At 37.9% G+C, this 72089-nt stretch overlaps 4 protein-coding genes, 4 long non-coding RNA genes and 1 other non-coding gene across 20 annotated transcripts; 6 read left to right on the forward strand and 3 right to left on the reverse strand.

Annotated features, from left to right (window-relative positions):
- The first annotated feature begins 6600 nt into the window (after positions 1-6600).
- Positions 6601-8376, forward strand: LOC126583235 (uncharacterized). Its single transcript, XM_050247564.1, has 2 exons — positions 6601-7126; positions 7680-8376. The coding sequence occupies exon 2, from the start codon at positions 7691-7693 to the stop codon at positions 8183-8185; it is 495 nt and encodes a 164-aa protein (XP_050103521.1). The 5' UTR covers positions 6601-7126; positions 7680-7690; the 3' UTR covers positions 8186-8376.
- A 4032-nt stretch (positions 8377-12408) lies between these two features.
- On the forward strand, positions 12409-13357 carry LOC126634387 (40S ribosomal protein S28). The gene is made up of 2 exons (XM_050304897.1): positions 12409-12575; positions 12963-13357. The coding sequence occupies exon 2, from the start codon at positions 12964-12966 to the stop codon at positions 13159-13161; it is 198 nt and encodes a 65-aa protein (XP_050160854.1). The 5' UTR covers positions 12409-12575; position 12963; the 3' UTR covers positions 13162-13357.
- A 1119-nt stretch (positions 13358-14476) lies between these two features.
- On the forward strand, positions 14477-17181 carry LOC126634386 (subtilisin-like protease SBT1.4). The gene has a single exon (XM_050304895.1). It carries the CDS (start codon positions 14646-14648, stop codon positions 16962-16964), a length of 2319 nt encoding a protein of 772 aa, XP_050160852.1. The 5' UTR covers positions 14477-14645; the 3' UTR covers positions 16965-17181.
- Positions 17182-17410: 229 nt separating this feature from the next.
- On the reverse strand, positions 17411-27488 carry LOC126634388 (uncharacterized). Of its 11 annotated transcripts, XR_007627320.1 has the most exons (14): positions 27104-27488; positions 26930-26993; positions 26016-26115; positions 24999-25044; positions 24467-24553; positions 23412-24344; positions 23166-23310; positions 22755-22896; positions 20878-20920; positions 20498-20540; positions 18907-20283; positions 18399-18530; positions 18218-18271; positions 17411-18031 (listed from the first exon to the last, which is right to left on the reverse strand). It is a non-coding gene; the product is annotated as an uncharacterized LOC126634388 (long non-coding RNA). The 11 variants fall into 11 exon arrangements; XR_007627324.1 differs by lacking the exon at positions 26016-26115 and having other exon boundaries at positions 24467-24530; XR_007627327.1 differs by lacking the exon at positions 26016-26115 and having other exon boundaries at positions 23166-23260.
- On the forward strand, positions 21359-23850 carry LOC126634389 (uncharacterized). The gene is made up of 2 exons (XR_007627329.1): positions 21359-21506; positions 23267-23850. It is a non-coding gene; the product is annotated as an uncharacterized LOC126634389 (long non-coding RNA).
- Positions 27489-31248: 3760 nt separating the features above from the next.
- TRNAS-GCU (transfer RNA serine (anticodon GCU)) lies at positions 31249-31330 on the forward strand. Its single transcript has one exon. It is a non-coding gene; the product is annotated as a tRNA-Ser (tRNA).
- Positions 31331-47568: 16238 nt separating this feature from the next.
- On the forward strand, positions 47569-48143 carry LOC126583221 (uncharacterized). Its single transcript, XM_050247544.1, has one exon. The coding sequence runs from the start codon at positions 47656-47658 to the stop codon at positions 48019-48021; it is 366 nt and encodes a 121-aa protein (XP_050103501.1). The 5' UTR covers positions 47569-47655; the 3' UTR covers positions 48022-48143.
- A 15499-nt stretch (positions 48144-63642) lies between these two features.
- Positions 63643-64390, reverse strand: LOC126583445 (uncharacterized). The gene is made up of 2 exons (XR_007609747.1): positions 63995-64390; positions 63643-63866 (listed from the first exon to the last, which is right to left on the reverse strand). It is a non-coding gene; the product is annotated as an uncharacterized LOC126583445 (long non-coding RNA).
- A 4644-nt stretch (positions 64391-69034) lies between these two features.
- Positions 69035-71702, reverse strand: LOC126583861 (uncharacterized). 2 transcript variants are annotated; one of them, XR_007609871.1, is made up of 6 exons: positions 71516-71702; positions 71328-71430; positions 70586-70670; positions 69928-69990; positions 69659-69752; positions 69035-69129 (listed from the first exon to the last, which is right to left on the reverse strand). It is a non-coding gene; the product is annotated as an uncharacterized LOC126583861 (long non-coding RNA). The 2 variants fall into 2 exon arrangements; XR_007609870.1 differs by having other exon boundaries at positions 69659-69990.
- Positions 71703-72089: the final 387 nt, after the last annotated feature.

The following is a 72089-nucleotide window of genomic DNA, read 5'->3' on the forward strand; positions in this document are numbered from 1 at the left end:
ATACATTCCTCTACACAACCCTACAAACACATCTCTCTCTATTTTCTCTTTCTATGCCGCTGGCCCCCTTCCCCTTGTCAGATAAAATAGGCCTTAATACAAAATAAATTAAAATTGTTTAGGTTTTGATTTTTAGTTTTGATTTGCATTATGTTCCATTCTTTTACGTAATTTCTTCCACCACCTCTCCTCCATCATTCTTCATTTCTCTTGCATTCTTAATCCCTATCTCAAGAAAAATAAAAACTAATAAAAATCAAAAACAAAATAATATCAAACGAACCCTACAAGTTTCATTTCAACACACTAAATTAAAATTTACAAAACAATTAAATATCATACTCTAGTTTAAATAAAGTCTTGCTCTCCTAAGGTCTTGATTTTTTGAGGATCTGTGAGGACTAAATGCATATTAGCCACAAGATTATATTAGTCAACTTAAAATCCACAAACCATAAGAAAACTCATTTTCTTGTTTTGCTAGATTAAGTTGTAAAATATTTTAAGCCTTTGGATCTAAACTAATATAATCTTGTGGTTAATATGCATTTAATCCTCACAAGTCCTCAAAATGAGGGCATTAGGATAGCAAGACTGGTTTAATTAAGGTTCTTCAATTGAACTAATATACATAATATATTTTACTTTTACTCTCTAGCTAATAAATTTGATATAGGATTAAGTAGACATTCCAATATGATAATACTAATTGTTACTATGTATATAATTTATTTAAACAAATTATTTGAAGGAGTTTATACCTGTAACGACCCAAAAATTCTTATTTGGAAGCTAAAATCCTGTGATAGGCCAAAATAAATTCATGACCAATTTCCATACTATTAACCATAATAATTTCTTTCCTAGAAGAAATCCAGCACAATAATAAATTTGGATTATTTTATGGCTGCATCTAACATTCTCGTTAGACTTCCTCATACCCTACGAAGGGATCAAGACATTCGTAGTTCACATTACACTTCTAGAATAACATACTAAAATTTCATTACGATTCATCTCCACCAATCACAATTCAAGTGGTGGTAGATGTTTTATTTTATGAACATAGACATCTAATTCGGGAAGATCCATATGTTGGATTCCCGATTCATAAGTTCCCAAGGTCCCCAAATATTATGTATTATAATGTCTCAAAGTTTGGTGACGATTCAACGGTCGGATCATCGATTCCTATATTGACCAAGTAATGTATAGTAGTGAATTTAGGTCCAAACAATCAACCTACGTCATACGAATCTCAAAAATGAATTCATGACATCTAATTTAGCCTAAAAATAGCATTAACGGCCCTCAGTCCACGCGCCACCACCCGTGCTGCCGTGGGTGGCGGTCGGCTGCCCTGGCTCACCGAAAAATTCAACAATTTCCAAAAATTCTCAAATTTTACAGAAATGAAGAGTAGAGCAAACTTTATACATGTGGCCAAGTCCAATTTGGTTGGGAAAAGCCCCAATTTCATCCAAACCCGCCGGAACCCTAGAAATTGGGTGACTTCTATTCGGCTTCTCCGGTGCTCCACCGCCTCCAAGGTTGTTTGGGCTTTATTTTTGAGCTCAAGGAGAGTCTAATGGTGGTAGAGATTGACAAAATTTCATTCAAAATTGGTGGATTTTCACCAAGCACCTCACAGTGCCGTCGCCACCGTATACCCCAAAATAAGCCTAATCCCTTCGAATATTTGATAATCAATGAAGGAGAAGGAGCAGGATGGTGTTTTCAAGTGATAACAAGGTGTGGGTCACCAGAAAAATGACGAAAAATGGTTAGAAATCACACGGGTTCGATGGGGAATGAAGGTCAACCCGTTTTCCTCCTTTTCTTTTTCTCTCATTTCCCCTCATTTCCTTCATTCTGATTGGGCAGCCTATTCCCCCTATCTCTCCTTTCTCTCCTTCTCTCTTCATCTCAGCCACACATATGGCACTCCCATTGCTCCAGATTTTCTAGAGCCTTTCGAATTAATGGGAAAATATCTATTTTGCCCTCGACTTCAATCGTTAATAACTTCTTTGTTATAACGAACGGTTTTCGCCTACGCGCTCATAGGATCGAACTCTATCCGAATATGGCAAGAAAAATAACAAAATATATGAGGATAAAATATGTCCTCATCAAATACATATGTTTTATGAATCTCGCATTGACAGGAGAGTGAATTTATATTTATATTCTTTTGTTTTGATAATGTGAACTATGATTGTGGTGATATTGTTATATTTCACAAGTTTTATGAATCATAAGGCATTTATGTGAAATGCATATGAATTGTGAATGCATTATTTCAAAATTTTGAGAATAAAGTGGCATCCGGGTGACATATTTATTGAGGACCACTCACGTATGTGGCATGTGCAATTTCCATGGCAACTATGGAGTTTTGTAAGTGGAAATTATGATTTGCATTGTGGTTGCACTATTTCATAATTTCTATGAATATGTGAGATACCTATATGTATTGTGGATTGCTCACGTGTGATGTTGTGAGTACAAGTTCCCGTGGATTGTAAATGCAGTTTCCCTTTATGATTTTGATGACCTGAAAGTGGAAGGGACTATGAGGTTCCCCTGGGTTTTGATCCCTTAAACCTTCAGAGGGTGTTATACAGTCGGACTACACCTGAGGGATAGTCCATATGGTATGGCCATTGGAAATGGACACTCTTGGATTGAGAGTTACTAGGAGTGAGGGGCACCGCGCGCTGCCCTGGGTTTCGATCCCCTAAACCTCTCGAGGCCTCCATGGCCGGACTTGTACCATATCCTGTGGGGAGGGTCCTTAGTTCTGGGGTGTAGGATTAAATGGACATTCTCGTTACCCTACTTCGTCATGTTATGGTCAAATTGAAGTGAGGGTAATCGGCCACGAGACCGATCATCAGATTGGATTATGTTGGCACACGAGTTCTGGCGGTGAATCGTGGTGACGGCTGTGTATAACCAATAATGGTAAGTGATTTTACCAGTGATTGTGATTTGAAATTCCAATGGGTTTGGCTGGAATTTCTTATATTTGATTTGCCAATTTAAATGGTTTGGCTTGAAATTGTGATTTTTGCCTAGCCACTGATGATTATGACTTGGTATTTTGGTATTTTGGTATTTATTTAGCCGATGATCTTTACGGCTCGAACTTATGATATTTGTTTTGCCACGGATGAAAATGGCAATAATGGTAAGTGGTTTTACCAATAGTAGATGTGGCTTGAAATTCTGATATTAATTTGGCCAATGAGGGTTACAACTAGAATTTATGATATTTGTTTTGCCAAAGATGAATATGGCAAAATTTTCTGATGTTTGATATTGCTAGTGATTATGGCTAGAAATTTTGATGAAAAATCGTGATAATGGCTGCGTATAGCCAATGATGGTAAGTAGTTTTACCAAAATGGTAGATGTGGCTTGATATTATGGTATTTATTTAGTCAATGAGAATTATGGCTTGATGTTTGATATTTATTTTGCCAATGTGTATTGCTAGAATTTCTGATATTTATTCTACCAATGAGGGTGGCAGAAAATCTGAGTATAGATGATTACTTCGTTGAATTATTTATTTCTGGGGCTTGAATAAAATCGTAGACTGAGGTTATGATTTTATTCACTATACATGGAATGGGGGAATTGGCAATAATTCCTTTTAGTTATTCGAGAGTAGAAATCTCGATGATGAGATTTATTTTAATGGGGGTCAAATGTAATACCCTAGAAAAATTTTAAAATATGATTATGTGGAAATTATTTTTTCAGGAAGTGGAATGACAAAAATGTCCCTCTTTGAATAAACATAATTTGATGAGGACGTATTTTATCCTCATATATTTTGTCATGTTTCTTAACATATTTGGATAGATTTCGATCCTACGAGCGTGTAGGTGAAAACCGTTAGTGAAACGAAGTTATAACGAAGAAGTTATTAACGATCGAAGTCGAGGGCAAAATAGATATTTTCCCATTAATTCGGAAGGCTCTAGAAAATCTAGAGCAATGGGAGTGCCACGTGTGTGGCCGAGATGAAAAGGGAATGAGAGAAATGAGAGATAGGGGGAATAGGCTGCCTAATCAGAAGGAAGGAAATGAGAGGAAATGAGAGAAAAAGAAAAGGGGGAAAACGGGTTGACCCGCATTCCCCATTGAACCTGCGTGATTTCTAACCATTTTTTGTCGGTTTCCCGACGACCCACCTTGTCATCACCTGTAAACACCATCCCATTCCTTCTCCTTTATTGATTATCAAATATTTGACAGGATTAGGCCTGTTTTGGGGTATACGGTGGCGACGGCACCGTGAGGTGCTTGGTGAAAATCCACCAATTTTGAATGAAATTCCGATGATCTCCACCACCATTAGACTTTCTTTGAGCTCAGGAACAAAGCCCAAACAACCTTAGAGGCGGTGGAGCACTGGATAAGCCAAATCGAAGTCACCCAATTTCTAGGGTTCCAGTGGGTTTGGATGAAATTGGAGATTTTCCTGACTAAATTAGACTTAGCCACATGTATAAAGTTTGCTCTACTATTTGAGATCTTCATTTGAGAATTTTTTGAAATAGTTGAATTTTTCGGCGAGCCGGGATGACCTACCGCCACCCACGGAGAGGGGGTGATGTGCCTTATATGTACATGCCCACCTCCATATAGCACGAGGCCTTTTGGGAACTCACTGGCTTCGGATTCTATCGGAACTCTGAAGTTAAGCGAGTTCGGGCGAGAGCATTCCCAGGATGGATGACCCACTTGGAAGTTCTCGTCTGAGCTCCCAGAAACAAAACCATGAGGGCATGGCTGGGGCCCAAAGTGGACAATATCGTGCTACGGCAGAGTCGAGACTGAGATGTGTCAGAATGGTATTAGAGCCACTCTACCGTGTGGTGCAAGTATGTCAACGAGGACGTCGAGCCCCTAAGGGGGGTGGATAACATCCCATATCGACCAATAGAGAGGGGGTGATGTGCCTTATATGTACATGCCCACCTCTATATAGCATGAGGCCTTTTGGGAACTCACGAAACTTCGAAGTTAAGCGAGTTCGGACGAGAGCAATCCTAGGATGGGTGACGCATTGGGAAGTTCTCGTCTAAGTTCCTAGAAACAAATCCATGAGAGAATGATATGCCTAGAGCGGATAATATCGTGCTACGGCGGAGTCGAGCATGGGATATGACAATAGCTTCAAGCAAAGCAGTTTAATTACTTGTAAATACATTAAGCGTGTTTACGCACTTGCAATCAGAATGAAAATAAGGAGTCAGATTGTGATTACGGATCATTATTGTGTTTACTAAGATATGGAGGAATCATGACAATATGGGGCCCACATGAAAAATAGAAGGGAAACTATAAAAAATGACCAATTTTCTTAATCATTGGACTGAAATAGGACAAACCGGTCATTGACAAGCATGCACAAAACTGAAATGACAGAAATACCCACATATGAATTGTAAAAACTCACATGTGATGACATTATTTTCCTGATTTCGAAGAAAGAGGTATGAGCTTTGAGTTTTTGGGTTGAGTTTAGATATGTGAGAATGCATGTGCATGTCGTAATATACAGTGAGCATATCCTGAAAATTTATCAAACAAAACACCAATTTTGTAAACGTAAAAGTATTAAGTTGTATACAACTAGCATAAGCTCACATCTCACTATATACTTACTATTTCTCTCCATATCTGACATATGAAAGACAGTGGTTTGACACCAATCTATTCTTAAGCAAGAGATAGAAAGCTGACTAAGGGAGTGTATACAAGTAGTTGCAAGCAATTTATTTCCCTTGGCATTACCAATCTCTTTCATTCTTGTATTGTGTATTTGTAATTCATTCATATATGTTTTATTTCCATACTAAAACATCTGCATTCTACAGTATACACTACCAGTAATGCAAACAGAAGAACTGTGGCTCTTTAAAATTGTTGGATAGCTCCATTGTGAAATGACAAAAAGCAGTGGAAATATAGAGATTACCATTTATAAGCAGCCTGGGGAAGACCTAGTTAGGGCTTGTGTAGTACATATCAGTTGAAAGCTTAGCAGTAATTTTATTGGGAAAAAAAAGGACTTTTGGAAGTCTCTTTGTTTTGTTTGTTTGCCTAGTTATTAAAAAACAAAAGACTTGTGGAAGCAAAGCAAGCAATTAAACCCGTAGCTTACACGTTTTTGGTTTACACGTGGATGCAATTCATTGGTTTAAATAACAAAGAAAATGGAAAAACCTCCCCCCACGCAGGGAAGAGGATCCTCTCCTGAGCTCAGGATGTGATCCTCATGATTAGTCCATCTGGATCGTTCAAATTTAATCCAACGATTACAAACAGGAGGATATTCTAAAAATTATAATAATTGCAACCGTTAGATTACATTTGAATGATCTAGAAAAGCTGATCAGAAGGATCCTCATCCTAAGCTCAGGAGAGGATCCTCTTCCCCCAAACAGCACATATTGGGTAAGAACAGTCTGAAAACATGATAATGCTTAGCTGGCAATCGAATAAATCAACGGTCAGAATTCCCTGACAGCAAATGCTGTTGTTGAGGTCGAATATACTTGTAGGAGTAGTCCAGCACCTTAAGCCACCTTAAGCCTTCAATCATTGTGTCTTCTCTCTCTCTCTAGAACGTGTGTTGTGTTTTCCTCTCTGTATCTCTACTTCTCTACCATTCATATATTGTTGAGTTGAAGATTTTTTGGAGGAGAAACAAAAAGCAATCTCTTATTGTTTGCTCGTAATATTAAGAGTTGGTTCTTTCCAAAAACAGAGAAAGGAGATCAGAGAGAGAGAGAGAAAAAAAAAAAAGAGACCAAAGTTTGAGTCTAGCATCAGGAAGAGGAAGAGAATTCAGCTAGCAAAGTTTGTGAAAGCTGAAAATTAAGGCTCTGCTTGGATAAAAAGCGTTTTGAGGTTTGAATATTTTTTTCTTTTGGAAATGGCTGCGGAAGAGAAGGTTGAAGAAGGAGATTGGGAGAAAGAGCGATAGAGGATACGCGCAAAAAAAAAAAAAAAAAAACCCAAATTAGAAGAAATTCAGAAGAAGAAAATAACCAAAAAGGAAATCTTGGGTTTAGTTTTTTATCTGCTTCTGCAGTTTCTGCGGGTAATTCTTCACGTCTTTTTAACTTGAACTTGTTTCATTTGAATTGCAACTAGATATTTCTCTGTTTTCACTTTTCAATGAGAAGCTCATTTTCAAAAACATGTTTTTCATTTTTGTTTTGATACAAGCGATATTGGAAGGGGAACTGAACTCGTGATACGTTGAGTTCAAAGGAAAACGTTTTTAACCAATTTACATGTCACTGCAAGTATGTTTTTTATTTTATTTTTAGAAGAAAAAATGGTGCAAGATTTCTTCTTTTCTTTTGATTCATGTAGGATTGGAATTAATCTGCAAAACCCATGATTTTATTTTTCTATCTTTTGAGGAAGAAGGAAACTAACAAAGCTATTTCAAGAACATAGTTGGGATTTCCAGTTCAAACCTTGTTTATTTTTTGCTAAGAAGCTCAACGTTTTTTGTTATCCAAAGCAGAATTCTGTTTTTCTTATAAAAAAAAAAAAACACACATAACTTCCCATGATTCCCATCAGATGCTACACATTGCTCATGATTCTAGGAATCATATTTGCATTGCTCGCATTGTTTGCAGGTTTAACAATAATGGCAATGTCCGCAACTATCGTCAGCACCGACACGATTGTTCTACCGGCCGCGGCCGCGGAAACTCAGCCACAACAAACCGCAACAAAACTCGTTTCCCCCATCGAAATCGAGTTCGTACAATGCGACTGCTGTGGATTAACAGAAGAGTGCACACCTGCGTACATTGAGCACGTGAGGGAGAGATATCAGGGCCATTGGATTTGTGGGTTGTGTGCAGAAGCTATAAAAGATGAGATTGTTAGGTCGCAGAAGAGGCTGATCAGCACGGAAGAAGCCATGGCCACACACATGAACTTCTGCAAAAAGTTTAAGGACTCAGGGCCTCCTCCAAACCCTACCATTCACTTGATATCCGCCATGAGACAGATTCTCAGGCGCAGTTTGGATTCTCCGAGGGGGGGTTTGAGATCAACTCCAAGTAGTCCTACAAAGATAAATGCAGGCAAAGGGCTCACAAGGTCTGAGAGTTGCTTCCCGACTCTGACTGGTTGAGGATATTTGATTACTGGATAATATATTGGGAATAAGGATCAAAAGTTGGGAAAAAGTTTGGCGAATTTGCAATTTTATTTGCTGAAAATAAAAACCCAGAAAGGAAAAGCAAGGAATTTAAATGTTAAGGGTAGATGTTTAATTTTAGTCGTAATTTAATTAAGGAGTAATTAGGTTTTCATCCTTATTTTTACTACTCTATTGATTAAAACCTTATTACTTTTCAATTTTTGATCAAGGTCCTTTGTATTAATAATATCATTAATTATTTCAATAATAAAATATTTTTTATTTCTAAATATATTCATTTAATATTAAAAATGTTACAATTAGTATATTTATATTTATGGCTAAATTTTTTATCATATATTTTTATTTTTAGTTTGTACCCATTTTTAATTTGCAACCCTTTTTTAATTTGTACCAATTTTCCTTTCAATTTTAATTTGTACCCATATATTAATTTCTTTTTGTGCCCATATTTTTTAAAGTTTTATTTGTATTGTACCCATATTTTTTTATTTATTTGTACCCATTTTTATTTTTGCTAAATGTACCCATTTTGAAGAATGTACCCATGTTTTGATATAATAATTTTTTGGTTATTTTTTATGAATGTACCCATGTTTACACACACACACACAATAGTATATTTATATTTTAATATTTTTAATCCCACAAATTATGTTTTTTATTTAAAATCTCATTACTATAAACAACTATAAATTTTAATTTTTAATTTAAAAAATATAGTAACGTACATAGAAATAAATTATCAATTAATTTTAGGGACTTGGATCAAAAATTGAAAACCAACAAAGTTTCAGTCAAAGATTATTCATAACTAGGGACCGCATCCAAAGTCTCCCTTTAATTAATTAGTATTGAAATACAGAACCTTTTTTTCCTTTAATTTTCTTTTGGTTATGTTGCTAGAATTTTGATATTTATGAAACTTGAAGGTGAACTTGTCTACATGATATATATATATATATAAAAGTTTATGATAATGGAAGGATTATTCTGCAATGGAATCAAGAGAAATGTGGAAACCTACACATGGCCTGCATGCAACATGGAAAATACCCACCTCTCTACAACTTTTTCCTACTGTTAAATGCTACGAGCATTAGATAACATACATTGATTTAGATTACCAGGTTTATTGTGAACCCGTGAATTTAGACCATCTAATGCCGGTTACATTTAATGTTAAGAAAGATGGAAGTGAAACAATGAGAGGTCTATCAATTCAACCTAAATTAGAAAGAATTGAAACCAAAGATGACTATGAAAGGTAAACAAAGAGGTTTTATAAGGATGGAGATTCCCTCCCCTCCTTTTTTTACCTCCCCTCTAGAGATCGTCAATTCTAACCGTTAAACCCAATAACCGCGGATAACAGTCCGAATGGATTGGATCTGGATATGAAAATTCGGGTATGGTATGGATATGGGGAAAAACCATGAACTTTATTCGGTTATAGCTTTGGATATGGTTATAAGGGTCCCCAATCCATATCCGTCCCTGAATCCAACCCGAATATATTGTGTTTGTGTATATATATATATTTGATATATAATATAATTTTATTCAATTAGCAAACCCTCCATATACTAATTCATTATGCATGCATCAAACCCTATACTATCTTTATTATGCACCAAACATCATGGATGGGGCATACCAACAACCTCATCAATTCAATACTCTTATTGTTATACTCAACCAAATTAATTCATTGAATCATTTTATATATCAATTATCAAATGTTCCAAGTTTATCAGATTCATCTCTCTTCAAGAGTCTCACTGTCAAGAAATTAATTCATTGAATCAATTTGTTTTGTCTTCCTTTCGTATTTGCTTTTGTCCTCTTATTTTTTTTTATTGGACCAATTTATCATATTGGCTTATCATAAATAGCTTCAAATATATTGTTATGTTTTTTGTAATTAGATGTTGCTATTTAATGATGGAATTAGTATCTACTAAAATTTATAGTGCATCAATTGGATGAATATAATATTTTTTTTAATTTTTTGACGAAGATGGACATAACCGATAACCAATTGAAAATCCGTTACCTGGTGGATATGGTTATGGATAATCCCCGATGGTTAATTTGCGGTTATGGATATGATTAATTTTTATGGTTATGGGGATGAATATAGCATTTCCGTCCTTAAACCGAACCGTTGCCATCCCTACTCCCCTCCCTCTCCTCCTCTAACATTTTTTTTTCTTCTTTCTCTCCCTACAAAGATGAAATCTTGAGCTTTCAAACAGAAAATGAAAGAAGAAAAAAAAGGAGGAGAGAAAATCCTTATCCGTTTTATAAATCATAGTGACTGGCACAACACAAACACAACACAGAAATGCAGTGACAACTAAGAAAATAACACCAGAATCAGAGCCACAGAGGCACCATTTCAGTGACTGCTGGACGGTGGATGGAACAAGGGAAGGATATGGGAATCGGATCTGGTGCACTGCATGAATGGCCACAATACAATTATACTAGTTTTCCCATCAGATTTGGACCCACACCAAGTTTTATGTCCGTTAGATATATTCTTCAGTATCTGTAACTCAATCATTGATTACCAGTAGATCTTTACTTATCTAGTGCTTGAGCTTCAAGCCTTCAAACGTGTAACGCAACATGGCAACTTGGTATGAAGAATATTTGTTTCCTAGGCTTTAGCCATTCCAAAATTTATTGGTTTTGTTAGGGAGGGTCACTCACCCGCATGATTGAATGTCAACCGTTGATTGAATGTCAACCGTTGATTGAAATAGATCTTACATTTATCAAAGACTGACAATCATTCACATTGATTTCTTTGGTCTTAAATATTTTCATGGAAAATATGCCGTTTTGAAATAAAATTTGTAGTGCCCCTTTTTGCTAGAAACTTGAAAGGAAATAAATTTGAAATTTCAAAGAAATAAATTATCAATCTTGATACACGATGACTTTTATTGTAACCTCCCATGATATATTTAAAGATTTTTAGTATGATTTAGATTGATCATACCAAAAGTCAAGTAATACCAACACAATAACATCAACAATCATCTCGTATCTTCGTATATCGCATTAAGCATATCCAAATTACTCATTAACTTTGAATTCGGCAAGTCAAAATTAGATAAACTCGCCAACTAGACTGACAGAAAATATAATATGAAGAAATTAAGTGTCTTTTTTCCTATGAAATGGTGGCTAACTTCTGAGAAAATACATATTCCTCAATTATTTAATATCTCATTTACCTAATCCAATAATAAGATAATACATTTCACTCAATCATCATCTCTTATTTTATATGGTATTATAATTAATGGTCACATGATTCATTCTTTCTTGTCTTTGTATCAATAGGGATTAATTAGTTTTCTAGCGAAACATATGGTCGCTTGTTTAGAAGTGTTTTTGAAATTACTGAAAACGGTTTTAATGAAAAAGTTTTAGAATCAATCCTTAGTAAAAGCACATATGAATTCTGAAAATGCGCTTAAAGTGCTTTTGGAACAAAAAAAAATATTTTTCCCAAAGACTCTTTTAGTCATTTATAAAAAAACTTCCAAACAAACTATATGTCATTGCTCCGACATTAATATGATGAGCAGAAAGTGAAAGAATGTTTTGGTCCGGAAGCATTGCAAGACTAATGCGCTGAGCCTTAAAACATTTACTTGTTTTTCGGATGGGACATGATTGATTGGCATCGGAGTGGTGTGGATGCAGTTGAGCATGACATGGGGTGCCTACGATGCCCACTTCGGCCGAGATAAATCGACAACAACGAATTTCCAAAGGAGTTGCCGCTAGGGAGCGGAGGGATGCAATGGTGTGGAAATTGGTTTTGGGCCTGGGCCTTGACTTTTGTTGTTTTGGATTAGTTTTGAGCAGTTTCGAATAAGGTTTTGGATTTAAAAATTTTAAATCGAAACATGTGTTTTAGAAAGAAAAAAAAATCAAAAATTTGAGTCCTCTTCTTACATTATGGGTTGATATGAAATAATAAAAATGAAAATTAATGAAAAGAGCTTGAAAACTTTGAGTTTTAATGATAATGACAAAATAAAGGGTAAAGTGAATAGTACCAGGATTGACTTTTTAGTGTAAAAATGTGGTTTTTCGTTAAAATGAACAGTACCGGGTGTTTTTCGTTAAAGTTCTCATGATAAAATGAATGAAGGGTAAAATTGTAAACCTAACATAAAAAGCCAAACCCTAGTTGATACAAAAAGCTATTTCCTCTCCTTTCTCCTAATTTGCACTGCGTCGTTCACTCGTCTTGCGATTCAGCCTCCCCTTCCGCGCCGCCACTTTCCCGTCTTCTCCGACCTCGATTGCTCTCATCTGGACATCCAGCCTCCAGGTTAGGGTTTTATTTTTCGCATAATGTAAATCGTATGTTAATTTATTAATATCGTAAAATGTGAGGAGCTGTTGAATAATGATTAAATTTTCTGTAATCTCATTTTCTAGGGTTTATATTACTGTGTATTCTGTTTCAAAGGAAATTTAATCTTCAAGAAGTTTCTTTGAAGCTTGGTGCTCACTTCTTAGTGGCAGCTATTACCAAATACCATGAGATTTTGAAGCCCTATTGAGTTTTCTGCTCTGTTTTGTCGTGGTTCTTGAATTTTAACTTGTGTTTACGGCGGGATTTCGCTAACTCTGATGTACTAGATTGTAGGGTTTGAAACTAAATCAAATATTTGTGTATTCTAAATTTTTCTTTCTTATTTTGTTTTCCGCGAAGAATGGAATCCACGATTAAGCATGCTGTTGTGATCAAGGTTATGGGACGGACTGGATCTCGTGGGCAGGTGACTCAGGTGAGAGTCAAGTTTCTGGATGACCAGAACCGTTTTATCATGAGGAATGTCAAGGGACCAGTGAGGGAGGGGGATATCCTTACCTTGCTTGAGTCCGAGAGGGAGGCAAGAAGGTTGCGGTGATCAATCAGAGATTGTCTTGTTTATCGAAGCTCCTATGTCTCTGTTTGTTGGGGAATGACTGTTGTTTTGCCAATTCTGGGTATTACTAGCATCATAGACCTAATTTTTGTCATTGAGATTTTGTTACGGAATCGTTCTAAACTAAATTGTCTGAGAATGTTTTTTGTTTGTTTGAACGAGTAACAATGTTCCTGCATGCTGTGTCGAATTTTTGCTTTCCTTCTTCCCTGACCTCATCTTATTGTTATTGAGCAACAATTCTGGTTCTTAAAAGTTACCATGTTTTGTGGCTTCGTCGGAGTTGAAATTTGGTATGTAATTTGTCTTGTTCTTTGTTTAGAAGGGTGAAAGGGAATAGGTTCTTTGTAAGAGAAAATACATCATAAGGTTCTGGTTCTAACACTCGTCGAGGGCAACTATCTGGTAAGAAACAATTCAACCGACGTAGAAGAGCTGTCGAGTCTTGTAGCGTCGGCTGCAACCAAGCATGGTGTTAAGGTTACTGGTTGTGTGATGAATCCCAAGTCGAGTGGGCAAAGGTGTTCTAGTCTCTGCACCACTGTTGGGTAGCTTTGATGTGTTGTGTTATGTTGTGAGGTCATCAAGCAACTAAGAAGAAACTAGAACAGCCTTTGCCCACTCGACTATGGTGGGAAGAGAATCAGCAACCAAGAAGAGACCGAATTTTGATAAAACTCACATTGTCATCTAATTCTTACGAGTATTGTTAATATTCCCTAAATTTTTGGTGTTCTTACCTTTTGGTCCTTGGAATTTTTTTTTCGTTTCTGATTTCGAGTTTGTCTCTGACCTTCCGAAAGCTTGTTTAAGGTCGTTTTTGTTACAATCTTACAATATAAACGGGACGTTTGCACCATAGGCGCATTCTTATTATTTGGCACAAGCAATCAGAGAAGAGAAAAAAATCAGTAGTCCAGTGCAGTGGCACTAGATACACACCCTCAGGGTCAGCCGTGTGCTCAAGTTACAAATAACTTTTTTCAAGCTCGAAGCTCTTTGTAAACACAAATGCAAACTCGAATGATATGAATTTTTGGACTATGTTGCAAGGAGAAAGATTGTTGGTTTAGTAATAACGTAAAGAGAGATTATATTCACATACCCTAAATTACTTCTCATACATCTTTTTAATTTTTTTAATATTTTCTACACATAACTAATACTTGATAAACTCCATTTTATTCCCCCATTCGACGTCGTTTTACAGCCGGTCCCACCCTTTGTACTGTGGCAGGCCAATCATCGCGACAACATTATTCGTTCGCATCCTCCAAAATTCGGAATCCAAAATCCAACCGATAGATGATCACCTACGGCAATCGGATGAACCTGCCCAAAATTCGTAACAAAAACTATGGAGCCACGTGGTAATTAGAAAGCCCCACACCCAGTTTCGCAGTTCTGCAGACAAACCCATTTGTTGATTTTCCTCCACTTTCTCGGGAACCAAACACTCGGTAGCAATGGCCGGTTCCAACCTCCTTCCCTTCCTTTTCCTCCTCTGTTTTCTTGTTCCTGCTGCGCTCTCGATCCCGCCCGACCTATCCGACCGTCCAAAAACCTTCATCGTCCACGTGTCCAAATCAGACAAGCCCGCCCTCTTCTCCTCTCACCGGAGCTGGTACACCTCCATCATCCAATCCCTCCCGTCCCCCCACCCCACCAAACTCCTCTACACATACGACCGCGCCGTCCACGGCTTCTCCGCCCCCCTCACATCCTCTCAGGCCACCCAGCTCCTCTCCCACCCCGCCGTCCTATCCGTCACGCCCGACCAGCCACGTCAGCTCCACACCACTCACACCCCCAGCTTCCTCGGCCTCGCTGAATCCTTCGGCTTATGGCCCAACTCCGACTACGCCGACGACGTCATAGTCGGCGTCCTCGACACCGGGATCTGGCCGGAGCGCCCGAGCTTCTCGGACTCCGGTCTCGGTCCGGTTCCGTCCCGATGGAAGGGCACCTGCGTCAGTGCCCCGGACTTCCCGTCCTCCTCCTGCAACCGCAAGATCATCGGCGCCAGAGCCTACTTCGACGGCTACGAAGCCTACATCGGACGATTAATGGACGAATCGAATGAGTCGAAATCGCCGAGAGACACCGAAGGCCATGGGACACACACGGCCTCCACCGCCGCCGGCTCCCCGGTCGCTAACGCCAGCTTGTTCTCGTACGCTCGCGGCGAAGCCAGAGGCATGGCCACCAAGGCGAGAATCGCCGTCTATAAAATCTGCTGGTCATTTGGGTGTTTTGATTCCGACATTTTGGCCGCTATGGATCAAGCAATTGCCGACGGCGTTGACATAATTTCGCTCTCCGTCGGAGCCAGCGGTCGTTCTCCAGCGTACGATCGAGACTCCATAGCCGTCGGATCCTTCGGGGCTGCCCAGCATGGTGTTCTCGTCTCCGCCTCCGCCGGTAATTCTGGGCCCAACCCATTTACGGCCACCAACATAGCTCCATGGATTCTCACAGTCGGCGCTTCCACCGTTGACAGAGAGTTCCCAGCCGATGTTATCCTCGGCGATAACCGGGTTTTCGGAGGTGTTTCATTGTACTCCGGTGAGCCTCTAGTCGATCACCAACTTCCATTAATATACGGCGGAGACGCCGGAAGCAGGTACTGTTACGCAGGGGCTCTCAAGCCATCGAAAGTCCAGGGAAAAATTGTCGTCTGTGATCGCGGCGGCAATGCGAGAGTCGGAAAGGGAAGCGCGGTGAAGCTAGCCGGCGGGCTCGGGTTTATCTTGGCCAACACAGCCGACAGCGGAGAAGAGCTTCTCGCTGATGCACACCTTATCCCAGCAACAGAGGTGGGTGAAATCGCCGCCGATCAGATAAGGGAATACATCAGATTGAGCCAATACCCGACGGCCACAATTGTTTTCCGAGGAACTGTAGTTGGGACTTCGCCGGCGGCCCCAAAGGTCGCTGCTTTTTCGAGCAGAGGACCGAATTCTCTAACACCAGAGATTCTCAAGCCCGATGTGATTGCTCCTGGAGTGAACATTTTGGCGGGTTGGACTGGGGCGTCTGCCCCCACAGATTTGGACAATGATCCTAGAAGAACCGAGTTCAATATAATTTCGGGAACATCTATGTCGTGCCCGCATGTGAGCGGCATTGCTGCATTGCTTCGAAAGGCGTATCCGAATTGGTCGATTGCTGCTATAAAATCTGCTTTGATCACAACAGCTTACACTTTAGACGATTCAGGTAAGAAAATCAGGGATCTTGCAACAGGGAAAGAGTCGACGCCTTTTGTTCATGGAGCAGGACATGTTGATCCCAACAGAGCTCTCAATCCCGGGTTGATTTACGATCTCAATGTGAATGACTATGTTGCATTTTTGTGCTCGATCGGGTACAGTCCAAGGCAAATCGCTGTTTTCTTAGGAAAGCCTACTGGTTCTGATATATGCACAAAGAACAGTTTGGCTAGTCCTGGTGATCTGAATTACCCTTCACTTTCCGTCATCTTGAGCTCGGATCAAAGCCTGGTTAAGTACAAGAGAGTCGCTACGAATGTGGGGAGCAATGTGGATGCGGTTTATAAGGTGAATGTTACTGCTCCGGCTGGTGTTGAGATCAGCGTTTCCCCGAGCAAGCTGGAGTTCAGTGAAGAAAACCAGAGTCTGAGCTATGAGGTTACATTCAGGAGAGGAGTTGGGTATGATGGCGGAGAGCGATACGGGTCTATTGAGTGGACAGACGGTAGCCATCTGGTGAGGAGTCCGGTTGCTGTGAGGTGGAGCAGCACTCGGTATACAGCTTCCATGTGAGATTTAGCATTAAGGTTGTTAGGCTAGCGTTTGGGTGATCACTTTGCTTTGTTTTGTGCAATTTGTAAGTTATCGGTTAGCCCACTTTTATTCATACATGAAGGGCTGGGGATGCGTGTATGGCGTTGTATGCCTTGGCTGGAGGGCCTTGTCGAATCCTACGTTGATGTAAAGTTTGCTTAATCAATAAAGCTCATGCATTGGCAACCAAAATAAAGTTTTCTTAGGGGAAGTAATTCGAAATGTCTCAATAGGCCTATACTAGAAATTATTGTCAGCACGTTGTTGCGGGATTAAAAATTGTTAAAAGCACTATGTTCGAAAGATATAAAAGATTGTATTATAAAAGATTAATACAATTCATTGCTATATTTAATTGATACACATAAAAATCGTAGAAGTTTTGGCCATCTATGCACTTAAAATATTAGATCAACACATTCCACTTAGGTAGTTTTTGTGATCTTCGATCGTCACTTGAGAACTACTTTCGTTTTTCATGATATACATGCTTCTCGGTTACAATGTGAAAAAATAAAAGCTACTAATGTACATTGTTAAAATAATTAAGCAATATCGCAGCTCTCAAATCCATTTAATAGGATACATTAAGAAAAATTTGCAAGCTATCCATGAGCGGTAGGTCTCGGGTTCGAGACTTGGGAGCAGCCTCTCCATAAATGGGGGTAAGGCTAGCCGACATTCACCTCTCCCAGACCCTGCGTAAAGCGGGAGCCTTGTGCACTGGGTACGACCTTTTTTACCTATTATCGTTGATCAACAACTTTTTACATACATTATTTTGGTGGCAGCAAAGGTCGATCAGCAACCTTGTACAAACTTTATTCCTTGCATAACATTCACAACAGTAATATCACATGACAGTTTCATGATCACAAAAATTTCAGCTAGGCCAGCACGAACCGTCACAACCTTTCATCTAGATCCCGAGCACATGCCAAAGCTCTCAGTCACAAAGCTGAAGGCACACCACTGATTGACTCGAGACCCATAAACACCTCGGGTAACATTTTTGACCACTGAGAATGTTGATTTCTCTGATCTGCCTTTAGATGAGAAAGGAAGATTTCGGGGGATGAGCATATCAAGAATGTAAGAGACTGGATAAAGGGGTTTGATTTCACTTTTGCAGAAACTATACATAAACTTTCTCAAAGATACAATGTCCGGCTTCAATACTACTCAGAAGACATAATTCATTGAAAAAATTTCTGGATGGGAGCAAAATTTACCTTAACACCGCCATAAGCAAATCAGCAGCATTGTGGAGAATTTTTGTTCAAAAACTGAATGGAAAATCAAGAGTTTCAAATTCAAACAGGAGCATTGTAAAATTATTAAAATGCGTAAAAAATGTTGATATATAAATATTATACATAAATGCATATTTGTCATGGATATATAAACTATTACCTGTGAAAAATGCGAAAGAACAATTGGAATAATCGAGAAATATCACTGAATGTGTGCATGAAAATCTGACAACTCCCTGAAAATTGTTCCCCTATTGAAGAAAAAATGTGTGGCAATCCATCTCTCAAGCTTCTGTTTTTCAGTTTAGAAATCGATGCGACGAAAAGAATAGCAAAACAACGTGAGCAATTGATGCGTATGAAAAGTTATTAATACCCTCGGTTAAAGAGAGGAGAAACCATTTCGGATTAAACATGTTGTTCAAATATTAGAAGACATTTTTATTTTATATAGGGCAAATCTGGCATTTCATTTACCAGGATTTTTTTAAAAATATATATGAAAAAAGATATATAAAATTGGTAACTGCAATTATATATTATTCATATTGATCAACTTTTGTCAATTTTTTTCTTAAATGAAAATTTAAACAAATAAACATTAATGTTAAACCTAATATATACATTCTATTTTTAATGAAAATAGCATAAGAAAGTAATTTGGTTACCTTTGCATCAACCAATATGATGTTCAAGTCGGAGAAATGGTCGCCACAATTTTTGAGTTCCCAAATTTTGCGTAGCAAACATTGAAGTAACATGGCTTCATAACGTTAAAGTGTAACAGGAAAAACAGCAATATGGGCGGGCATGCTGGTATATAGGTTCTAGGGAAGCTTGGTAATTTTGGTTTCTTGGACTTATAAGTACATTCGTCAAGGTGGGCCATGACTATGTCATATGCTGGTTCATCTTTCGGTTTAGGCAGACAGTAGGCTAGCTTCAGGCTTCATAGAACTCGGCTGTTTGGATGGGATGGGAAAGGCAAATAAGGGAAAACATAAGCATCAGAATTTCATATACAGGGAGATTGGATAGGTTATGATTATCAAATGAGTGGCCAAGGGGTAATGCCAGTTATAACAACGGCAGAAAGGAGGTGGATTGTCTGCCCTCCCATTTCCATACTCTTCCCATCCCCTCCTGTTTTGTGTGGTCACGGTTAAGCAACATTTTATATTCCTTTTACTTTTTGTTTTATTATTTTTATAAAAAAAATCAATATAAAATGTTGGCATGGCTTAACCGTGACCACACAAACAGGAAGGATGAGAAGATTATGGAAATGGGAGGGCAGACAATCCACCCCCTATAACAACAAACATGAAAATCTCAAAAGACAACCATAGTCTACCTGTTGGTACCATCATTAAACATAGTTTCTCCTCCAAGAAACCCTTACTTGGATCAAGTTAATTATCTAACAAAACAGGTGTTGGCTTTTGAATAATAAGTTTAATTTTCCCTTTATGACAACAAAGTGTAAAAAGAGGCTCATTATTTGTAGATTTTCTTGTAATAGATTTTTGCAACCAAAATAATGCACCACAGTAAATGCATTTATAATTTTTATCTCCCAAATCCATATACTCTTTGAAAATTCGTATGAGAAGGAAAAAAAATACATAATGAGAATAAAAGGGACTCAAGTAGGTAGTGTTAATACAATTTATTAAAATTTTGAATAAAGAAAATAAGTACTTCGTCTTACTTCGTCTCTTCCTTTGATAAAACGCTTGACCCCTAGTAATTTCATGAGAAGTAGTATCATCTCTGGTTATATCAGCCATGCTTTCTTCCTGCAAGGGTTTATTTTTAATTGTTTTCTATCGTTTGTTTAGACTCTAACAATTTTCTTCATCATCGCGGCTTAATTTTTTTCTATTGGTTGGTGTAGTCTTTTTAGGAAACAAATTAGAGTCACAATGTTCATGTTCATTGTTTGCGCGACAATATTTTTTGTTAGACATTTTTATTTCGCTTGCATCAAAGGAACTGGAGCTTCCTTGTATAGTCAAGCTTCTCCTGATGTTCCTAGTTGTTTTCTGCATTGTACTTGCAAATTAATAACCCCAAGCAACGAATTGGTAGTTGAGGAGAAACAAAAATATATGTACAACTATATTTATAATCCAACCAAGTAAAATAAATGCAAACGAAGAATATATGAATTAGGATTTCCAAAACACGCTATTACAAAAATTCAATCGCATAAAAATTCTTTTAAACGATCTTTAAAAGCAAAAAATGAAAACTGACCTCTTATGAAGAACCAATGAGAAGGAATGAAGCAACAGAACACCTGTTCAAAAATCCATAAAAGAAATATAGTTCGTAGTTCAAAATTGCATGCCTCTACAACACCAATATCATTATCAAGTGTAGGTAAAGATATTTGCAAGATTTAGATACATATTAAGATGCAATAGGGATTAACTTTTGATACATAAAATAAATCAATGTCTTTTTTCGTTTCAGGGATAAAAAATAAAGGTTGAGACTCAAAGAAATGAAATTAATTACAAACCTGATATCTCGTGTTTTCATTTTTTTTTTCACACAAGCTAACGTAAATCCAACAGAAGAGAGAGAGAGAGAGAGAGAGAGAGAGAGAGAGAGAGAGAGATAGAAAGACTTACTGATGAGTCAGAAATCGTATCCTTTCTATGAGTGCATCACAACCTTCAAAAAATACGTGGATATCAGTACAATTGTAAGAAAAAAGAATGAGAGAATCCACACTAAATAAAAAAATATATATAAAAAAAAAGAGAGAACTTGCCCTCTTTCCCCTCAAGTATGGATTGTATAATGATTTCAAGTATCTAGGTTGCTTATATCCTTGGGTATGGTTTGTGACTTAGTGTTTGTGGTGAAAGTGACTTAATTTTTTGTTGTAGGAAGAGGAGGTGGGAGGATTACCGCCAACCACTAACTCCCCCTATACCAAAAATTTATGGTTTGTGACTTAGCGTTTGTGGTGAAAGTGACTTAATTTTTGGTTGTAGAAAGAGGCGGTGGGAGGATTACTGCCAACCACTAACTCCCCCTACACCAAAAATATTTATAAGTCTATTCCAGTTCCTCAAACTTTGATCCAGATTCGGAAAATGCATCCTTAAATTCCCAAAAATTGTCATCATACCCAACATCTGGAGTACTGGATACTAACTTATTTTTAATTCAATGTCTTTCAGCGTTTTGCTGCTGTAATTGTGAGAATAAGGGAGCCTAAACTACAGCTTTGATTTTTGCATCTGGGAAGATGGTGAGCCCTCCCAAAAACTTTTTAGGATTGTATTTGCTGACAACAATATGATTTCATTTCAGCTGTTCATATTGTTGTAATATCATTATTGGAAGCGATTTGCTTTTGAATCTTTTTACTCCTATTCAGTTCCTTCTTTTGTGGAAAGTGTCTTTCTCCTTTAATTCTATGCCTGTTAGTGAGATATGATAAAACAGTTTATCTTACTTGAATCATACCCCAACTGATTGCGCTATTATCTATTGATGCGTTGCATCAAATTTAAAGATGATTATGTGTTTGTCAGAATGTGTTTGGAATTGTACATGATGAGTGTGTCAATTTTGGACAAGGATTGTCTGCCCTCCTTGTTCCCGTGCCCTCCCATGCCCTCTTGTTTATGTGGTCACGGTTAAACCACGTCAACATTTTATATTACTATTCATTTTTGTCTTATTATCTTTATAAAAAAAAACAATATAAAATGTTGACGTAGCTTAACCGTGACCACATAAAATAGGAGGCACGGGAGGGCACGGGAACAAGGAGGGCAGACAATCCTTGTCCGTCAATTTTTGGGTGCAATCAAGTAATGATATTGCTTATTTCAGAAAATATCCTTAACAGGAGAGCATTTTTTGGTTGCTAATTTTGACTATTGCATCTAAATTTAAGTGTGTGTTTGATTGGTTATGGTCCTTCTGGATTGCTTGTCATGTAAAAAATGTACAGTATGTCGATGCTTAAATTCCTAAATTTTGACGCTTAAGATATATATTTGGTAATGGACTGATCTTTTTATGAGCATGTTTATTTAATATTTACTGGTAATAAATTTGACCTTAAGTTTACTCATGTCACAACCCTGGTAACTACTGCATTATATTTTGTCGACCCTTTTCAACTTGATATACACCCTCTCTTTTCCCCACTCTCCCTTATTTATGATTTTAAATCTTGAGTTATGCACCCATCATACCTTGGATGCCTCTGGTTAAGATATTTAAATTTTAACCAGATTGGTATTAACATAGCAAAAGTGGCAGCGAGGAAGGTATCTGTTGAATGCTTACAGATTGGTATTAACATAGCAAAAAAGATAGTGATATATGTGAGTTTTCGTAACTTTTGACCCGATTTTAGGCATTTTAAGTTTGAAGCAGAGTGACAGTGGGTAAGAATCAACTAAAAAAATAAAGGAGAATCAGAAGTATTAAACAAAAAATATTACATGCCAATGAGAATATATAAATACACACAATATATTACCTTCCAAAACATTCACCTCTCAGAAACACCTTGAAATCCCCCACAAAGTTTTCCAATTTCCACCAGAATTGAGCTTCTTCCGGTGTTGAGAAGCCATCCCAGAAAACAGAAAGTAGAAGAACAAACACTTGGTCTGCACAAACTATTCAGATTAACAAAACTCAAAATTAGATTCCTTCTGGGTAAACCACACAAACCAAAGAAACACCAATAAAATGAAGTAGCTTTTTTCAACAGAACAAAAAAACCCCAAAACCAAAAACTTGAAAATCTAATAAAAATGAAGAACAAAGATTACAAATTAGATAACCAAAATTACTAAAAAGAAAAAAAAAATCAACATGCATCAAACACAAAACTAATCTGTAAAAGCGAGGGAATCCATTTGTAATATGCTTTTTGGTTTTGAACCTGAAGAATTTGATATTCTGACCAGCACACCGAGGAAAGGAATTAAGCCTAACGAAATTGAACCCAAGCCTCAGAAAATTGACTTGAGGTGTTTTCTGCAGTTTGATCGGTGCACACACAACCGGAATCAGCGGTCCGGTGGAAACTGAGACAGAGACAAAAATTGCGAGGATACAGTTGAAATAGGAACTGAAACACAAAGAGAACACGAAGCAGATTTTGACATATAATAGGTGTAGAAGGTACTTGTGGTGATGAGGAATAGATGATGATGATCTGGGTTTTTTCAGTTGGAAAGATCTGGAGCAAAGTTGCTGGTGAAGAAATCACGGAGGAAGCACGGAGGAAGGGATGACGAAGCAACGATTGAAGAGCGCGAAGTAGAGATCGAAGATAGTAGAGATGGAGAGTGATGGCGAAGCTGAGTGCGGGTTCCCGAAGAAATCGAGAGATTTCTATTGCACAGTAGGGGGAAAATGCCATTTTACTGTATAATGCATACAAAAAGCTAAATTTACAGAGCAACTCGAGGGCCAAAAAGGCATAACGCTGGCGAAGGAACAGTACCACGTTTTTCTCTTTGAGTATATACTAGAAAATTTTACCCACGCGTTGCTGCGGGATTTGAAATTGGTATGAAAGATTATCTTTGAAATATAATAGATTGTGTGATTGAAGATTAATACTATTTACATTGAAAACGTTGGAAAAACTTTTACTTATAAAAGATTTTACGATACAATCCAGATACAAAATATGGTAAATTTTGTTCTATCTTCATGCATTATGTTATGGAATGATATATATAAAACTAAGTTCCAGAATACGTAAACTTCATAACTTGGAAATTTTTTGACAAATTAATCAGATTGAACTGTGGGATAGCAAGGTCGCCTATAAAGTTGTGAAGTCGTGGAAGCATAAATGACAAATAACAAATGAGTTTTGAGAAATTATTCGACAAATGTCATTTTGCAAAATGCATCAAAGACGATTGGTATAAGATTAGCAATCATGAGTACTGTAACAACATCAACAAAATAACTATAAACCATAGTTGAACTGAACATAATTCAAATTTCGTTTGCAAAAACAAAAGAATAAAAAAAACAAACTTACAATAATTCAGCCTTCAATCCTGAAGCCCTACTCAAAGAGCCAAACTTGAATGCAAGCTTTCTGAAAATTTCCAAACAATATAGAAAAAAAGGTAGCACCCTAGTCAGAAATGAACCGAGGTGCGAGCTTTCTAAGAAACCCAGATGACAAAATCAACAAAATAGAATGGAAAAATGACTAACACTTTTAAGGCATGCTCGAATCTAGATCTTAAATTGGTGGTGGGTCGATTGTTGGTCACCAACTCTAAATTAAGAATTCATCAGAACCTAGAAATTTAAACAAAAAATTTTCCAAAATCAACATTTACTAAAAACCAATTACATGGTTATCATGCATGATGGCTTGTCAAAGACTGAATTAAGGAATGCACAACTTTACTTTTATGATTATTTTCAATGATAGCTAAAAGGTCAGATCCAAATGAAAATAAAAGTTAGGACTTCACAAAACCAATTAAAAATCTAATTCCAAAGTTACAAACACCCACCAAATGATTCAAGATAAAGTTTTAAACTCAAGGTCAGACCCAAATGAAATCAAAAGTTAGGACTTCACAAAACCAATTGAAAATCGGATTCTAAAGTTCCAAACACTCACCAAATGATTCCGGATAAAGTTTAAACTAAAAAACCCAACAGAAACAAAAGTATTGGTGTGAATTAACTGTATCTAATTGAAGAAACTAAAACAAAAGTACAGTAAATTATAGACCTCAAAATGTCAAGCAACTAAGTTCTTCCTCCGACGACCCAAAACTCTGAAAATTCCACACACAAAGAAAGGTAAATCCATTAGCAATTCATAGCTTTCAAAATTAGCAAAAACTTGGGCAACAATAAAGATGCGTTGACACCATCACTCTTTCTCCTTATGTATTTGAAAAGATATTTTATAAGCAGTTCATGTAGTCATTCTGATCATGTTGCATATAAATTCCTTTTCTACAGAGTTAAATATATGACAGTTTATGGCATCTGTTGAATAACATGGTTGAAAGATTTAAAATTGATACATTCAATTTTTATGTGTAAAACTAAAAAATATAGCTAAAGCTATTGGGTCTATATATCCATATCAATCATGTCATAATTGAATGTTTATTGATGTAAATAGATGATTTCAGTGATGTGATAACATGTTTCTTGATCGTATATGTTGAAGTTTGGTCTAAGTTGGATAAAAATCGACCAAAATCTTAATAAGAGACTCTTTTAACTTTTAACCAAAAAATGAGCACCACAATACTACACTTATAAGTATTATCATGCGCAAAGCACTGATTGCCACTTTTAGAGCAAGAACAATACTTTACCAAAAGAAAACAACAAAACACTCAAAACCCAAAAACAGAAACACAATTAGGACTCAAAACTCCTCAAAAACATGAGAGAGAGAGAGAGAGAGAGAGAGAGAGAGAGAGAGAGAGAGAGAGAGAGAGAGTGTGAGAGAGAGAGAGAGGAGAGAGAATAAAAAACAATATTATTTTTCACACAAACTCAAAATTGCTTATAAAATTACAAATCAAAACAAATGAAGGCAAATCCAAAATTTCCCTAAATTAAATCTAATTAGTTAAATGTTTGTTGCCCTATAAATGTCATTACACCTGACACAACTTGCTTTGAAGTTGATATTTTGGTCAATCTAGGGGAACATGAGAGACTGGTTTTGGAGCAGTTGTCATGGAGAATACCATCTCCCTGTTGAATGATCTAAAAAAAGACTTACAGCTTCTGGTGGCCATAATAATTTAGGAGGCCCTTTTCTACAGATTTTCTCAATAACTTTCCTTTTCGTAGCTGGTAAGATTACAACTCCAAGAGTTGCTCTAAAGAGATATATACAAACAAAATCAAACTAAAACTAAGCTATTGGAAGAAATTTAGAAAACACAAACACCACTACAACTCAGAGTTAAAGCCAATAGAAACCAAACAATAGAAGTTGAAAAAATATATGGTAATGAATCGAGAACGTCATCAAACTAACAGCAATAAAATATCATATAATCTGTCAAAAACTAAAAAAGAGAGAGAGGAAATTTCAAGATCTTGTAACATTGAGGCCTCATACAGTTGTAGTAATTATATATGGTTGATGCACTTGTTGCTTAATCAAATCCTTTGTCTGGCTAAAAAAAATAAAAATCTATAAATACATTCACGTCCAATTTATGAGAAATCATGGGAAAGCAAATACACTGATAACAGAATCATGAATATGAAGAACGTGCCAAAAAGAAAAAGAAAACTTTTTTATAGCGTGCCAAGAACATCCTCCTACTCCTAGCAAGTTTTTTATGGCATTATCCACTTCTCAATTCATAATTCAACCAGTAACTCAAACTCTATAGTGTATGAAAAAGTGATATCTTCGTTGATCACGATGATAGTTAAGAAGATTAAATGACGACAAATAAAGCATACAAATTTAGAAAAGAAAATGGTTCAAAATTGCCATAAGAAAATAGAATAGAGAAGCGAAAAAGGAAGAAAAAACCAAACAAAATTATTAGGTTTGGGATTTACCTTTATCTGAAAGGCCACAATCATCAAAGTCAAACACAAACAATCCAAAAAAAATTGTGGAAAATACCAATAAATGCTCAACTAAAAACGAAAGAAAATGTAGAATAAGTTTACTTGTTCTTCCCCTAATTAAACTGGAATACAATTCACCACTAATATTCTCTTCATCCTCTTCAGCCTGAAAATTTAGTAGAACATAATGATAAGAATCTAGCAGTATTTCATTGTTTAAAACCCAAATTCCAGAAATCATGAAAAATGGAAACTTTATATGGAAATTGAAGCTACCTGCAGATCAGCAGCAGCAAACGGAATCCAACGGCATATACATCAAAAGTGAGAGAGAGAGAGAGAGAGAGAGAGAGCTGAGAGATTAGTGAGAGAATCGATAAACAAAACCCCCAAAATCACAAAAGGAAATTTGAACATAAAACAAATTTGCAAATCCAAAATCACAAAAAAGAAATTGAAACACCCACACTGAGAAAGCTGTAAAACTCACCAGGAAACATTAGCTTTTCTGGGTAAAAAATCGAATCGAATTGAAGAACCGAGGAAAATTCTACTGGTTCAATGGTTTTTCCAGCAACAAAGCACCTTGTTTGTAATTCGAGAGAGGTTGGACAGCGAGAAAAGCCGATTTGGGAGCCAAAGAAAGCGAGGTTGGAGACCGACAGAACACAATCCATTCAGTTGCATAAAAAAGTTGTAGATGCAAGATTAGAAGAACTCACCACAAAACTATCCACTTTGAGACCAACAGAGGCGAAGAGAAGGGAGAGCAGACGACTATGAAAGAAGATAACCAAAAGAAATGGGAAAAAAAATCGACCAAAAGCAGTGAAAAGGAACTAAAACACAAAGAGAACACGACGACAGACGCATGGACGCCAAGGGCATAACCTTCTTGTCACTGCAAAAAGCAGGAAAGAAACCTATCGTTTTGGGTGCGTTTGGTACGTGGGACGGGACGGGACGGAACGGGACGAGGCGTTCCGTCCCGCGTTTGGTGCGCCAAAAATGGGTGGAACGGGCTGTTCCACGGGACAGATTTTGGGTGTTTTTGCGTTCCACCTCCCCCCCTGGAACGGGTTTGTTCCACGTCTGTGGAACACAATGTTTTACCATTTTAAGACAAATATACGCCATGTCTTTTTCAAAAATTACACCTTCGTTCCGTCCCGTCCCGTCCCGTCCTGTCCCGTCCCGTCCCGTCCCGTCTGCGTACCAAACGCACCCTGGTATGCAGACGGGATGGGACGGGACAGGATGGAATGAGACGGGACGGGACGGAATGGAGAGGGAGCAAACCCTCGGATGGAAACAAGGAAGAAGAAGAAGGAAACGGAGAAGTTATAATTTTGTGTTCCACGTCGTTCCAGGGGTAAGGCGGAGCGAAAATTCACCCAAAACTTGTTCCGTGGAACAGCGCGTTCCACCCATTTTAGGTGCACCAAACGTGGGATGGAACGTCTCGTCCCACTTCGTTTCATCCCGTCCCACGTACCAAACGATACCAAAAGGAACGGAAAAAGAATTTTGAAGGGCAATTTTGCCACTTTATTGTTAATGAATTGTAACATTGTGTTTAGGTTTTAGTATATATAAATATAATATGCTCAGATTTGATACAAATTTGAACCCCATTACAGTCAACAACAACCATGTCTTATCTCATTAAGTTTTTTTAGTGGAAGTAAGGTCAACTGTATTATTCTATAACACTATTATGCATGGTTTTGCGCAAGCCTTCTACTAGCTCCAAGTACTCCATATCTTTTCTTATAATAAATTTCAAAGTCTTTCTAAGTCTTCATCCACTTTTTTTTTTCCATGAGCTTTCGCCTCATAGTCATATCTTCTAACCGAAGCATCTGTAGGTCTTCGGTTCATGTGTCCAAATCATCTTAACTGATTTTCTTTCATCTTATCTTCAATTGTGGCCACTCCCACTTTAATTCGGATATACTCGTTCTTAATCATATAATTTCTCGTGTGCCCACACATCCAATGAAGCATTCTCATCTCCGCTACATTCATTTTTTGCATGTGTTGCTTTTTGAACACCCAACATTTCGTGCCATGAACATCGATGGCTATATTGCCGTCCTATCATTCTTCTTGAGTTTTAGTGGCATACGATGATCACACATCATAACCAATGCACTCTTCCATTTTATTCATCCAGCTTGTATTCTATGGTTGAAATCTCTAATTGTTGAGCACAGAATCTCAATTCATCTCCTACATCGAATTCAGATCAAAACCCAATCCATTTAATCATGTCAACTGTACTAAGTAATCTTTGAGAGAAGTTGAAGAAATCACAAAAGTTGAATAGAGAGAAGAAACTGAATAACCGTTTTTCATTTTCACTCAATTAATGGTGCTATAATTACAATGTACAACTGAGAGTATTTATAAATTGCAACAGCATACACTCATATAATTACATTAAGACACATCCAATTGGAGAAAGTTGAGGTTCTAACATAAAAAATAAATAAAAAATAAAAAAAAGGGCAATATAGGGAGTAGCCCAATTATTTATAAGCACATGCAAGATTTCTCATTTCCCCAATATGGAATTCACTCTCAACACGCCCTTCACGTGTGACGAATTTTCAATCATAACTATGGACAACATAAATAGGGTGACTTGGAACACGGGTGGTCGTTGAGCTTCATACATGGAACACTTGCTTTAATACCATGAAGAAAGTTGAGGTTCCACAATAAAATCAATTGGCAAAATGGGAGTAGCCCAACTATTTATAAGCACATGCAAGGTCCGCCGTTTCCTCGATATGGGACTCTCAATACGCCCCATCACATGCAAGGAATTTTCAAGCATAACTATGCACAACACAAATAAGGTGACGTGAAACACGTGTGACCATTGGGCTTCATACATGGATAATATGCTCTGATACCATGAAGAAAGTTGAGGTTTCATCATAAAACTAATTAGCAATATGGAGAGTAGCCCAACTACTTATAAGCACATACAATGTCCCTCATTTCCCCAATATGAGATTCACTCTCAACATCAATAACATAATAACACATATCATAATCCTAAGTACACACTCTATCAAATTAAAGGTCTTAACCGTTAAACCATAGTCAAGCTTTGCAGCTGAAAGGTGCCTTCCAACAGTACAAATGGTCTTGGATTCCTAGATCCGCTAATTTGGTGGCTGACAGACTTATATCTGTAAGGATTTCGAAGATGAGCAACTATACTTGGGTCGACAGACCCCCCCCCCCCATCTTTGATTGTATATATTCTGAACAAGGATGGTCTACCTTGCCCACATTAAGTCGAGTCTGGATGGAGGGAGTTAGGGTGACATAATGTTGTTGCTTGTGTCGTTCCCTGGCTTTGTTCCTCTTTTCTTTTTTGGTTAGTTTTCTGTTAGTCCTTGATGTGGGCTTTCCTTTTGTTCTTGGCTTTGCCCTAGTGTAGTTCCAGTTTACCAAAAAAAAAAAAACAATATGTCCATTTGCAAACCCCCACTTGATATGCACATGCACAATCTTAATTTGTTATGCTTGAGAAGCAACATGCTCGCCTTTGTTTCTTGGTGGGCACAACAACCATGTTGCATGGGGTGCGGGTTCCAAACTCAACTGTTGGTGGTATGGGTGTGGTAATCTGCGACTCTAATGGAAGCTTTATTAGGGTTGCTTCATTTGTTTTCCAAAAGGTGTTCTCTCCTGCTCAAATCAAAGTGTTGACGATTAGAGTTGGTTTAGAACTGGTTATCGAAGGGGGTTTACAAAATATAGTTTTTGAAAGTGATTCACTTCAGATTGTTTTTGCATTGAATGATTCTTTTACTGATTCGTCGACTGTTGGACCTATCATAGAAGATGCCAAACCCTTTATGGAAATGATTGTTGAAGATTCTATTACCCATGTTCGCCAAGATGCCAACTCTGTAGTCCATAGAATTGCTAGGTTTGCTCTTCATTCGGAGGGTAATTGTACTTAGTTTGGTCATCTTCCTTTATTTATATGTGATATTCTACAAGAGGACCTCATTTTTCCTTGTACTGTTTAGCCTAGTTTATGGCCTTGGAATGAAATATCTCGTCTTTTATCATAAAAAAAGAACTATGTTGCCCTTCATTGTATTATCAATTAGTTAACATGCAACTTCAATTGAACTAATCAAATTTTATAAGAGAATCGATAGTGATAGATTACAATTTTTTAGAAACTCAATTAATGAATTGGTAAGGGAAAGACTCAACGTGTTGCATGTGTCCAGTTTGTAATAATACAACGTCTAAATAACGTGCAAATAAAGTATAGGGGGTGCCATTGATAATACAAAACACTCAAACAGATAAATTGCAACATAAGCATGAACATATTTATCAGTGAATGTCATATATATACTAGGTGAGGAGTGGCTAACAGGAACGACGCTTTGGCCGAGTGGTTAAGGCGTGTGCCTGCTAAGTACATGGGGTTTCCCCGCGAGAGTTCGAATCTCTCAGGCGTCGTCAATCTTTTTCCAGTTTTTTCTATTTTTTTCGGTCAATTTTATTTGTTCATTCTTGTTAAAATAGAACCTTAGCCCGGTTATCAAGCCCAAAAACCAATAGCTAGTCCATGAATCTTAAAAAGTGGGCTTTGTATATCTAATTTTTATCTTTGAACACCTTATTTCTTTAGATACCTAAATATTTTTTTAAAGGAGACAACTAGTAGTAAACCACGTTGTCCACCTCTTTCGATGACCGGAATTTGAGAAGACTTACAGAGGCATTTCAGTTTTTTTCTGGCTACTAGTTTGGCTTCCATATCAGGTTTCGAACTTGAAACCTCCACTTTTTAGTTTGAATGAGGCCTTACAATTCGCCTTTTACCAGCTACCAACTCATGGTTTTGGACACTCATGTAAATTTATAATATTTTTAAATTATTGCAACTAGAAAATAGAGAAAAAAAATTGGCACAACCATTCAACCTGCTCTGCCATACCCTTTCTCTTTCTTCTTCTTCTGCATCTCATCATTCTTTATCAAAAACAGAAAATCTCAGTCCAGTCCATACCCCATGTCCATCTCTGGTGAGTGCCATTAGGGGCTTCACTGCATATGGGGTTGACAAGATCCACAGCAACCGCTGCTTAGAAAAGGACGACGCCATTTTCTAGACTCTCATTCAAGCACCCTCTGAAATCCTTATGGCTTGGAGCACCAAGAGGAGGTGGTGGACCCACCTACAATGGGATGGCTCTTGACGATGCCGTCCCCTTGCCCTCTAAGGAGGAGAAGGAGAAGGAGGAGGAGCACCATAGTCCATAGTGCGACCACGGCGTCGGACGCCCAAAGTGGGAACTGGGTTTTAAAGATTTTACACGTGAGGTCTCTCTTTCTGTACCCAGGAGAGAGGAACAACACGGAGCAAGAGTGGCGACGTTGCATAGCTTCCTAGGGAAGATGAAAACACCGTGGACGGTTGACTCCGAGAGAGAGAGAGAGAGAGAGAGAGAGAGAGATGGGTGGTGGCTGCAACACCCTTTCTCCGTTCATTATTTTATTTTATTTTTAAACTGCTAATAACTATTACCTAAAATTTAGTTGGGTATTTTGGTAATTTTATGATGGATACAATGGTTTTTAGAATAAGAGAACTTCAATGAAAAGTTCTCGGTACTGTTCACTTTAACGAAAAACCATATTTTTACACTAAAAAGTCAATCATGTTATTATTCACTTTACCCTTTATTTTGTCATTTTCATTAAAATTCAAAGTTTTCAAACCATTTTCATTAGTTTTCCCTTAAAATAAAGAAAAACTTGTGGCCCATAAAAAAAAAAAGGTGTACAAAGAACCACTCAACTTAAAAATTATTAGAGTATATTGTCGATTTTCTACTTAATTATCATGTGAGTGAAAACGTTCCTAAACTATTTTTCGTTGAATTAAGTCCTTAAAGTCATTAGAAACTATCAATTTCATCTTTAATATTCTATTTCTTTTTCAATCAATATAAGTCATGTGACTTGCAAGTGGTAATATCGTCATTTTCTCGTCCATAAACTCTTAATAATATCGTCATTTTCTCGTCCATAAACTCTTAATATCTGTATATAGGTTGCGAATCTAGCTTTTAATTTACTTTTCAAGTTTTAACTCCATTCACTATTTTCTCGTAAAGTTAAGTTTTTAAACTCATTAAAAATAGCCAAATTACCATTAAAAAAGTATCACATTCAAGTGACTTGACTTAATTGATTAATTAATATTTAAATAGAATAGCTTTGAGTATTATAGCAAGGATAAAATTGACAAGTCCTAATAAGTTTAAGGACTTATTTAGAAAAAAAAAAGTTTAAAAACTTAATTTGTACTTAGGTAATAATTCATGAACCAAATTGACACATCATATTTATATGCCACATGGTTTGCATAAAAAAAGATTAGGTTTATTACACATAGCATCCATCTAGTTTATGATTTGTAAAAGTTAGTACCATATTTATTAAAATTGACAATTACCACTCTAAGTTACAATTTTTTACACACTGTCCTTTTTTTTTTGGATCAAAGTGGATAATTTATTACCAAGAACACATATTATAGACAAAGTATGGTCCAAAAACAAAGTAAGCATAAGATGAACCATAAATCAAAAAAGGGCCCAAAACAATTTTGCAGCCCAACACACAAAAAACAACAAAAAGGAAAATAACCGTATTTTGTGACGATATTCGTTGTTGTGGTGGTTCTAGGAGGATGTTGCAACCTCTCTCTTACACTATATGTCCCTTGTAATATTCAAATAAGTGGGATAGCAAACCCGGCCCACAAACCTCCGTTGGGATGAGGTGAGCATACAATCGATATATAGCTTCACCAAGCTTCCCTTTCCGACTCCGGTATGTGAAGAGTGTGAGGAATGTGTATGTATACAGTGTAGGGAGACATGATAATAGCGGAAAGTATATTAAGAATTGAAAAAGTAGAGGTTGATTTCTTTGGCTGCATAAGACCATTTTCAAAGGAGATGTCAAATATACCAAATAGGATTAAAAGACATTCAAGTGTTCTCCAATAGATATGCCATATATGATGTGGCATGTGAGTCATTTGACTTCTTACTTTCTAGCTGCATTTTTTGACAGCAAACAAAAAAAGAGTCAAATATATTTAATTTAATTTTTTAATGCATAAGTCCCATTAACAACCAATATAATACAAACCAAAACTAATTTTGATTATTTTTTAATAGTTAGTGTAACTCTAGGCCCAATAAAATAAATATTTGACACATCTATTGGAAAAGAAAAAGATTTGGCACTTGTATTCAATTTGTTACATCAGCCATTAAATAAAATTTTAACATACTATATTTGACATATCTTTTAAAAATGCTCTAATAGATCTAAAAAAGAAAAAACATAGTAGTGAATAGGAATCCCCTGGGTGGGTGAGTGGGTGGTTTGGATTAGGCCTAAGATACTGTAGGCAGATGCGACAATGGAGGGGAAGAAAGAGTGAATTTTCATTTTTCTTTTTTACTTTTTAAAATATTAAAATATTTTTAGTGTTATTCTGCACACATGGCTATGACATGGAATCACGCTAAAATAAGTGGGCACCAATTTTGCCACATCAGCAAACTTAACAGAACTTTTATAAATTGACGGGAATTGAGTTTTATAAAATAAAGTGAATTTGAGGTAGAGTTTCACCAGGCATAACAAAAAATAAAGAAAACTAATGAAAAATACTTGAAAATTTTGAATTTTAACGATAAAGACAAAATAAAGGATAAAGTGAATAGTACCAAGATTAACTTTTTAGTATAAAAATAAGTGAAAAGTACAAAAAGTTTTTCATTAAAATTTCCCAAAAAATAAGCATATATTGTAATCTTCTCATCCTTAATAGAAATGTGATAATAATAATATAATATGATACTGCGGACCATAGTAATGACCTACGTGAGAGTCATTGTATTATTAGGAGGTTACATTAGTATATGTGCAGGCATTACACATTATATTATACAAAGGAGTTTTTTAAACAGTGGTAAAATTTAAAAATAGTTTTTGTTATTCAATGGTCGATTTAATTTGTTCGTATCTTATATTTTGATCTCAAATTCTTCAAGTTGCTATCGCTTAAGATTTACAACCCCATATATATAAAATTATAAATTAAAAGTTCACATTGGTTGACATTGTCCAATTCCAAAAAATAAAATTAATACCGACTTCTGCTTGTGGATATGAACTCAAATTACCTACTACCTTCTTTTCTATCCCAAAAAATAAAATAAAATAAAATTATAACATTGGTTGACATTGTCCAATTCCAAAAAATAAAATTAATACCGACTTCTGCTTGTGGATATGAACTCAAATTACCTACTACCTTCTCTTCTATCCCAAGTGATAGCGATGTTTCGTTAAAAGTTACAACATGATTACATAAAGCATGACATATTGGATGCATTTTTTCTAGTGATCAAAACTTCGATCTGAAGGGAGTAAAGCACAACAAAGAACATAATAAATCTTTTATATGGCCCCACAAATAACACAATACACAAGAACAAGAGGTGCAAATTTGCCATTATAGATCAATGATGCAAGATTCGAGATCGAGGAACACAGAACCATGACGGAAGTGACGCCAGACAACAGCTTGGCGGCACAATCAAACACCAATTACAAAACCACCAATTCATCTCCATAGTTAAAAACAAGGTAGCGTGTTTGGACCATCAACAACATCACCGTACCTCAAACAATCCGCATTACCACGACCAAAGCAAGGAAACCCATTGCCATTCCTGCCATGGAAGGCTTCATAGCCATAAATCAAGCCATGATTCCGCCATATGGTCACGCCACCACAACCATAATACCACATAAAACCCCATGAATTAATCTAAATTTGGAAGAAAGCGTAAATGAGGTGTTCGAGCAGGAATTTCGGCTAAGAGGATCCCTGGCTTGAGCACACAGCTCCACGAGGAGTTGGCATTTTGGTTGGTTGTCGGGCTCCTGCTTGTTGAGAGATTGCAAGTTGAGGACATAGTTAGTTCTGAAATGTGCCTTTGTGGGGCCTTAGGTGTAGGCCTTGAGGCTCGCAATCAAAACTAACTAAGTGCTTAGGCTTGCCACTGCCATCTCAGTATGGCAGATGTAGAACAAGAGTATTTAAGTTGATTACTTGCGCTCCAAGTTATTCTGACTTCTTGTTATCAAAGGATTGTCGTAGATAAGTTAAGTCTACATTAAATTCTTTTCTATGCCTTGAGATTAAGGACTTTTAGTTTGTTATCTTGTATGGTTTTAAAGGGTGGAAGTCCTAATCTGAATAAGCCATCAGTTTAGTTTCCATTCAGTCTTTTGTGACAGTAAAACCACTAAGTGAACCAGATCTGAGAACTAATAGAACTTTTGATTATCAAATGATTGGAAATGACTTGAATACATACTGGAGAACACATCATAATACTAGATCTATTAATTGAAAACAAGACAAAGAGAGTCGGGCAAGATTTCACCTTGTCGGGCAAGGTTGAACGTCTTGCAGCCTCTTTTCTTTGTGGTTACAGAGGGTCGTGTGCTAAAAGGGGACGGATGGTAAACAAGTTTACACGAGGGGATCAATACTACAACATCTAGATAAGGTAGCAGAGCTTTTGCACCGGACAAAAGATGTCCTACTAAGGGAACTATTGCTAAACATGGGTTGGTAGGTACGAACTGGCTTGAGAGCAGAGTTTGTATGCTTATTTGTTTGATTGGTTGAGTGTCCTTGTCTCTGGACCCTGTCTTCCCTTTTATAGGCATTTTGTCTTGGCTGTTGCAGGCCTTGCCCGAAAGCAATTCAGTGAGTCATCATTTTTTTTACATGTCCTGCCATTAGAAAGTGTTTTTGGGCTGAGAGTATGTTGATTTCCATCGGTTGTCACTTCTCTTGTAAGCACATAGCCTTTGTATTAATGAGGAGTCATCATATTGTCCTGAGATGGATGACTAGGCTTGGTGCTGGGCCTTGGGCAAGTCTCCTTATGTTAGTTCATTTGGGCTTTCTTTCCTTTAAGTCCAAAGTTCAAATATTAACCCAAATAGTGCCCTCTTTAATCATTGTTGAGTTTTTGGCCCAAGACGCTAATAATGATTAAATAGCCGCCCACGCCTTTACTCGGGACTCGCACCGTTTCAAAGCAACCGTTGGTTAACAAGGACATTTGCACTAACCCACGAACTCTGCCATTAATTATTTGTTCATTATATAATCCCCGTTTAACTCTATTGGCAAAGCACCATAGCAATTTTAAACTTTCGAATTCCTAGCATTCATAAGTCCTTCACCATTTCCAAAAATTTCCCATTCTTTTACTCCTTTATTCTTCTGCTTCCTCCTCCAACTTTCTTAGATGACGCTAAAAACTATCTTCACTTAATTTCCCTACAGGATTGCTGAGGGAATTTCCACCATGCGTTGTTTGTTCAACGGTTTTCATCACCCTTGGGCTGATCTGCACATTGAGCTCTCCCTTGAGAAAAGATGAGTTCATTTCTTGGGACCAAGGCCATTGGGCAGGGCCGTAGATGTTACCCATGACCGGTAATTGGTCTCCATAGTATCCTTAGAAAGGCATACTGCATCCAGCTTTTGTTTCAGGACTTCTATGACATTGAGGAGTAGCTAAGCAGCCTTAGTCGCACTGGTAGATTCCACTCGTGTCGATATTCACACACCCAGACTTCCCCGTAAGTTCTGCTTTCTTGATCACTTCATCATCATAGGTGTATGCTTCGGGATCAATTACCATGACTTTGTCGGCCAAAAAACCTCGGTTGAGCTTGTGGACAAAGGCTCAGAAGATTTGAAGAAGTTAAGACAGCAAATGGAATTTGGATACGCTGGAACATATTTAGCTAATAATAACATTGTTTAGGAGGAGTCGGGTGAAATGTAGACCCACCATTGTATGATAGCTGCCTTAGTCAAGGATGTAAAACTATTGAGCTAATTTTGATGTAACTTTCAACGTTTACTAAAATGAAAATGACTTCTTCAATTCCTTTTGGCTTGCCTTCTTTTCTTGAGACCCAAATATGATGAACACAAAATTGCCTTTAGATTTTATGTAATGCTTGTACTTCTTTAATGTAACAATCTCTAACATCCCACAAGGTTGGGTGATACTTCTTCAAGAATTTAGTATTAATTGGATGCCTCTGTAAGCTTCCCTCCAAATCTGCTAAGTAATATCCCCATTTATCCAATGCTTAGTGAATAATGAAAGGACTTTCCCAAGACAGGCTCTACTTCCCAAAGCCTATAACTTGAGCTCCCAAAGGCAGAATTGCCTTCCATACTAACTCTCATTCTTTGAAATTCTTCAACTTCACCTTTTTATTGTATGCTCGGGTAACAACCATCTTCCCCTCTTGAATTTTATTTAGAGCTTCAATTCGGGCTATATCCAAATCTTCAACTCCTTGACACATAGCTTGAATGTACTATTCACTGTGTAGCCTGAATTGATTCCGAATTCTAACAGAACTTACATTAATCTCCATGGGGAGCACAATATCTTACCCGAAGGTTAGGACATAAGGTAGTTCCAGTTGCTGCCCTCTTGGAAGTCCTATAAGCCCACAAAGTATCTCCCAACTTCTCATGCCATTTCTCTGGACTCTTGGCCACCATTCTTTTAAGAATGTTCACCAAGATCTTGTTGCTGGCTTCCGATTGACCGTTTGACTGGGGCTAGTAAGGACTAGACTAAACCATCTTTATCTTAAACTTACTTGCAAACTCTTCCACTTCTTTTGAAATAAAAGATGGTCTGCGGTCTATAACAATTGTCTCGAACACCCCAAATCTATGTAAGATCTTAGTTTCAATAAACTTCTTGACTGCAGTTGAAGTGATAGTCTTCACAGCTGAAGCTTCTACCTACTTGGTAAAGTAATCCATTGCTATGATTATGAACGTGTGTCCTTTGCTAGAAGCTAGGTAAAATTGCCCAATGAAGTCCATTGCCCATCCTTTGAAGGGCCAAGGCTTGCCAACAGGGTTTAAGGGTACCGAGGGCACATGTTGGAGAGGTTCATGTCTCTGGCATTCTTCATAAGCTTTGCAGTTCTTTTCCATCTCGAGCCAAAAAATAGCCATATCTTCTAAGCAACCATCTCATTTTAGTTCCAGCTTGATGTGCACCATAGATTTCTTCATGTATTTCGGCCATTACCCTCATTGATTCATCCTGGCCTAAGCACTTCAGTAGAAGTCCATCTGGAGTCATTCTTAACATCGTTTTATCCCACATGACATACTTAGTCGCTTGTCGTCTATTTTTCTTGCTTGTGGGGAAGGATGGATCTTTTAAATACTGAATAATAGGTGTCCTCCAATCTTCCATCTCCATTTCTTCAGTCATTACATCCATGCTGAATCCTCTTTCAAAAATAGAAGGGAGATTTCTTTTCTGAACTTCTATATCCCCTTCAAACTTCCTTTCTTGGATTTGTGCTCTAGAAGCTAATTGTGCCATTTCATTGGCAATTGCATTTGATTCTCTAGGGATGTAGCTGATTAATATTTCAATGCCCTAATAACTTAACAACTGAGTGGCCGCTAAGTAATAACCGGCCATGGCGATGTGTCTGCATTTGTATTCTCCATTTAACTGATTGATCACCAGCTCTGAATCACCAAATACCTCAACTTCAGTTGCCCCCAAATCTATCAAGATCTCTAAGCTAATTATCAATGCCTCATACTCTGCCTGATTGTTGGTAGTCTCTTGATAATCTAGGATGAATGAATAACAATGGTGAGTACCTCTGGGATCAATGATGACAATCCCAACTCCAGCAGCATTCTAAGTGCAAGAACCATCAAAATACAGTCTCCAAGGAGTAATCCAAAGGCTAGTTATCCTTTTTATCACTTGTTGGATCCATTCTTCCTTGCCCGAGAAGGCTTTGCTTGGCGAGATCCACACGCTGGCCACTTTCAGAGTTCCTGGGACGTTGATAATCTCTTTTTGGGACTCCTGGTGCTCAGCTAAGAAGTATGCAATTGCTTGTCCCTTGATTGCTCTTTGAGGCACATACTGAAAACTGAACTCGGATAATGTTAGAATCCATTTTCCAATCCTCCCAATTAGCATTGGTTTTGACAGCATGTATTTGATCACATCAGTCTTGGCAATAATGTGGATGTGGCAAGGTAACATATAATGTCTTAGCTTGCAGGCAGTGAAGTATAAAGCCAAACACAACCTTTTTATCGGAGTATATCTTGTTTCTACCTCAGTAAGGATCCTACTAAGGTACTATATGGCTTGTTCCTTCCCACCCTCATTGTTTTGGGCCAGCAAGCTTCCTATTGACTTCTTTGAAGCAAAAATATAAAGCTTTAAAGGTTTCATTCTTTGAGGCAGCATGAGCACTGGTGGAGAAGTCAAGTAAGTCTTTATGCTGTCGAATGCCACTTGATATGGTGGGCCCCACTCAAATTCCTCTTTGTCCTTCAATCTTAATAGAGGAGTTAGCGGCTGAAACTTGCCCACCAAGTTAGCAATGAATCTCCTTAAGAAGTTGATATTACCCAGCAACCTCTGCTTTTATTGGTAGGAGGAGGTGTCTTCATTATTACCCGAGCTCTGTTTTTATCGACCTCCACCCCTCTTTAATGAACAAGGAATCCTAAAAAGTTGCCCGACCTTACCTCAAAAGCATATTTCTTAGGATTCATCTTCAACCTATGGATCCTTATTCTCGTTCAGGCTTGTCTGAGGTCTACCAAGTGTTGTTCTTCAATTTTAGATTTTACCATGATGTCATCAATGTATACTTCCATGATATGGCCAATTAAGTCATGAAAAATGGCATTCATTGCTCTTTGATAGGTTGCACCGGCATTTTTTAGCCCGAATGGCATTACCAAGTATTCATATGTTCCAACATGACCCGGACACCTAAAAGTTATTTTATGTATATCTTCTTCGGCCATCTTTATCTGATTATAAATGGCATTCCCATCCATGAAAGATAAGACTTTGTGTGCATTTATGGATAAGTCGGCCATGGATATGGGGTATTCATCTTTAGACGTGGCTCCATTAATGTTTCTATAGTCAACACAACATCTAACTGCATTAGTTATAACTTTTAATACAGGTACAATGTTGGCCAACCACTCGACATATTTGGCAGGCTTAATAAATCCAGCCTTCACTAGCATCTCGATCTTTTCTTTGACCTTTTCTTTTATCTTTTTTGACATCTTCCATAGTGCTTGCTTGACAGGTTTAAACCCCTCCTTAATAGGCATCATGTGTTCTACTAATGTTGGATCTAAACCTGACATTTCGGTGTAATGCCAAGCAAAACAGTCTTTAAATTCATGCAGAAGACGGACAATCTTTGCCTGATCCTTGGTTTCCAACAAACCATTAATCTGCACACAAAAATTCAACCAACTCTGGACTCTCGGGCAGATCCTATGACCCATTCAGATCATACATACATTCAGCCATTTGTATGGCCGTTTCTAACTCATTTCCAAAAAAAAACTCTTCTCTACTCTGGCTGCTTGAAGTTTTTTTGTTCCAATCTTTTTCTTCCTTGGCTGAGTTATCCTTATCTTGTTTTCTCTTTCTCCCATACACCAATAGTCTTTTTATTAAAGACCTAACTGCAACCACTTGGTCCTTCATTTTCTATTATGACATTACTGGTGTCGGAGAGTTGGGATGATATGGGGCCGATTCCATTCTTCCCTTGTAAGAGATAATCCTTGCTCTAGAAGTTTTTGGGTCGTCACCTTAGTCGAGCAGTCGTTCTCATCAGCTCCTGAACATTGAAGAATCCCAACACTGGGATTGTAGAAGTTGGCTTCTGCAACGTTGGTTGTAGGGAGGAATGGTCGTGATTTGACTTCCACTATCTCCCAAAATCCAAGTTTTGCTTCCCCTTCTTTATGGTAGACAGCCACTTGTTGGTGTAAGGTAGATGACACAGAGAGACTCTGATGAATCCAATCTCTGCCCAGTAAAGCTTCATAAGTAGAAGTACTGTCTACAACAAAAAAGGCCAGCATGATTTGTTTACAACCCAAGTCAACTTCTAATAGCAGTATCCCATGAGTCCTAGTGATGGCTCTCAAGAAATTAGAAACTGTAAGATTTGTAGGGATGAGATCATTCTCACTTCTGCACACTTTATTCATCTGCTTGTATAGCAGCATATTAACCGTAGCTCCACCATCAATCAAGATCCTTTTGAAGGGTACTCCTTCCAGATGAGCAGTTACATATATGGGTTTGAGATGGTTGGTTAGGGCCAAATTCGAGCGGCTGAAAACCATTATGTTAGAATATTCCTTCTTGAGTTCTTCCTTAATTGCTCGAGCAAACCCGTCTGGCTGAGTTCTTCTTGTCTTGCTTCTTCAACACTAACATATGCCATCATAGGTTCTGTCGTCAAGTAATCACCCTCCGTTGTGGTGGGTTAATCATGCTCATCGCAAAACATGGAAGATAAAACATGTGTCATATTTACGTGGAAGTTGATAGGCCTAGGTAAATCCTCTCTCTTGCCTCGGATATGCTCTATGAACTCATCTAACCAATCTTGTGCTTTTTTTGGTAGCACTAGTTCTGGCAAACCTCATTCCTGAGTTGTGCCAAAATTCTGTACTTGGTCTATATCTTCACAAAGGGTATCAACCAATAATGGTGAGAGTATCCCCATTTCGGGTGAGATAGTTCCAAAACAAATTGGCTCTGGGCTCCACCTCGGGGTTGGTATCATCACCATATCCTCTTGAGCCCTTCTTAGAATTCTGTATTTCCCAGGATAAGGAGTTTGTGGCACATGTTCTCGTTCCCCTTCGGTCTTGTTATTGCCCTTCTTCACCTGTTTTTTACTCCTCCAATGAAGTTCATTTCTCCATCCATGAGGCACACTCTTAAACTTTACATTCTCTAAGGTTTCTGAAGCAGTTGGGACTTTCAATGAGTTCATGTGGGTCTTATGCTGCCTTTGGACCCTTTTGATCATAGAAACTCCCATTTTTTTGATAAACCTCATATCCTTTCAAACTATATACCATTTCCGCCAGAGTCGGGTAGGTTTCTTCTTCGTGACCTGGTTCACTGTCCTCCATTTCATTCTAATATCTTCACTGGTATAACTTGGCTGGGGTAGCTTCACATCTACCCATCTTGGTATCTTGGCCTCAATGTCTTCCACTTCTTCAAAAGCTTCGTAATTTCTAAACACTTATGATAAGCCCTTTGGTTGAGAGTCTCATCCCAACCTTTGGAAGACATTCCTTGAGGTCTCTTTTTCATCTGTCAGCAATATACTTATGTGGGCTTCTAGTTCTTCTTTCTCTCTTCTTTTGATCAACTTTTGATCAATGATGGCTTCTGCTGCTGGTACTTCCAACTCACACTTACATTGGCATTTACTACACAACAACACTAATTTGATTATGGCTGCTTTAAGCTTCTCGGGCAACTTGATAGCTCTTTTAGTTGGCCTTGCCTCATTTATGCCTTCACCTCTCAAGTAGCTTTCCATTTCCCATTCTCAGCCCATGTCAAGTTGATCATGTTTATTGGGGTTTCTGGAAAATGATCAGTATCAACCATCATATTAGCCTACAATTTTGCCAGCAACAACTTTCCTTTGACAATGAGGTCTTATATCCAGTCTCTGAACTAGACACAGTTGGTAATGAAGTTGTTGAAGATGTAGTCCAGCTTGCAATACTTTTTTCCCCTTAATTCCTCGGGCTTAAGTAGTTTTTTGGTGTTGTCGGGCACAATCACTCTTGCCTGCACCAATTCTTCATAAATCTGTGATGCCTTGGTTAGATCAAAGGAATAACTTTGATACTTGTGGGGTTTCATTGGTACAAATACATCGTCATTCATAACCATCTTCTAGTCTTTAACCAGCTGGATCAATCATTTCACTATCAAAGGCTTGAAGGGAGTGGTTATCTATGCTGCACACATATCAATTCTATCTCTTCCACAACCATCATTCTCTTTTGGCTCAATCCTTTCGAACTCCATTTGATGAATGACAACCTTGTTTTTGTAGAATGGGGGTGCTTTGGAGGAATGTTTTAATTGCTGTTCCTCGATAAACAATTTCTCATACTTGGTGGCAGCAATCACCAGTTCTTACAACTCATTAAACTGCACATCATAAAACTTCTTCTTTAAGGGCAGCCTCAAGACATTCTGAGCAATAGCTATAAGCTGGACATGGTTGATAGGAAACTGGCATCTCATCCTTGTCTTCCTAAACCCCATCATGAAGTTATCAGTATATTCATGCTCGTATTGCTTCACCTCAACCAGATCATTGATGGTTATCTCTGGCTTCATCCTGTAAAACTGCTTGTGGAAAGCCATCTCCATTTGCCCCCAGTTAGCAATAAAATTTGGGGGTAAAAGATAATATCATTGAGATGCTAACCCTGTCAATGAATTCCCAAACAACCTTAATTTATAGTTAGAATTATCTTCAAATGCCACACAATAGTTGGAGAACTTGAAGATGTGATCCCTGGAGGACATATTGTTATCTTCTTTGCTGAATGTTGGGAATGCGGGCATCTTGAAGTTAAGAGGAAAAGGATTTTGCTCATCAACGAACTCCAGGTAAGGCTTCTGATAGGTGACCCTAAACAGTAGGCGAGCTTGTGGCTGAGGATTTCTCACCACCATCCTTCTTAACTCAGCCAACTCATCTCTGAGTTGCTAATTGGCTGTATTATTAGGTGGGGTATGAGGAAGTTCCCCCTTCGGGCTACGATCGTTGCCCGAGTTAATCTCATTTCTTGCTTTGGGCTTCATACATGTCGAGCAATTCTACTTCCATAATTTCTTCCAACACCAGCTAAATAATTATAGATCTTTCCTTGTTCTTTCCTTTATTCCCCTTTTCCTCAAGTAAAAGAAACAGAAGAATACTTGCTCCATCACAGGGCTGGCTTCTTTCATTATCTCTCTAGTACAATTATTTTATGGGGTATAGTACACTAGATCTAGCCTTCTTTGCAGATTCCCTGTTAGGAACAGAGTCTGCTTACTTCCCCTCTGGTTTCTAGAGAGACACATCTACCATGGTAGCCTGCAGGTCTTCATTTGTGACCTTTGCTCTTGATTTCTCAGAAGGCATCGGGCTTTCCATCAAGACAAGTCCTTGTAGATCTTTGAGGAGATTAGCCATGTTTGATCTTAGTATATACTGGGGTGGTTTTTGTTCTGCTTTCCACCTGAAGGTTTGCTCTTTCCTTCGTCTTTTTGGCATACAAGACTTGTGGTCCCACTGAGCGTGCCAAAAGTATGTTCGGGCAAGAATTTCGTTGGAGATGATCCATGGCTCGAGCATGCAACTCCCCGATGAGTTGGTACTTTGGTTGGTTGTCGGGCTCTTGCTTGTTGAGAGACTGCAAAAGGATGACATAGTTAGTTCTGAAAGGTGCCTTTGTAGGGCCTTAGATGTAGGCCTTGAGGCTCGCAATCAAAACTAACTAAGTGCTTAGACGTGCCACTACCATCTCAGTATGGCAGATGTAGAACAAGTGTATTTAAGTCGATTACTTGCGCCCCAAGTTATTCTGACTTCTTGTTATCAAAAGATTGTCATATATGGGTTAAGTATACATTAAGTTCTTTTTTGTGCCTTGAGATCAAGGACTTTTAGTTCGTTATCTTGTATGCTTTTAAAGGGTGGAAGTCTAGATCTGACTAAGCCATCGGTTTAGTTCCCATTCAGTCTTTTATGATAGTAAAACCACTAAGTGAACCAGATCTGAGAATTAATGAAACTTTTTATCATTAAATGACTAGAAATGACTTGAATACATACTGGAGAACACATTATAATACCAAATCTATTAATTGAAAGACAAGACAAAGAGAGTCGGGCAAGATTTCACCTTGTCGGGCAAGGTTGAACATCTTGCAGCCTCTTTTCTTTGTGATTACAGAGGGTTATGTGCTAAAAATGGACAGATGGTAAACAAGTTTTCATGAGGGGATCGATACTATGGCATCTAAAGAAGGTAGCAGAGCTTTTACACCAGACAAAAGATGTCCTCCTAAGGGAACTATTGCTAAACAGGGTTTGGAAGTTACGAACTGGCTTGAGAGCAGAGTTTGTATGCTTGTTTGTTTGATTGGTTAAGTGTCCTTGTCTCTAGGCCCTGTCTTCCCTTTTATAGGCATTTTATCTTGGCTGTTGCAGGCCTTACCTTAAAGCACTTCAGTGAGTCATCATCTTTTTTACATGTCCTGCCATTAGAAAGTGTTTTTGGGCTGAGAGTGGGTTGATTTCCATCAGTTGTCACTTCTCTTGTAAGCACATAGCCTTTGCATTAATGAGGAGCCGTCATATTGTCTTGAGATGGATGGCTGGGCTTGGTGTTGAGCCTCGGGCAAGTCTCCTCATGTTAGTTCTTTTGGGCTTTCTTTCCTTTAAGTCCAAAGTTCAAATATTAACCAAAACAGGAGGGTTTGAGATGGAGCTCCATTAAATTATGGAGGGTTGCTCCAAAACAATGGGTGAAGAGATGGAGAAGGGGGAGGCGCGGGATAAGGCATGAAGGAGAAAAAAATTGTAGAGAAAAGGATTGCCGCCGACCCCAAACCCTGTCAAAGGGCCAGCAACTAGAGGAGAAAAGGTTTTAGTTTTTTTTTTGGTTGCAAATTACCTACTACCTAAATATTTATGTACACTATTTTTTTTTTTTTTTGGAAAAATACGTATGTGCGCCTTTTGACCTATAGTTAAGCTTGTTAAAATTAATTAGTACTCATTCTTGTCGATCTCTATGCTATTCTTTAATAAAACCAGAATTTGTGAACTGAAATTCGTAAATTGTTAATTATGCTCCTCTCAATCTTTTAAGTTTTAGTCGTTGAATTTCAGCTCTCATTATCTCTCTTCTATAACATACATTTTCTTGGTAATTTACATTACATGCATTGCCTGTTCATGTTTCTCGTTCACATGAAATATCTGAAAAGGAAAAGAGGAGAAAAAAAGAAGAAGAGAGTCTTGGTGTTGTGGCATATTTCAACTCCTACTCCAGTACAGGTGTTGGACGCATGCATAGAAGTGCAGTGCTCAATCTGCACGAAGAATTTCATATGTTTCTTAAAAACAATAAAAAGGGATAAAAATAGAAAACTTTGTACAAAATAAATAAAGAAAAGAAAAAGTTAACATATGATCTCATAAACAATGCATGTTGTTCAAGTCATTCAATCTAATGTAATGGACAATATTGTCCTCTTAAATATCTTGACAAAACAAAACTTCATAAATATAGGAAATTAATTCTTGCGCACAAGTTTTTTCAAATTTTGTACACTTTTGTTTTTCTCTTCACGTACACGTCTATTTGTTTTTAGCTTTAGATCGACCAAAACAAAAATAATCGACATAAATAAATATAGATGTTCAAGAAAAAGAAAAGTGTGCTTAAATAGTTTTCTCAAATCCAAAAAAAATCCAGAACAAGAAGTCCAAATAAATGCGTAAAAATGTATGTACAGAAATCACTTTTATGAAATTGATCATTTTTCTCTCAATAAAAATACTCACAGATTTGATTCCAAAACAAATCTCAAACCTTAATTATTTAATGGCCCCACATACCCCACCGAAAAGAGGATGCTTTTGTTCTTATTTAGTCAACTCATTCTTTTATATGCATAACCTCATCAAAACCTCTCCCTACTCCATGCTCCTCACGCCTTCCACACCCCTCACCCCTTCCACACCCTTCACCCCAACACAACCACATGGCTCAAGATCATGAACTCCACCGCCAAAGCCAGCCGCTTATACGACGCGGGTTCCCCATCCGGCGCCGGAAACTCCCTTTGGTCCGTCTTGGTGGGCCAAAGCCGAGGCCAGGCGTTGTGTTTGCTAGAATGCTTAAGAAGATCAGACTAAGGTGGCTGAAACTTCACTACTTGTGCATATTGAAGAAGCTCAAGAAGTCTTACAGGAACACGGTCAAGGACCTCATGGAAGCTGGGGCGAGCTTGGAGATCTTCCACCAGAGGGTTTTCATGGAGAGTACATTTGCTATTCCAATGGGAGTTTCTCTCTCTAGCTACCCGTCTCTTGCTGGATCAGATCGGCCTCGAACCCTTTTCATGTAGATGTAGCTCTTTAATCTTATCAAATATCATCAAGCTTCAGCACATGCATTTCATGTAGATCTTACCCTTTTGTTGTTTCTGTTTGTCGTTTGAAAAATAATTTGTTATTTTATTTTGTTGAATTAATCTCTACCTCTGTATTAAGAGTAACAAATTGATGAAAATGTATAGTTTATTTCGGTTGTAATTTGGAGGGATTGTTTGTGTGCAATGGATCTTAATTTTCATTTTGTCTCTTGCATGCGACTTTTTAATTTGCAATCAAACAGATAACAACATTGTTTTTTATTTCTGGCAATATACAATAATATATACCAAAATATTAGTCTCGAGAGTACATCGATCTTATATAAGAGAAATGCTAGGTAGCTAAATTTATGGATTAAATTTGCAAACAAAATGATGTGTCATCAATAAAAAATAAGCACCTTAATCAACATTTAATAATTCAATCATCAACTTCATGTCATTTAATTTACAAAATTTAGTCTACATTTAGTAGCTCCCTAGCATTACTCGAAAAGAAAAACCATATATTACATAAGGGCAATGCTAGGTAGATCAAAATTTTAAACCAAATATTGTAAACTAAATTATGTGGTTGTTGATGATTGGATTATTATTTAAGTGTTGATTAGTGTGCTTATTTCTTATTAGTACCACATTATTTAGTTTATAAATTTTGTTTAAAATTTTGGTTTACCTAGCATTACCCATTATAGAATGCATCTTTGTTCTACGGAACTATTTTGTGTCAGAGATAAAATCCCTAGTTAATACAATCATAAATAAACCAATTTTGCAGTATCAACAGTTGTACACAATTATATGTATATTTCTCCTCATGATCAGTGTACATTTATATATATTTCTTATTACGTAATTATATATCTTTCTTATTACGTGATTATAGAATTTTATAGTGAAATAATTGCACCGAAGAACTTTTAGGCGGTCCATACAAATTTCGGCATAAGTAGACCATCTTCAAAGGAGATGTCAAATTTTAAACATAAAGCTAAATTTGACAACTTATGTTGCACTTTGATATCTTTTAAAGTTTTACTCTCTATCCGATATATCAAATTTTAAACATAAAATAAAATTTCATATTTTTTTTCTTTGCATTGGTAATGAAAGAAAATGAATTAAAAGGTATAAAAGTATTTAAGCATTGCATTGGTAATAAAAAGAAATTAAAAGGCAAGGCTTTAAACTAATAAAAATTAAAAATAAGCATTTAATAATTAATTAAAAATTGAAGCTGCTGTCAAATTTGGCAGCAATGTCATTCGATGTCATGTTACATCAGATTTGGCTTCTCAGTTGAAAAACATTACTGCTATCTTTTTTTACCGTTATTGAGTAATTGAACATTTTAACATCTATTTTGGAGATACTCTTAGTTACAAGTTACTTACACATACAACATCGCATTGCCGAGTTTGGAGTTACTTTATGTTATTATTTAATGTACATTGGAAGGAGAAGATCTTAGTTATTACGTCTGTGGCGCCTGATCACAATTCAACTTATATTATATGCACCTTTAAATCGGGCTTAAATCAATGAAGTAAAATAACTCCTTTACAAATCACTAAGAACTTTGGGAGGTACACCCTGACTGGTTTGGGAATCAAAACATTTAAGCAGAGCATCTGCACAAGATTCTTTGTTATATATCATTGGAAGTTGACATTTCATCATAAATTCTATTGACAATATAGAGACTAATCCAACTATTTATAAGTGTATGCAATGTCTCTATTTTTTCTGCTGTGAGATTTATTCTCAACACATTCCATCAAGTGTGGGAATTTTCGAGCCTAAAACATAAACAACACAAATTTGGTACATGAGCACGGTGATCATTGGCTTTACACATGGTACAATCTGCTCTGATACTATAAAAAATTTGAGATTCTACCATATCACCGATTGACAATATAAAAAGTAATTCAATTACTTATAAGCACATGCAGTGTCTTTTATTTTCCTGACATGAAATTCACTCTCAACATATTTCTTATATATACGAGATGGGAGATAAACACAGAATGATAGAGGACCGGTTCCACCAAGCACATACTCCGACCATATACGCAACGAGCGGAAATTGATGTTAGCTTGAAAGTAGGGGCAAGTTATCTTAGGAAGCCAGAAAGTAATAACCTTGCTGATAGAGAACTGTTGATAAATAAAGATAACTGACAGATTAAAAAAGCATGCAAGAGATGTGTAATACTACATATATGACGGTGAAATTAGATTGGTATATATCTAGTGCTCAAATAGCAGGATGAGATGGGATCCAATGACTTCTTCAATAATTTTCATCTTCCTCGATGAATTATTGAAGTGCAACTCGCAATAGCTAGCACATTGTATGCTTTTGTCTGTCTGAAATGATAATATATGCTTTTGGTCTTGTACTTTGTGTTCTGTATATCTGCTTGATCTTGCTTAGCAGATCTACATTAGTTCCTGAATTTTATCAAACTAAACCACGACTAGAAAATTTCAATCCAAAACCTAATTAAATTATATATCTGACAATTGTTGTAAAATTATATTAAATTAGTCTGTGCCTCTGTGCAATTTTGCTTATTTGATTGGAATACCACTTGGTGCTGGATTTCATTTTCGTTTATGTTTTGTTTGACAGTTGGGAGTTTAGTACACAAAGACCAAAATATATTGAAAACTCTGTATTAAAATACATTAAGCAATTGATTCCGAACGATATTTATATTCTACATTAAACAAACTAAGGGGAGAGAAATATTTGAAGCCGAACTACAATGGATAGAAGAAAAAGCCCTATCACAAGTGGTGGCATTAATATTGAAGAGAACTTACCATTTGCATGTCCAACAGGTGTGACCTCATACGACACACAAAGCTGTCATGAGATTCCAACGTTTGCTCGCATTGCATGTCTACCTAGCTATAGCTTTGAGCCACTTCTCTTCTTTTAGCCGCTCTCCACCTGAGTTCAGTTCCAATCAGTTCGGTATTTTTTAAAAGAAAAATTAATAAAAAGAGCTTGAAAACTTTGAGTTTTAACGATAAGGACAAAATACAGGGTAAAGTGAATGGTATCAGGATTGACTTTTTAGTGTAAAAATGTGGTTTTTCGTTAAAGTGAACAGTACGAGAAGCTTTTCGTTAAAGTTCCCTTTTTTAAATCGAACCAAAATTATTATTCAATTTAGTTTGGTTTGGTTTTTTTTTGATCTGTTGTTCGGTTGGATTTATTTTCGATTCAATTTTTTCTATTTGGTTTCAGTTCGATTTTTTTTAATGGAAAATAAACAGATTGGCGGCGGGAAGTTAAAGCACTATCTAAACGTCTCTTGTATGCAAAAGTGAACAAATGTGGTATTTGCATTGACCAAGCAGCATCTTCAAGAGAACTGGAAAAAAGGGGAGGGGTGAGGACCTTGAGAGAGCATCATATTTGGATATGTAAACAAAAAATAGTTGAACTAATTCTGGGAAATGATGTTGTTTGGGTTAATATTTAATTTTGGGTTTAAAGGGAAGAAAGCCCAAAAGAGCTCAATAGAGGAGATTTTGCCCGAGGCCCAGAGTCATGCCCAGATACCTGTCTCATGACCATATGACGGCTCCCCATTAAATTCAAAGGTTAGGTGCTTACATGGGAAGTGACAACCGATGGAAATCAACCAACTCTCGGCCCAAAAGCACTTTTCCGAATGGCAGAACATGTAAAAATGCTGATGACTCACTATCCTCCAGTTGCTTTCAAGCAAAAGCAGAAGAAGCACAGTCGGGCTAATTCACCTATAAATAGGGGAAGAGGGCCCAGAGACAAAAACACTCAACCAATCAAACAAACAAACATACAACTTGCCTCTCAGTCAAGCAAATATCCAAAAAGCTGTGCTTTGTCAAGATTTTGCACCCTTTTAGCTTTAGACTTCCTTTAGAAAGACATCTTTTGTCTATGTAAAAGCTCTGCTACCTTGTTCAAATGTTGTGGTATCGATTCTCTTGTGTAAACCCATTTACCTTTCATCCCTCTTTTAGCATATAACCCTTTAGAACTACAACAAAGAGATTGCACGACGTTCAACCTTGCCCGACAAGGTGAAAGGTTGCCGCCTCTCTTTGTTTTGTCTTTCAATTAATAGATCTATTGTTATAATGCATTCCCCGGTACATATTCAAGTCATTTCTAGTCTTTTGGTGATCCAAAGTTCCATCATTTCTCAAATCTGGTTCATTTAGTGGTTCTATGGTCATAAGAAGATGTTTGGACCCGATTTTACACCATTGGCCCAAGTAATCGAGGCCGTTGGGTAAGCAATTTTAAAGGATAGTATTATGATTTTTATCGTAATATTTATCCGTTAATATTAATTACTCTTGGCATATTCTTATTATATTTTCAAGCAAGCAGTACAGTTCAAGTGGGCTTGGAATTCTTGTTATCAGATTGGGATAACATGATGGGTGTGATTAGAATTTTCAAGATGCATGGTTTTCTTCTATGCGTGGGATGCCAAGATGAAATCTCTGATAATGGAGCCGCTCATATCCTAGATGGGATAATTATTAGCATAAAAATATATGCTAATATATGAAAATTGGTTGGCTGACTCCATCAAATCCTACGGCCAAGAACCAATAAGGATGTGGAGATTTTGAATTAAACAAAGTTTTATTTGGTTGGATAACTGCATGATGACCTCATGCGATTATATTTGTTTGATCCCGTCAAACATGGATGTTTTTTCATGGTCTTTTTAAATTGGTAATGATCCAATTTGAGATAAGGGCTGATGGGAGTTTAATCTGCACATGCAAACCATGCCACTTATCAAATACAATTCTTTGAAGATCAAGCCACGTTAGGCATGTTCGTTCCTATAAATACAAGGCTACAAACAATGGAAAGGGCCCTGCAAATCAATACAAAACTGCCCTGAGCAAGCTCTCAACAACTTGAGATTTTTTCTTTCTTTTTCGCTGACACATCTTCCGTTGGCATCAACAGCATTGTGGAAGCAACCGGTGATATCTTAAGTCGGCATAGATAGCTCTGTCACCGTAGAATCAGTCGATCTTGCGGTATCTTCCGTTGGCATCAACAACACTACGGCGAGAACGGTTGGTTACCTATCCAAGTCTCGGTCGAGGAGGATTTCCGGGTCCTTATTGATTGAGGTCATCTCATTAGCCTTCTCGGCGAAGTGAGGTGTTACGGTATATCGAGCTCGGCGCATTGCATGCCGAGTTATTTTATGATTGGATACTCCCAAGTAGGATTTAGAGTTCGGCATTCGGACGGCCGAACCACGTTCACCATCAAGACTTATATCTGTTTTGAGTATTTGTGCCCTTACACTTTGGTGTCGATTCGGCGAGAGTTTACTATGACGAATAACATCACCGTGACCGAATCCGACGATGACGATTCGTGAACTTCGTAAAGAATAGTAACCTTGTCTTCAGGTTCGAGAACCCAAGAGGCCGAGACGCATTCCTTCCTCGGTCGCAATCGCAAGACGTAGAAGTCAGCCGCGCACCCAACGCAACATTCAACAAATTTTTACTCCTCGGCCGAGCTCGGCCGACGAGTTGGCACGCCTCGCATTCACCGAAGGACGTAGTTAGCTTATAGATTACTCGGCCTGCGTGCCACGTAGGCTTGGTAGTTTCTAGGGTCAACATTTCGTTTGCTAAATATATATATATATATATTAGTTTCTTAAACATACGGCTATGCAAGCCGATGCATAAGAAAATAAGGGGGCAACAACATTCTGGCCGAATAAAAAATTTTGGTCGAATACACGTGTTTGATTATTTTGGCCGAATGCATTTATTTGTGAACTTTGCTTACAAAAGCCTCGGTCTCGGCCCCATTACGAAACAAAGCCTCGGTCAAAACATATATATATATATATATATATATATATGTAAAAAAAAAAAGTGATAAAAATTTGCATGGCCGACAACATTATTCCAAGGCCAAAATTTGATTTTGTATATATATATCTATATATATATATATATATATATGTATATATGTATAGCTAATGGTGTTGGTCTTCGGCCACTCTAAGACCTCGGCCAACGATGAGTCCCTCGACCACTAAGCATATGGCTAATGATCCTCGGCCACTCAATAATAAACCTCGGCCAGCGATGATGTTCCTCGGCCAACTTTTTGCCAATATATGTTAGCCAAGAGGGTTGGTCAATAACAAATACTGGGGAAATCGCCGAGCTGGGCACAAATGACTAATTTCCTTAACCGTTCGGCTTACGGGCCGAAGCTCAAGGAAACTGGGGGGCAATGTTTGGACCCGATTTTACACCATCGGCCCAAGTAATCGAGGCCGTTGGGTAAGCAATTTTAAAGGATAGTATTATGATTTTTATCGTAATATTTATCCGTTAATATTAATTACTCTTGGCATATTCTTATTATATTTTCAAGCAAGCAGTACAGTTCAAGTGGGCTTGGAATTCTTGTTATCAGATTGGGATAACATGATGGGTGTGATTAGAATTGTCAAGATGCATGGTTTTCTTCTATGCGTGGGATGCCAAGATGAAATCTCTGATAATGGAGCCGCTCATATCCTAGATGGGATCATTATTAGCATAAAAATATATGCTAATATATGCAAATTGGTTGGCTGACTCCATCAAATCCTACGGCCAAGGACCAATAAGGATGTGGAGATTTTGAATTAAACAAAGTTTTATTTGGTTGGATAACTGCATGATGACCTCATGCGATTATATTTGTTTGATCCCGTCAAACATGGATGCTTTTTCATGGTCTTTTTAAATTGGTAATGATCCAATTTGAGATAAGGGCTGATGGGAGTTTAATCTGCACATGCAAACCACGCCACATATCAAATACAATTCTTTGAAGATCAAGCCACGTCAGGCATGCTCGTTCCTATAAATACAAGGCTACAAACAATGGAAAGGGCCCTGCAAATCAATACAAAACTGCCCTGAGCAAGCTCTCAACAACTTGAGATTTTTTCTTTCTTTTTCGCTGACACATCTTCCGTTGGCATCAACAGCACTGTGGAAGCAACCAGTGATATCTTAAGTCGGCATAGATAGCTCTGTCACCGTAGAATCAGTCGATCTCGCAGTATCTTCCGTTGGCATCAACAGCACTGCGGCGAGAACGGTTGGTTACCTATCCAAGTCTCGGTCGAGGAGGATTTTCGAGTCCTTATTGATTGAGGTCATCTCATTAGCCTTCTTAGCGAAGTGAGGTGTTACGGTATATCGAGCTCGACGCATTGCATGCCGAGTTGTTTTATGATTGGATACTCCCAAGTAGGATTTAGAGTTCGGCATTCGGACGGCCGAACCACGTTCACCATCAAGACTTATATCTGTTTTGAGTATTTGTGCCCTTACACTTTGGTGTCGATTCGGCGAGAGTTTATTCTGACGAATAATATCACTGTGACCGAATCCGACGACAACGATTCGTGAACTTTGTAAAGAATAGTAACCTTGTCTTCAGGTTCAAGAACCCAAGAGGCTGAGACGCGTTCCTTCCTCGGTCGCAATCGCAAGACGTAGAAGTCAGCCGCGCACCCAACGCAACATTCAACAAATTTTTACTCCTCGGCCGAGCTCGGCCGACGAGTTAGCACGCCTCGCATTCACCGAAGGACGTAGTTAGCTTATAGATTATTCGGCCTGCATGCCACGTAGGCTTTGTAGTTTCTAGGGTCAACAGAAGATTAAAAGTAATTAAAACTGATGACTTGATCAGATCTTGATCTCTGCCCTTTAAGCATACAAGATAAAGAACTAAAAGTCCTTGATCTCAAGGCACAAAAAAGAACTTAATGTAGACTTAACCCATCTACGACAATCCTTTGATAACAAGAAGTCAGAATAACTTGGGGCGCAAGTAATTGGCTTAAATACACTTGTTCTACATCTGCCATATAGAGATGGCAGTGGCACGCCTTAGCACTTAGTTAGTTTTGATTGCGAGCCTCAAGACCTACACTTAAGGCCCCACAAAGGCACATTTCAGAACTAAATTTGTCCTTCTCTTGCAACATCTCAACAAGCCGGAGCCCAACAATCAATCAAAATGCCAACTCCTCGGGGAGCTGTGTACTTGAGTCAGGGACCCCTCCCCGCGAGATTTCCTGCCTGAACAGATGCATTACCCTTACATTAATTAGAGGTAACGCTACACTGAGTAAGCGCCAATTTTGGCTATCTAAAAACTGGCGGAGTTTTTGTTTTATCCAAGCCAATGCAAAATGTATGTAAATGTGATTCCACTGACACGCTCTTGAAGGTGTCAAACCTCCTAAACTGCAAGTAGGAATCAAGACTCGAGGTCAATCAGATCATGTGGAAACAGGAAAAGAGGCAGAGAAACAGAAGGCTGCAAAGGTGGGATGAGTGTTGTGAAAGTGGTCATGGTCACGGTTTCACTTGTTCAGATTATGAAATTTTTGCATTAACAGCTGCAGTAGAGGCTATTTGGGCACAAAAGGAATTGGTGTGTGTGCACACTAAGAGGGATTTTGCTTGGTGTAAACATTCTTTGCTGGTTTTTTGTTTTCCTACTAGTATCACACTGACCCATTTTCTTCTAGGGCTGAAATGATTGTCGTAAATATATCTTTGTAACTGTATATATCAGAGATCAATGAGAGAAAAAATCCAAAAAGGTATATGAGGAAATAATGTAATGGAATTGTTCCATCAATTACAAAATGTTACTGGAGTCTAGTCAACTGTGGACTATATCGACTCAAACCTAAGTTGTGAACTTGGGCCTCCAAAAACGTTGTGCAAAAACACAGAGCTTTTCCCATGGAGTGTTCTCTAAAGTTTTTTTTTTTTTTGTTAAAATGCTTTATGGACATACATTGTCCTTCACAATTAAATACCCAACATAAATTAATTAATTAATTAATATATATTTAATTCGGTTTGGTTCGATTTTCGAACTATAAAAACAGAAACTGAACCAACCAATTTCGGTTTAGTTCAGTTCTCACATTTAGTTCCATTTTTTTGTTTTATTTTTTCAGTTTTGGGGTTCAGTTCCTTTTTTTTAATTTTTAGTTTTTTAAATCCACCCCTAACTCCATCATGGCTACAACAGATACATTTAAATTATAGCCACTTTTATTTCCAGCTTTTGTACGCAACTCGCGTTTTTGCTTCATCTCTATTATTATATAGCATCATAATTAGGACAAGGAACTTGAAGTTAGATAGCAGCATAATTAGGACAAGGAAATTGAGGTTAGACTCATACATTATACAGCATAAAAAAAAAGATTACGAGTTTATTAAAATCCCGAGTCCTGCTCGTATGACGACATGCAGATGGTGAGTACTATTTACGATGACTGGATCTGAAAGATCCATCCGCTGTATAAGACAACAAAGTCCGAAATTTCTACTTACATATACACCACAATATCACGTCAACTTTGGAATTAAAGTTTGAGCATTTTGAAGTTTAAAATCCAAATCAGCACATAAATTTTAACAAGTATATGACTGGCTGTGTGAAAAAAAAAAAAGCGTTTGTTTCAAGTCGAAGCCCAACTGATCATGTATGCAATAGATAAATGGTTACAGTTGTTTAAATGTCATAAGTCAATTCTGATAAACCCTAAACCCTCTTTCTACTAAGAAATAAAAATGATAGAAATGATAAACCCTACATCCACCCCCTGAATTACCAGGAAAATAATATGGTCAATTATTCACTGAATCTCAGGTCAATAAGTTAAATAGTTGACTAACCAGGTCGGGCAAAAAGTATTCTCAAGAATGTCAACCTATAGGAAAAGGTCAAGAACAACATATTTGGCAATTAGTTGATGGATTCAATGGCACTTTGATGTAGTATTATATTATCTTGTTAGTCTATCAATTTCATAAATCATTGACAATACTCGAACTCTAGTTGAGAAACACGAGGAAAATCACGCTGCAAAATTTTATGCTCTTCGGTTCATTTGGTAACAATATAAAAAACTCGGTAACAATATAAAAAGCTTGCTTCATAGTTTGTATATACGAGGCATCCCAATTCAAACTTGTGGAGCCAAAAATAATCACAAAGCGACACGTGGATTTTTGGTTGAAGATGACAAATTTACCCTCGAGGCATACCAGGTCTCCTACACGCGAGCAGTGGAAAATCATCCATCAACCAAATCAGGACTACCCAAAATAGGTAACAAGCTCAAATTTGTCTCATTCATCCTCATTCCATAACCTCCAAAAACCTCCCAAAACATTTCTTTTATTATGTTAATTAGCCAATTAATATATTTATACCTAATTAATATATTAATTGCTAATTGAATCACCAAATAACACCCCATTCCCTATATATATGACCCTATTTCTTCTAAAAAGCTAAGTTGATACTCTTGCAAAACTCCCAAAAACTCTCCAAATATTTTTCTCTCTAAATTCTAACTTTGGCATCGGAGATTCTTCGGCCAAAGTCTCCCCCCAATTCATCGTGGGCGCGTGAGACTCTTGGCCTTGACCTAAGGTGTTAATTGTTTTGTAGGTGCAATTTTGTCCAAGAAGAAGGGGGAAATTTGCATCCACAAATTGGTGCTTTCATTGAGAGTTGAGATCCATACTCGTAAAAGACTTTCGCATAAAAAGGTTTTTCTCTATTTTCTAGTCCATTTGAATATTTTTCATACGTTCTTATTATTAGAATTTTTTATTTGCAAAGGTTCTTTGATAAAATGTATAAGAAAAATATAAGGGCTAGAAATTTAGAAAATTTCACAAATGAAAATTCTAGTACTCAAGAAATGGGACCGCGGTGATCCATGAGGCTAAATGTGGTCGTAGGCGGAGTGGTACCACCACTACAAGGTTACACCATGGGCCAAGCCATGCCATCCAAGCTTGCACGGGCCCGAGCCCAAGCCTCACATTCTCATGCATCACGCACTGAGCAGCCTGCTCCCGCCGAGCAACCCACTCCCGTGGCCCAGCTTACTCCTGTCGAGCAACCTGCTCTCGTGGCCCAGCCTGCTCCTGCCGAGCAACCTGTTCTCGCAGCCCAGCCTACTTCCACCGAAGAGCAGCCCACTCCCGTGGCCCAGCCTGCTCCCGCCGAGCAACCTGCTCTCGTGGCCCAAGTTGCTCTTGCCGAGCAACCTGCTCTCGTAGCCTAGCTTACTCTCGACAAGCAGCCCACTCTTGCGATCTAGCCTGCTCTTGTGGCCCAACCTACTCCCGCGGCCCAGTCTGCTCCCGTAGCTTTCCAAGTAGCCCAAGTCGGCCCAAGATTATCTCAACCATCTGGACCTACCATCGAGCTAGGGGCATTCTCACCACATTTTTCCGTGAATCTGACATTTCTCAACTCAAATCTCACGCCCAGAGTCTACCACCCTTCCACTGCTCAATGAGGCACATTCCTTCCAAGCTCTTCCAATCCAAGTGGCAAACAATACTTGTCTTGACAAGTCATAGAGTTGACGAGCGCCCTTGCATAGCAGACGACTTTGGTGAACCAGCTCTCGCAGCGCACCAAGATGCAATGTGCCGGAGACAAAGTCTTCTGAAGTAAGACAAGGGCAGACAAAGAACCTCTCCAGCAGCGTCCCGACAAGCAGCCACTCAACCAGTTACGAACCAAGCATTCGAGCAGTGTACACTCCCGACTGGGCCCTCGAGATAACGTATACTCACGTCTTACCGCGCAAAAGAGCATGCACTCTCGATTAGGCCTATAAACGAACATACATTCACGGTTAGGGCCACACTCCGATAATCAACATGAGCAACCTTTTAGGCGAAATGTTCATTCGCGGCAAGACCCGTAAGGAGCGTCATCCACCTCACATCGGAGTACGCAGCATAGCGGACGGAGATAAACAATCACTTAATCCGACTCAAGTTCAACCAGCAGCCTGCGAGTTACTCGCTCTCCTGCTAGAAGCATACCACATCGACCGTAGCCACGACATAGATGAACCAAACACATAGAAGAGCAGCTTAGACCAGCAGGTCACGACCGGGGGCAGCCGAGGGTTGTGCCACCCCAACAAAGGAAAATTTAGGAAGAAGTAGAGATACTCCTGACCGAGTACGTGATTTCCCGCGCAACGAAGCTATTGACAAAGTGCTTTGATGAGACATGACCAACATAAGCGAGTTATCTTTCAATGACAAAATAGAGCAGACGGGACTACCCCATATAGATTGCAGGATATAAAGATTTTTTCTGTTCTAACAAACGCAGCAGCTCAACCAAATGGCACGCAGGGGGAAGACGAGTACCAGAATGACACACCAGCCCGACTACCAAGAACCTGGGGCAGATCTTATTCTTAACACTCTAGACAATTCATCCCGCTGCGCACAACCTAGCCTAAGCCAGCCCCATCTCTGATTTCACAACTACACCTGCCTGCTCCACGGCTTCCGGCAGCCATTGATCTATCACCATAGCTCATAACTGTGCCAATCTTGCACTATGGCTCCCAGCCATGCCGATCTTGCCATGTGGCTCGTGTCAACCAAGCCTCAAAAAGGCACATGATGAAACACCTAATGATGGCACAATAATTCTGGGAGCAGCTCTCTGCGCTTACACCCTTACGCAATATCCACAAGCAATTTGAAGTCTCAAGCAGATAGCCAAACATGACCTCGCAGGCTAAAGATTATTTCGGTTGTCCCAGTAGTCCAATTTTCCTCAGCTGCACTCACGACAACGACTTCCATGCTCTCTAGTGCGAGAGGGTAAACTAATTCCCCAACACCCATATGGGTCTGCTCTCAAGTACGAGAGGATAAACTAATTGCTCTCCAATGCGAGAGGGTAAACCAATTCCCCGACACCCAAAATGGTCTACTCTCCGGTGAGAGAGGGTAAACCAATTCCCCGACACCCATATGAGTTTGCTCTCCAGTGCGAGAGGATAAACTAATTGCTCTCCAGTGAGAGAAGGTAAACTAATATGGGTTTGCTCTCCAGTGCGAGAGGATAAACTAATTGCTCTCCAGTGAGAGAGGGTAAACTAATTCCTCGACACCCATATGGGTTTACTCTCCAGTGCAAGAGGATAAACTAATTGCTCTCCAGTGCGAGAGGGTAAACTAATTGCCCTCCAGCGCGAGAGGGTAAACTAATTGCTCTCCAGTGTGAGAGGGCAAACAAATTACTCTCCAGCGCGAGAAGGTAAACTAATTGCTCTCCAGTGCGAGAGGGTAAACTAATTCCCTAACACCCATCTGGGTAAGCTCTCCAGTGCGAGAAGGCCATATAACTTAAAAGATTGAATGCATGAAGATCAACTAGGCAGCAAATGGTCAGGGGCAGCAGCCACTTTTGCACTTAACAGTTCACTCATTCGACACTTCATCTTCAGCAGCTCCGATCTTGGCAGCTTTATCCTTGATTGCTCCATCTACGGTAGTTGAGAAATCAATCTCAAGCAGTTTCCTCATTTTTGGCAAGCAGGCCAGACATGGCAGCCTAAATCGTTGCCCATGCCACGCCACATCCTTGGCCCATAACAAGCCGACTCCTAGCCCCTACCAGCCAACGTGCCGCACCACCCCGACAGCACCTCCCAAGAAGAAGACAAGGAGAATTAAGTTTTCCTTACATCGATGCGGCGCAGAGAAGACGAAAAAAGCAACGAAAGACGGTCTTTTGCACAGGCAAGATGTAGAACATTTCTAGAGGAGGGGGAACAAATATCCTCTAAGCTGTCTCTCTCTTTCTTGTAGGGTAGAATAAATCACTCTCCAAAGTTGATTTCATAACCCACTTAAGGTGGACTTAAATAGGCTTTGAGAGAAATTTATTTCTCTTTCCTAGAATGATCTATTTTCATATTAAAGAGGGAAACTACATCAAAATAGGAAGCAGTCCTAAGTTTCCTAGAGCAAGAAGATCTCTACGCTTGCAGCACTTTCCTACGAGCAGCCCAGCAGGTCTGGGGGCATTTGTGGAGCCAAAAATAATCACAAAGCGACACGTGGATTTTTGGGTGATGATGACAAATTTACCCTCAAGGCATACCGGGTCTCCTACACGTGAGCAATGGAGAATCATCCATCAACCAAATCAGGAGTACCCAAAATAGGTAACAAGTTCAAATTTGTCTCATCCATCCTCATTCCATAACCTCCAAAAACCTCCCAACACATTTCTTTTATTATGATAATTAGCCAATTAATATATTTATACCTAATTAATATATTAATTGCTAATTGAATCACCAAATAACACCTCATTCCCTATATATATGACCCTATTTCTTCTAAAAAGCTAAGTTGATACTCTTGCAAAACTCCCAAACTCTCCAAATACTTTTCTCTCTAAATTCTAATTTTGGCATCGGAGGTTCTTTGGCCAAAGCCTCTCCCCCCCCCCCCCCCAATTCATCGTGGGCGCGTGAGGCTCTTGGCCTTGACCTAAGGTGTTAATTGTTTTGTAGGTGCAATTTTGTCCAAGAAGAAGAAGACGAAAATTTGCATCCACAAAACCCATTATTGAAGACAAATCATGTCAACAAAGATGAATAAAACTAAGCAATTACGTTAGCATAAATCAATTATAGCTCCTAAAACTATTAAACATGTTCTTAGAAGTTGTATATTTGCTTTGTGAGTGTGAAATTGAACACTATTTCATTAAAAATTAAAAAAAAGTGTGGAATGTTATGAAGGTTTTTGAGGTTATACATGATTTCTCCATGTCTTTTGAGGACGGACTCGGGATTAATCTTAACAAATCATCATCTTTCTTGGAGACTAGTCTTCATTGCTTGTGACGTAAGACAGATATTTGAGTTATTTTAGATATGGTAAATAAAAGAAGAAATTGACATATAATTAAGTTAATTAGTGATTAAAGAATTGGTAATTCACAAGTTAAAAGGTTACTAATTTGCTACTGGTATATTAAAAAAGTTGTTGGTTGGACTTTTCGAGTTGTTCGCATAACTTAGAGTTGAAGCGTCTGCATTGATGTAAAATGTTTAGCAGACAAGTTCATGAAGTAGCTCAACAAGTGCAAGCCTTTTTTTGAATAAAAGACGGCATATATTTCATTCACGGCATGAAAAGGCTAATTAGCACAAGGTAATGAGACATCCTCCACAAGAAGATCACTAATTATGGACGGAAGTTCATCTAGCCAAGTACAATCATTGTCACAATGAAGAGCAAAATGAACTAATCGATGAGCAATAGGGTTTGCTTGCCTCAAATAAACAAATGTAAGCCTAAGAAGGATCAGTTTCTAACGAATAGGCACTACAAGAAAAATGGTCACTGTGCACCAAAATATATTTGTGCCCTATGACGCTTAAGGGCGCTAACATACGTGCCCATAGACCAATAGCAACAATACGGCTACTATAATATATTTGTGCCCTCTATGGGCGTCACCTTTGGTTAGAGGCCACCATATAGCGGTTTGTGCTCATAGACTTGGCACAAATAAGAGCATTTTTGTGCCCTTGTTCTGACAAAATTGTCAGACGACTTTCCCATCCATGTTAGCACAAAGTTTGTAATTGTGTCCTATCAATTAAATATTAAAAAAAAACGAAAAACCATACAAACTAAAAACAAACATTTTACATATTTGAGCCCTAATTAAGATAACACTCGAAAACAATCATCTCTGGACAACATCCCCAGAAAGCTTTGTTCATCCCATCTTTGTTGCTCCACAAATAAATTCATCATTCCCACAAGCAGAGTTCCATCAAACTTATGAATTTATGGGCAAAAATAAAAAGAATTTCAAACAAAAAGAGTTAACTGAGGTGACGTTGAGTTTCCTGCAGGATCAAATACAAAACAAATAAATTAAAAATTAAAAATTAAACAAAACAAAGGAAAAGCCCAGATCTGATAGAGGTGTTGGTATTGAACATAGCAGAAAAATGGAGAGAGAGAGAGAGAGTACCCATCTTCGCTTTGGACGCCGTGAGGGAAGAAAGGGATGAGAGAGTCCAAAGTATAGTTATAGAGCTTGTTCTCGTTGACGACATTGAAATGGCAGCTAGCAAAGACTGTATCAACTTGGTCTAGAATCGTTAAGATGACTAACCTATTTCAGAAAACCGACTCGGACTTCCATTGTGGGGCACACGAGCTCACAGAAACCTGCCTACAAAAATAAATTGTTAAAATATTACACAAAAATCAAAGAAAAAATAAACAAAAAACCCAGATCTTATAGGGGTGAGAGGAGTCGGTGATGCGGTGGTTGTTGAGCGGATGCGGTGGTTGTCGATTGACCGCCAACGTCTAGCAACAGAGTATAAGTGAGGCAGAGAGAGAGAGAGAGAGAGAGAGAGAGAGAGAGAGAGAGAGAGAGAGGTGAAAGAAGGAGATTATGAGGGAGGCAAAGATGAGAGAAGATCGGGAAATGGAGAGAGATAGACTGGATATGGGGAAGGTAGAGATAGAAAGGGTGGTTGGAATGAATCTGGGGAAGCAGAGATGAAAGTAAAAGAGAAGGAAAGATGAGAGAGGAAAAGAGAAATGAGAAAGACGGAGGGAGAGATAAGAGAGTAAAGGGAAAGAAAGGGGGCGTGTATGGTGGGTTTTGAACAATAAAAATATATTAAAAGAGACGGAGAGAGAGATAAGAGAGTAATAAAGGGAAAGAAAGGGGGGTGTATGGTGGGTTTTGAACAATAAAAATATATTAAAATAAGATTTTGTCTCCAGATTCTTGAAGTAAGACAAGACACTTATGTGTATAAAATTAAATATACTAAATATACTAAATATACTAAATCAAAGGGCACAAAAATTATTTATGTGTGTACGTAAATTAATAAAAAATTATGATTACTGATATCTATAAACAGTGACACAAATTTTGGTGCAAACATTTTAATGGGCACAAATGCTGGACACCAACTAATGTGCCTTTCGTTTAGAGGGCACATTTGAGATAGTTTAGTGCTCAACGAAGTTCAAAAAGCACAACTATGCATTTGTGCACAATGAAAATGTAAAGGACACAAATCTTTTGTGTTCTTAGCCCTTTTTTGTTGTAGTGAGGAAGTTCTGTCCTTTACGGCTCAAATAAGTTTAGGTGTTTAATTTGTTTACAAGTGTATGTCACCAAAATTTGTGTTGCGTGTTTCATGTAATATTTAAGGAGTTTTTAGAATTTCAAGATTTTCTAATTTTTTGTTTTTCTTTTGGACGTAAGGTTTGCTAAGACTATTTAAACAACTTTTAGGCTTGTACTTGAGCATCTTATCACAATAATCAATTGTAAATCGAGAGTTTATCTCATTTCTTCGGTGTTCCAAAATTTTATTCAAAAATAACTGATGAGTCAATATTATATTATATATTTCACCATATTCTTAGTACAATTTGATAATTATTTTGGTAGAATTTTGATATTTTGCTTTATATTTTCAATACAAGACATTCGACTTCCTCTGGAGCAAAGCGTGGCCAAACGGACGAATTTTGGAGTGATTCAAATTGGAAGACGTTTGTGTGTTCCTTAGCTTGTTCGTATCAAAATCTCAGCAATTTCTACCAAGCAGTTATTTTCTGGAGATTAAATGAAATAGCAGTGCTCGTTGCTGGAAAGTGACGTTTCTGAGCTTAACTTGCACTTTTGGAGCCCAAGATGACTTCGGATGGGTTCATGGCCTTCTGGAGAAGTGTTCAGAATAATCAAATTTTTAAATTCAGCTATTTTGGGCTGGTTTTGGAGTTGATATGGGTCCAAAACGTGGCTGTGCAAGATTTTGGGAAAATTTACCAAGTCATTTTAGGATTATATTTCCTATTTTATTTTAATTTATTTAGTTTCGTAGTCTTATTCTAAGACCTTTTATTAGGAGGATTTTAATGAGGGTAGTATAAATAAGCCTTTTGGCAGACTTAGGGTTTTTTTTTTTAGAGGGTAGAACGCATGCAATTTTTTTAGAGAAGATTTGGGACAAAGCTTAGAGATTTCAAGACTTATACTTTCAAGGTGTTTTCATTCTTTTTCTATTTCAATAAAGACTTTGTGATTTTTATTATGAATATGCGTAACTAATTTTCCGTTTGTAAGGGCAATGCCTTGAGCCTTAGCATGAATATGTAATTTTTATTTAATTGTTTATGATATTATGCATGCATACATTGAATTATTAATCATTGTGCTTAAACTGTCTTTGTGTCTTAATGATTCGCGACCATTAGGATGTTTAGATAAGTAATCGGATGCAATTTGGTCGGAATACCACCGGGGAATTGAGTATTGCTTCTTTTGATTAATAGTTGTAATTTCACCTAGGATGAATACCACGTCTTAGGGGTTGCATGGTTTTTCAAAGGGTTTTCACAAAACGTAATTAGTCATGCATATTTATATTTGATATGAATACCATAAATGGATTGCATGTTTGATATACGTTCTAACTTGAATACCACAAGTAGAATATGCATTAGGAAAACCTAACTTTCAAAGTTGTATGAATAATTCATAAGTAATTAGTAAATCTACGTAGGATTGTTAAGAGGATGGCGGAACCCTAGTATTTTCTCACTTTGAATTCTAAAATTTGTTTTTTTCTCCTTTTTAAAGTTGCAGTTTTTAAGTAATCTTTTTAGTTAAATTCGTTTTTCTTAATTTAGGCCATTAAATCACATTTTTCAAAGACTTTGTTTAAATTAATTAGTTGGGAATTGATTTCACATCAATCTATTTAAATTAATTCATGTGGAGAACGACCTTGCTTGAGCCAATTATGCTACAATAACCTTGTTTCTTTTGCAAGTATTTTAGGTGTTTTTAACCCTTTTGCACAGGTGGTAAAAATTCTATCAATAACCATTTATGATCCCTTTACTTATAACTATCGATGTATCAGCTTCTTTGTGGCATTTTGTCCTCAATATACTCTGATTCAATTTTGGTTTGATGGAAAACTGTCTCTGAATACTAAGCCTTTTAAGCAGATTGTTAAAGTTAATTACAAATCTCACTCTATTGGCATGTATAAACTCAATATGGATGGTGGCCTTCAAAGTACCAGATTTGTGCGAGAGGCGTAGTGTTAAGAAATTCTGATGGTGGATAGGTATGCTAATCATGGAATTGGAAGTATTATTGAAGCTGAATTAAATCGTTTAGTCCATGGTCCGATGGCATGTTAGTTGTAATCTCTCAGTGCATTAGTGTTGAGCGCAACTCTTTAGTTGTTGTCACTTTCGAATCATTTAAGGAGTTTACATCCCAAAACCAGAGTTGTATCGTGCACCATATTCCGATATACAAAGAGATCAACTCTTTAGTTTACCTGTAACGGCCGAGGGCAGCTGCTACCCTGAATAGGCAAGCAATTATCTTGCAGATCATGACTGATTCACCATTTCCCACATGCCATTTCACCTCCTTTAGTATAATTCTTATACCCTTAAGTAAGCTAGACCAAGCTCATGAAGGGCGAGTAAACTAGAAACTTTTAGAAAACCATACCTTGGGAAGTACTTTGCCTTGAGAACATGAACCCAAAAGTGTCGGGGTTTTCCAAATTCTCCAGCACTGCTTTGCAAGAAGAGAAATATTAAGTTTTCAAGGTTCTTAAAGCCCATACCCCTGTACATCTTAGAACGACACAAGTATTTCCAGCTTTACCAATGGATGTGATTCGCCCAATCAGAATCACCCCACCAAAACCTCCCGAGATCTCCATTGATGGAGTTGCAAGTAGAGATGGGGAATTTGAAGCAGGACATAGTATAGGACCGCCAATACCACTGATTTCAGGACCACCTCCGTACCAACCATCGTTAGTGTATTTTCTTTCCATCCATGTATCTTGCTCAAAACCATATCCTTGGTGTAAACAAGAGCATCTTATTTTAACTTACCCCATATTGAAGGAAGACCCAAATATTTCCCTGGATCGTCAGAGGCAGAAATGTTCAAAATAGAACATATTGTATTGACAAGAGAAATAGGTGTATTTGGGCTCAAATAAATTGAGGATTTTTCGTAATTATGCTCTGCTCAGATGCCATGCAATATTCATAAAAAAAAATTGCATCAATCTGCTGCAATTTGTCTCACTTGTTCTCAAAAAGGCATCCGCAAACAAAAGATGAGACAAGGTAGGGCCTCTTCTTCAAAGTATAATTCCCTACAGAAAATTGTTGTTAGTTGAACAAAAAAAAACTTTGGGATAATACTTCACCAACAAGAAGGAAGAGAGAGAGGAGAGGGGATCCCGCAGTCTCAGTCCTCTGGTGGGATCGAAAAAGGGCCCTGACTTTCCACTGATCACTACTAAGGAAGATGTAGTGACACACATCATGACCAGCCTAATCCATCTCTCATCAAACCCCATCTTTCTTATGGTAACTTCCAAAAAGTGTCATTCGATCGTAAGCCTCATTCATATCTAACATTAGCCCAAATTCATAAACTTTGGTCATGTTCTTCATCTTCAAAGAATGATTCGTGGGCTATTAAAATATTATCTTGTATTTGTCAAATGGGGACAAAAGCATTTTGGTGTTAAGAGACAATGTTAGGTACATTACTAGAAATTTCGACTTCACCGACAAAATTAGTTTATCGGCAAGAGTTAAAATTTGTCGGCAAAGAGTCTTTCCGAACGAAAAAAATCATCGGCCATTTTGTCACCTAAAGCATGTCGCCTAAGAGTTTTCCTGACAAATTGTGGTATTTCGTCAGCTAAGTTCAACTTTTCCCGACAAACTCTTTTTTGTCGGCATTTCCATCTTTCCTGACAAATACTTTTGTCGGTACGATGCTTTTAAGCCGACAAATGAAACTTTTCAGCCAATAAATTGTGTTCATCACCATGGATATTTCCTCAGCACAATCTTGGCTTCATCGGGAAAAATTTAATTTATAAAAAAAATTCTATAATGCTCAACAACTACATATTGTTAGAAATAATATTTTATTGATTGATATATTTCGAATGTACATCTAGAGTGCTTATACAAAAGCATATGTCGCACAATAAAATTATCTGTCATTCCTCCAAATTGACTGTCATTCCTCAAAATTGACTGCCATGTAGCATCACACCACATCTGCACCTGCAAATACACAGAAAGCTGAGCAATATACTAAAGGATGAAAGCATGCACTGATACAAAACAAAGCTTAAAATGAATCAGTTGAATGGAAGAAAAAGTTATGATGCTCGAAAGGAATTAAGGAATTCATTCTAACCCTATTTTGCAATTGCTCTTGGAGATTACGATTGTCTACTGATTTTATCTACATAAAATATATAGTTAAAGGATGAGTTCCACGACAATTGGAATGTACTGAGCAAATGTTATAGCCCCAAACACAGATGATAGCTAAAGTGATAGGAGAAGTTTAGGAATGAAACATTGCCCATTTTGTGTCGATAAAAAAAACTGATAAATAAAGCATTCACTCACTCAAAAAATTGATATATAAAGAATGCATTCACTTCCAACTCAAATCCCTTCTCATTGCACTAGGTCATCAGACTCTTAACAGTCTTTTGCAGAAATTATAAGTAATTAAAACAAAGTTTCAGCTACTCGTTGCAAATAGTGAAACAAAATTGTACTACTACTTATGAAGCCTCACCACTTTTTTAATTCGTTGTTCCAAAACCCTCATTTTCCTTCCCTGATACGCCCGATCCCAATATTCCCTGAACACCAGGGTAGATACGTGATGGCTGACACCCGAAGGTGACCAAGCCATATTAGGATGCATGAGAACAAGAAAATAAATAAGACTTAAAATTTTAAATACAATGAATATGCAACTTAGGAATGTGTTCAGAGCACACAACTAACTAGAACATTAAAAAGAAATAATATAAAGTTTAATGAACAAGGAGTGGGTCCTACACCGAGAGGACTCAAAGATGCCGATGCGGAAGTGTCTTGATTGTACGTCTCGAATTCTAAATCCTGAGGGGGCGCAAAACAAACATGAGTGAACCAAATTGATATATATATATAATACTAAAACATCAACATACTATCCCCCAAAGTTTTATGAAAACTAATAGCATAATAGGTGATAAATTTGCCGAAAACCCTATCATGCCATAAAACCTTTCATAAACATATCTTGCATATAATATGCTAACTAGTGGTATTAGTATCAATATCTCCCATATGCATAGAACAGTGCCCTACACACGCTCGCCCGAAGGCAATATAAGTAACATCATCCGTAGGTAGAACAGTGACCACTAGATACGCACAAAAACATTGAATTTAGTCTTTCCAAACATAGATATATCATATATATATATATATATATATATATATCTCAAAAACATCTAGTATAAAGTCATCCATCATCTGTACTATAAAGAAGTGTGCAAAAGCATGTTCATAAACAGTATAAAGTCATCAATCATCTATACTACAAATAACATGAGTTTGATAAAATATGGTAATTCAAAATATTCTAAGCATAATAGGTCATAAATCGTTTCAGAAAACGTAATCATTAAATCATGTTTTTCATGTATGCATTTGTACTATTAAAACATACATTTTAGAAGGGGTCTACTCATAGATACATCGCTGCCGAAGAGCCACGTAAACTAGTAAAGACGGAATCGTCACAATGAATTCACCTAAGCACATAAAGGGTCCAATTAATAAAACTATACTATAACAATTGAATTTGGGAAAACGAACATAACAAACGGATTTAGGAAGTCGAATTACATTAAGAAGGGTCCCGATTAAATTTCAAAAAAGTGAACACGAAAATATTCTTTGGAATATTCCTCTGAATATTCCTGAAATATTTCACTGGGTTGGGCTTGGGTCTTAAGGGTTTTGGGTTAATAGGTTAGGGGATTAGGTTAAGGGTTTAGTGGGCCCAATGCCCTAGGTTAAAAGGGTTTAGGTTTTCGGTTATTGGGCCTCAAGGCCTGGGTTTTGGGGTTGCTAGGCCCAAGGCCCGGGTTGGAGGCCAAGGACCTGGGTTAAAATAAGGCTAAAGGTTGTGGGGTAAAAAGGGGTTGGGCTAGGCTAACGGGCCTGGGCCCAGATTTGTAAGGGTTTGGGTTTAGGTTAATATATGGGTTGGGCTTAGTAGCCCGGCTCAAATGTTTGGGCTGGGGGGCCTAGGTCTCCGGATATGGGTCGAAACGACCTGGTTTTCTGACTGGTTTCATGGGGACGAAAGCCGGAGCTTCCCAAGCTCCGGCCAACCTCGATTCTCACCCAATTTTCACTTACAAATACCCAAAATGAAACTAGAGGGACGAGGATTCGAAAAATACCTTCGTCGTGGCCAAACGTGGCCGGAATATGGTCGGACAACTCCTGCAACCCTTCAGTCTTCGCCGGAATAACTGAATAGCATTCCCCGAGTTATTTTCTATCCTAAACCAATCCAAAATACACAAACATGCTCAAAATAGAACCACAAAGACGAATGTACAAGATTTAGGGCATTCCCGAAGTATACCTTGGCCGGGATTGTCGAGAGCTTGGAGTTTTCCGGAGACGTCGAGGCGGTATCTGCTTCCTGTGCAGCGTGCACCGTCATGGAAGAAGAGAGAAAAGAGGTCAAGGAGAGACCAGATCTAGGTGTGGTTGAGTTGAGGGCAGTGGTGGAGGGTGTAGTGGTTGCCGGAGAGAACGGGAGTGAGAGGTCCGAGAGAAAGGGCGAGAGAGAGAGAGAGAGAGGAAATGGAGACTGCCACGTGGCAATACAAGAATGAGAGAGACCGGGGGACAAGCTTAAGGGTGGGCCCTTTGGGCACACCAACGAATCCCAAAAAGCAATATTTTAAAAAAAAAATTCCAACCAAAGTGAAAATTTCCGTTCCTTAAATTCCAAGACGGGTTGTTATATAAAGGCTCACCACTTTCTTTAATTCGCCGTTCCAAAACCCTCATTTTCCTTCTCTTTCCATGGATATCACATTCCAAGTTCTCAATCTGTAAGCATGGATTGTTAAAATAAACACACTTCCGCTGCTACTCAAATGAAGCCGTAAAACTGTTAAACTACTTAGGATGTTGAGTGTTAAATGGAG

This window comes from Malus sylvestris, chromosome 9 (genome assembly GCF_916048215.2).
Source record: "Malus sylvestris chromosome 9, drMalSylv7.2, whole genome shotgun sequence".
In the NCBI taxonomy this organism is placed as follows: domain Eukaryota; kingdom Viridiplantae; phylum Streptophyta; class Magnoliopsida; order Rosales; family Rosaceae; genus Malus; species Malus sylvestris.

What these genes read in the sequence shown, in the direction of transcription:
- LOC126583235 (XM_050247564.1), top strand. Translation starts at nt 7,691, where the DNA reads ATGGCAATGTCCGCAACTATCGTCAGCACCGACACGATTGTTCTACCG.
- LOC126634387 (XM_050304897.1), top strand. Translation starts at nt 12,964, where the DNA reads ATGGAATCCACGATTAAGCATGCTGTTGTGATCAAGGTTATGGGACGG.
- LOC126634386 (XM_050304895.1), top strand. Translation starts at nt 14,646, where the DNA reads ATGGCCGGTTCCAACCTCCTTCCCTTCCTTTTCCTCCTCTGTTTTCTT.
- LOC126583221 (XM_050247544.1), top strand. Translation starts at nt 47,656, where the DNA reads ATGGCTCAAGATCATGAACTCCACCGCCAAAGCCAGCCGCTTATACGA.